This window comes from Myiozetetes cayanensis, unplaced genomic scaffold (genome assembly GCF_022539395.1).
Source record: "Myiozetetes cayanensis isolate MyiCay16 unplaced genomic scaffold, myiCay2020 scf12, whole genome shotgun sequence".
Classification (NCBI taxonomy): domain Eukaryota; kingdom Metazoa; phylum Chordata; class Aves; order Passeriformes; family Tyrannidae; genus Myiozetetes; species Myiozetetes cayanensis.
Window position 1 is genome coordinate 23,933,350 of NW_026086826.1, and position 71,160 is coordinate 24,004,509.

A 71,160-nucleotide genomic window follows, 5' to 3' on the forward strand; every position below is an offset into this window, starting at 1 on the left:
TCTGTGCTGCTGGTCTTTAGGGTGGTGTGGCCATTTTGTATTTCCATGTGTTTTCTCTGAACTGTGTCTTTTCTGAGCACACGATGTGCTAAGAAATTATATCAGTTTTGTCTTTTCAACGACTCAAGAAAAAAATAAAAATTAACATCATCATTTGCTTTCCTCCTTGCAAAATTTCTTCCCTCTATTGTACTTACAGAGATAAGGTAGAGCTGCGATTCAGAGGGAACCAGAAGATTTAGAAGTGACAGTGATGGGAGAAGTCAAATCATGTGCTGGTGCCCACAGCAGTGACAAGGAAAGTCATTATTTCAGTGCATTTGTAGGGAATACACCCATGCCAGAGCACACTGTGAAAGCCTGCCTGAAGCACACTCTCTCCTATGCCTTTTTAAAGGACTACTGCTCAGCTTCTTTCCATAGTTTTTTCCCCTTATATGTGTTGTCTTCACTCACAGTTTTTCCTCCTGCTCCATGCAGTTCTTGCTTTCTCCCAGGGTCTGTCCATCCATCACTCCCTGCTCAGGGTAGCCCTTATGTGCTCACATGCAGCTTTGGGCTGGAGGGATTTGTGTATGCTTTCTCATTTGAGCACCTGCATAACTGAGTGAGGGGGTTTTCCTTGCTCATCCACAGAGGATACTGACAATCTGTGGGTGACCAGACTCTGAGTGCAGCTTAGCCCACCAGGTCTGGGTAATCTCCTAGAGAGTCAGCTGCTGTTACAAGCAAAGTGTTCATTGCATTTTCTGCTTAAAATTTGAAGGTTTTTCAGTGCTGGACATTGTGGTGTCTTTATCATCTTCTTCAAAGACCTGTTTAGTATCATAGATCATCTCCATGGACAGGTGCTTAAATATTGTAGTCAGATTTCTTCCTTACCCAGCCCTTTAATAAGCTAAACAGCTTGAGCTCCTTAGATCACTCCGTAGCAAAAAGGCAGTTGAAGAGCTAATTACCTTGGAGGCAGGATGTGGGACAAAAAGAAGTTGAACACAGCTTGGCAGAAGCGACTTTTATCCTGGCTTCCTATGCAAAACAGCACCAATATATCCACACTGCCTATTACTTGTCTGTCTGTCAGTCCCATCCTATCCTGTCCTCCTCATCTCAACCTATTGCAACCCTATTTGTCAGAGGGACACAGTGACAGAGAAAGCCATGCTGGAAACCTCCTGGCTACAGAGACCTGGCAGTTGTAACTCCCCAGGTGTAGTGGGGGGGACCTTGTGCCCCAATGACTGTGGTTATCCGTGGGTTCACTGTCTGCCCCTCACAGTACTGAGAGCACCAGGGCACCCTGCTCAGAGAGGCATGGATTGACTGATTGCAGCTAGGCTGAGGTGAGCACATGGTGGAGTGTGTCTAACTGCTGGCCCAGCTCCAGAGAGCTCCTTGGTAGAAAGATGAAGCCTCCTCAGATTCTCCCGGAGACCCCAACTGGTATGAGAGATTGGCTCCGGGATGAATGTCTTCCCAACTGCACTTCACTGCACCGACCAGTGTTTCAGTCACACTGGAAGGACCCCTGATTTCCTTACTGCCTTGGCCCAAGACCAAGTTTGCCGTCTCCAGCCCTACCAACACCGGGGGTAGGTGTGGATACACCAATGTCCAGTGTCTGTGGTGCAGCATCATCTCAGTGTGGTCTCTGGCCTGTCACCGAGAGGAAAGCTTTGGGAGGAACCTCTCTGCTGTCATTTCCTATGGAGCTGCCTGGCCAGCAGCAGATGAGGGGGTGAGAGGGCTCAGACTTCCTGCTCTCCCAGAGGGACACTGCCCTGCCTGACATGGCATGTGCACGGCTGAAGCCAGAGAGAGCCTGGCTGCTGGTAATCCGTCCCTCCCTGAGGGATGTATCTCAGCTTAGCCTGGCATTGTGACACTGCAAAAACCTCCTGCCAAAGACAACTTGTGCCAGAGCCGAGAGTGGGTTAAAAATAACCTTGCATCCATGGCACTGAGGCAGGAAACTGCTCCTGGGCAAAGCATGGCTGTGCTTCCAAGGGATCACAAGGGAGAATGTGTGCGCCAGAGGCCAGGCCAAGTTTTGGAAAGGTTACTTGGATTTGCCATGTTGGTCTCCGGGCCAGGATCTCATCCCAAGAGCCAGGGCTGGCAGGCCCTGTCCTGCCATGTGAAATGGGTGTTTGTCCAGCAGATAGAGTGGGCATCTCTGCCCCAGCTTCCCAGGTGGCACACACAAGCAAACCCAGCACAAGGGTCAAGGGCAGGACACTGCTTCTGTGCCCACAGCTTGGCCTCAGTTTGAATTTGTGTTTGTTTTAATTTTGACTATCCAAATCTATTCTATTTGTCAGCCCACCACAGTGGGTACTCAGCACAAGCTGCCATGGCTGGGGAAGCTGATCCCTTGTTGCTGCTTGGGACATGGGGCTGATGCAGGACAAGGCAATGGGTCCTACAGTGCCTGGGGGAAAGGACAGCTCTTACCAGAGCTTGGTCTCACATGGCAAGCAATGCTGTACTTCTACCCCATTGCTGGAAATGTAAATATTTCATTATGAAGTTCTTATAATTTAGTCTCAAGCTAGCCAAGTGTGTAATGAGTTGTACCAGCACTGGCAAAGGGAAAGGCATCTCCTGCTTGTAACTGGCTTTTCACCCACCCCCTGTGTCCTCAGATGATGCAAGTGCCCTTAGTAGGCAGGGACACATTGCTGCCTGGTGACCTCTCAAAGGACAGAGCCATTGGCCATCAGGTTTGGGACTAGCAGTGCTAGCACAGGGACCTATGAGAACTGCTGGCAGTCACCAGGGAATGGCCATGGTGTGGGAATGGGCAGAGAGAGCAGCTCTAGGGCTGGTAGGGTCACACCATCACCCTTCCAGATGAGAGGAAAGCAGTGGCCCAGTCAGCTGCAAAAGTGACCAGGGCACTCGAAAGCCGTGCTGCGGTGCCCAGGGGATGCTCCCTGGGGAGCTCACTGTCCTCCTCATCAGTCTCTGAACCCCAAACACAGCCCTTGGGCTGGTGATGGCACATGTTACCTATCAAAAATTGGAGGGCACTGAGAGCCTCTGGACAGCATGTGATCCCCATGTGGGGATCACAGTGGCAGACACAGCCTTTTGGAGCAGCTTGCTGCTGTCCCCAGGCAACGTTCACGTCCCAGTCCTGGGAAGCTGGCAAGCACACAGTGGGAGGGAGGTGAGAACCTGGGCTTTGCTGTGTGTCCATCATTTTGCCCGTGCCCAGGCATCACTCCCCATGGCCATTGCCACTCTGAGTGCTATCCAGGAGAAGTCTACTACTCCTCTTCCCTAACTGCAGGAAAAAAGCATTGGAAGTAGGGGTGGTATCTCACACAGGAATGTTGCTGTTCAGAATAGGCTGCTCTAGGGCATGGCTTCTGCGCCTGTCCCTCTGGTGCCTGGCTGCCAGGTCTCTCCATCATTTCATGGAGCAGCAAACTGGAACCACTGCCTGGACAGTGTTGATGTGCAGGGACGTGGTGACACTCCCCCACAACCTCAGACTTGGAGCATCACCCCAAAATCTGTTTTGGGGGCTATCCAGCTCGGATTATTTTCATCCAGGCTTGATAATGCAATTAATTCCAATCGCTGATTCATGATGTCTGCTTTCTGAACCGTAAATGCTTTAATATTTCATTATATGTTGCTTGCAGTGTTGCACAGTTTATTCCACAAACAAGAGGTTGGGACAGTCATTACTTTGTGAAATCAGAAGTGCATGCATCAGTAACTATGGCAACTCTGAGAGAACAGCAGCTTCTAGTAAAACCAAGAGTTAGGCTTACATGAAAATGCTGAAGTAGGAGAGATCCTATCTGCTGAGGGCTTAGCATACATTAATAAAAGAAAGGAAAGTTCTAAAACACTCAAGTGAACTGGACCCACCCTAACTCCAGACCAGAGGATTTCCTGTAACCTGGCTATGATGGTGGATCCCTGTAAAAGGACAAACCTGCTCACATCTGAAAAATAGATGCAGGTAACTACTAGGCCCATCAGCCTTATCCAAAGGCTTCCCGTGCTGCCCCTGTACCCCTCCACCTGCTCACGGGGTCTGTCTCTCCCTGGAGCAAGCCCAGGCTGTAACTCACAGAGCAGCGTAGCTTAAAGCAGGGGGTATCTGCCAGGGGATGCTTGGAGCAGCATCCACAATTAATGCTGTAGAAACAACACTGCTATTTTGGTTCCTCTCCTGTTCTTTGGTGTCAGATGCCAATGGAGCTGCTTGCCATACAGCTTGTAGATACAGCGGTTTGCTGCACTCTGTGAAGGTGTCACAGAGCTGCCCCTAAATAATTCAGGCCATCTTTTTGACAACTTAAGTATATAAGGGCTTTTCCTTGCCACAATGAAGAAAGTCTTTTCTTTATTCTCCTGAAGGCTCATTGCCACAGAATTTCCCCTCCCTGTTACATAGGTTGGGTACACATTAACAAATTAACAGCACCGAGGAGAAGTTCTGAGGCATCATCCCCTCTGTGGAGCAGTGAGGGCTGAGCCCTGTCTGTCAGGGCTGGTGAGGTGACACCTGCGACAGGATGCTGTTAATCTCTGAGCAATTAGGTGCCAAGTCCGGGTGCTGCTCTGTGGACAGCATCTGCTTGAAGCCAGCAGGGATTTTAATACCAAACAAGGTGCTATAAATACATCAGCAGCCCAGTCAAAATCAGGAATTAAAAGAAATTAAGTATTTTGGAAGAGGCTGCTTTTTCAGAGCCTGATTTAATGATGCTCATACTGCTACCTGTGATTATGTGTCCCCTATTCCCAGTTGCTTTTCCAGTGTAATCAGCCTTGAAGCGTTCAAATGGAAATCTTTCCTGCTGCTTTCCGCTTCACATTGATTTGGGAGCAGGAGAGGGAAGGAAAGAGCCACTGGCTGATGGGGGCCATGGGGAAATCAGGGATGGTGCTGGCAGGTGGGAGATGAGGAGCACACATGTGGAACAGCCTACCCACAGCAGGACCCTGCCCATGCTCACCCTGGTACATGCTCTGGTGTCAGGACGCTGAATAAATGCCTGCTTAGTCCTTAAAAAAAGTCTGTATATGGAACAGAGCTGTGAAAAAGTGACTCTACCTGTTTCTATCACATTACAGCTGACAGAAATCAGGCCTTTCCTAGCTGCAGTGGATAACTTTTCCATGGGCTTTTCTCTCTGAGCCAGGAGATGGCAGCTCCGCATCCAGGGGGCTTTCTGCCAGCCCAAGCTTGTTGAGGACCACATAACCAACCACTGTCCATGACAGTGAGTGTGGGATTGCCCAGGCTGGCCCAGCAAGCACCTGGTATGCAGACCAGCTTCCAGATGCCTTTGACCCAGGGTTGACATGGTCAGACTGCATGGTTTCCATCTTTAGAAGCATCTAGAAACTTGTAAACTGCCTTCTCCATAAATCATAGAATCATGGAATCATAGAATCAGCCGGGTTGGAAAAAGGACCTCTGAGATCATCAAGTCCAGCCTTGATTCACTACCACTGCAATGCTCTGCCAGTCATCATCCTCAGACATATTTTCAGGTGTGGACCCCAGGATGCCCCAGCATAGTGGACATTGAGCAAGAAATCACAGGGCCTTTAGCACGATGGCCCTGCACTCCAAGAGATCAGGCTTTTAAAAAGAACTTGTGTATTTCAGCTGAAAAATTTTCAGGACATATTTTAGTGTTGAAAACTGTAAATTCCTTTGAATCCTTGAGATTCAGACATTCACAACCAATTCGTTGTGCTCATCACAAAGGCGGTACCACGTGCGTGGACTGCGCTTTGCAAAGGCACTTAGCATGAGCTTGAAACCCTGACCCAAATCCAAATTAAATATTTTTCCCGCAAAAGAGGTTTATTTTAGATGAGTTTTTATCCTTACTGAAAGCACCTTGTCCTCTGCAAATTATCTGCAGGCTGGAAGTCTGTACAATTATTGTACTTAAAAAGAGCTTTTGCAAATGGCAGGAAAATTTCTTCCCTATTTTTTTGCTCTTAGACAGATGTGTTGCATTGTCTTTCCAGCAATGTGACAATAAGCTGATATTTTTGAGTATTCACAAAGAAAAAGGGTCATAAGTACAAAATAGGCAATGCAACTGTGTTCTTTTGCAATAATATTGCAAATGCAATCATTTTATTCACCTCTTTCTATGAGGGCAAAGGCTCCTCGGGGTAGGTCAGCCTAAGAGTATCCTGATTTCTAGCTGGATGCCTTTGGTATCACATCTGAGCTTTGTCCTGAGCGGAATTTTTTGAGGAATTGTTGGCAGAAGGTGACCAGTCTCAGAAGTGGCCCATAAATGTGGGCAGATTCTGCCCAGGTGCAGACCACAGGCACTAGAGCCAGGGTGGCAGGACAATGAGCAGCAGCAGCAGCACATGATCATCACAAGTAAGTAAGCTGCCTGTCAAGTAATTCCTAGGGGGAAACACCTCCAGATGTGACTGGTGGAAATCTTGCTGCTGCCTCTGCCTTCTAAGGGATAGGTGATGACCTGGATATCTGCCATGGGGATCACCATGGGCTCGGAGCAACTGCCTCCAGGCACATCTGAAGTAGGCAGGAGCACCCCAGCTGCCCGATACCTTCACTCTCTGACTCAGGGGAAGGAAGCTCAGAGGTCTCTTATTTTTGTGGGCTTGACTCCTCACTTGTCCTTGGCCCTGGGAGACACCTCTTGCTCTCCTGCTTTGCTGGCTCCTGTGGTGGCAGAGGTTGCCCTCGCTCGCTTTGTGCCTTGGGCAGGGAGAGCCCAGTGTGATGGGCAGGAGAAGGTGATAGAAAATAGATTCTCTTTGGACCCCTGCCCAGCGGCCTGTGCAGGCTCCCTTCTCCCCCACTGTTTCCTCCTTTGATGTGGTTGCTTTGATTTTCACTGCAGAGGCTGTATGAGAGCCCTCCAGGCTGGAGGGAGACGGGGTTTAGGGGAAGAGAATTGCCCTGCAGCACAGCCAGACCTGCTCTCTGTCCTTCTACAGCATCCCACTGAGCAATGGATGCTGCAGGCAGCGGCTCAAGGGGGAAATAAATGTGGAGCTTCAGAGAGCAGCTCCCAGCCCTGCCCCTTTTTTATTTCAAATCACATCCCTTCTCACTTTGAGTTATTTCAATAAGAAAGTAATGCAAGAGAAGATTGGTATCTGAGGGATGCCACGGACTTACCCACATTCATAGGAGCTTGTCGCTTCCCAGGTATTTTGGGATCTATGAGTCTATTTTTGGACTCTAAACTGCACACATCCATGCCTCGTGTATTAATCTTGGTGATGGGTGATATCATAGCAGGTGCTTGTGTGTAACGTCAACACGTTTACTTTTATCAATCAAGTTTGTATCTACATGGAAAGAAAAAAACCCCAACATGCAGGGTTTGAGAGGATTGATTTTTCATTTAAACCTACAGACTGGAAATCATTTTCCAGTAAAGCATATGGACTGCTGGCCAGGGTGCTCTCACATGCTTTGCAAGCTGCTCTGCCCATTGCTGGCATTCCTCCTGCCATGGCTACTCCCTCCTTCTAGCCTGTCATCCTCGTCTCCTAGGGACATAGCTGTGAAACTGCTTTTACAGAGAACTGATCCGATTCTTCAGGCATGTCAGGTGGAGAGGCTGTCACACAGCCAGTCTGCGTGACAGCAGCAGAAGGCACCTTTATCCCAGATGTCTTCCTTCGTCATCCCCAGCTAGGGAAAATAATTTGAAAAGTGACTGACAGCTCTGGAAAGAAATCCCATTTGGAGAAAATTTGGCGTCTGCTTCATGAGTTTGCTTCATTTTCCTGCATCCTGGTTGTATGTTAACACGGAGTAAGAGTCTTTGTCATCAGCTCATCAGTGCCCATTATTGACTGTTCTACTCGTGACAGTGTTTGATGGGGGGCTGTAGCAGCAGAGACCAGCCCAAAGCTGCAAAACCCCGTACATGGTCCATGCCCCACTGGCAGATCTGCCACAAAGCTCCAGAAACAGAGCTGAAATAATTCACTGGGTTTGTAACCTCCTCCTTGGTGTGACTCAGGATCTCAGCGTGTCCCCTGAAAGGCGGCAGGATGAAGTCAGCAGAGGTGGCGTGCAACCCACCCACTGATTGCAGCCTGTCCGAGCTGTGAGTGACAGACAGCCCAGTCAGTCTGACGCAGGCGGCTCTCTGGGGAGGTAATGTGACTCTGCTTCCCGGGCAGGAGAATGGCAGCGTGATGCTGAAAGCCCAGGAAGGGGGTGTTTTTGCAGAGGGAATGAATAGCTGCGTTGGGAAGCTGGTGTTGGCCTCAAACGAAATGGGAAGATAGCTCTGCGCCTCAACACCTGCATGGATTAGATGGAATGTTAAATGAAGAATTTCAGTGCAACATCGAAGTTCTGATTTTAAGGTGAGAAGCACCAGGCCAGGTAGCCAGGAAGGGTCCCTGCACCAAGGGCTGTGCAGCACTTCTGGGAGCTGGTCTCTGAACTCCGTGGCAGAGGACAAGCCAGAGACTGCCGGTAGCATCTTTCCAGTAGGGAGAGGCTCATCGTGCCTTGAATTCCAGGTAGCTGTAAAGCCTGCAAAATTAAGATTTAGCACCTAGAAAAAAATGCACTTTGTGAAGCCTGGAGACTGAGCACTCTAGGCTTGCAGCTGGGCTTTTGAGGAGCAGACTCTGAATTCATCAGGGAGATGCCAATGCTCACAAGGAGAGGTGAGAGTCCATGATGAGCGCAGCTAATGTACTGTGAGAACAGACAACTTTGCTGCCTGCGTGAACACCAGTGTGCTGGAGGCTGCCTGTGGAATAAAGCAGATGAAACTTCAGAGCTTTATTTTCATGATCTGAAAGGCAAGCATGTCTTCCCTCTCCAGATGAGGACTGCTGGCCAGCCCTGCAAGCTTTGATGGCCCAGAAAAATGTCACATGTAAGGGTAGATGCAGTAGGAGCAGCAGGGAGGTGATGCTGTGAGATGCTGGTGATCACTTGAAGGACAGGCAGCAGGATGATGCACTCTGTAATTCAGCTGGGGAAAGCCCAGCTCAGAGAAAAGCCCTCTTCCCTGGGAGGGGAGAAAGGAAGAGGGGAGTCTGGGGGTGAGCAAGGAAGAGCTTGTACCCAATCTGCAGGGACAGGCCTTTGTGGGTCCCTGCATAGGGTGGATACCAGATGAGGGCATTTGATGGGTCCCTGCAGCATGAACACCCCTCTTCTGTGTGCACCTGAACCCTGTGCAAGCTGCCTCTCTGCTCTGAGGTTTCTGCCCAGTTTTCTCCTTGGAGAGTGCTGCAGCTAACAAGTCTCGAAGGAAAGCAACAGCTCATGTTCCCTGATCTTGCCGGGTCCTTTGCAAATCCTCAGGGGCAGGCTGGGATAGCAGATTGTGCAGTGAATACTGCTGGCTGTTGCAGGGCCAGAGGGGTTTTTCTGTTGGCTGGCAGGTGGGAGCATGGACAGGAGCTCTTTGCTGGTGCTGCAGCATCAGGAATTCCTTGGGGAGCTCAGCCAGCTGCAGCAGCTCCAGATCCTCCAGACTAGAAGGTCTTTCAGTGCCTTTGCTCAGGGACAGAGGACAGATCTTTCAGGAACACCTAAATATCTCAGGAGCCTGTGTGCCCTTGGCAGCCCTCGTGATGCTCCCAGTCTTACGACCACAGCACCAGTGACAGGCGGGACCAGGGCAGGCTCCAAATCCTGCCATCCCTCCTTCCCCTCCAGAGAAAGGTAAGGCAGTGGGCACTGTGGCTGCAGCAACTCTGTCAGGCTGTGAGATGGCAGGGACCTGTCTCTCTGCATTTCGCTTCATCAGCACGACCGACATCCTCCAAGTGTTTTCCAACACCTCTCCAGCTCTGGCACTTAGTTTCCTGTGAAAGAAACAATCCTCCTGCTCAGGATGACTCTCATAGTAGACCAGCTGGATTGTGCCATGCTGACAAAACTATGCAGAGCCCTGATGTGAAACACTGGAGATCATCAACCTATCTTCCCAAGTAAAATGAACTACAAAGAGCTCCCAAATATGTTTTAGCTCCTTGCCAGCTTCAGCAGAGGAGACCAACCTTAGCCTGGGAGACTGGGGGACTGTTTATCAGCCCGCCAACTGATCCTGTCTCTCTTCATCATAGTTCAGGGAGAAAACACAGCATCCAGACTGCTCCAGTGGCCCAGAACTGCCTCAAGAACACAGCCCACAGGTGGTAAATAGGACGCAGTGCTTCTTTGTGCACAGAAGTACTCCCTTTCTGAGGAATTCTGACGTGGTTGCTGTAAGAGGAAATGCAGTGTTTTGTTTGATAGTTCACCAAGAAGACATGCATGTCCGGGAAATCCACACCCTTTCCTAATGCCTCCAGTTGGACCCTTTTAACCCATGATGTTGAGCTAGCCCTGTGCCATCCTTTGCTTCCTTCTCCTTGCCTGCTTCCAGTGAGGAAGAGAAAGACTATTTGGGCTGGATTCTGTGTTTCCACTGCCTGCCTTTCCCTGACTTTACAGAAACATGAGCCCCTGAAAAACCCAGGAGACTGAAGAGTGTAATTAAGGAAAGGAGGAGCTCCAGATGACATTGGCACTAGAGAATGGTGCTTTTGCCTCCCTCTTGGTGCTTATTTATTGCATCACTCTCTTGCCGGGGACATGAGTCACATTGGGTCTGGTGATGGATGAAATTAGCTCCAACGTGAAACAAAAAATAAAAAGCCATTCACCAAAAAGACAGCTGCACAGGCAGGGGGCTCATGGCAATGATCCTCTCTGCCTTTTTCTGCTCCTGTGCTTTTTGCAAGCAGCTCCCTTTTAATTAGATGGGGCGCAGTTCTAAGTCAACTTATAAATGATATTATCAAACTAATAGAATATGACCATATCCTGGCTTTTATTGGTCTGGGAGTTGCTGCTGGCTGCCATGGGAACTGTGTTTTTCACATAACTCCTCAGCTCTGGCTTCTAGGCATCAAAAGGAGGGCAGGGAAGAGATGATGAACCTCTTCATGACCAAGATGTCCTTGACTTTGCAAAGAGCTGATGAGCAGTTCTCCTCAGGGACCGATTCACTGGAACTTTTTCATCCCTTCTTTCCTGACCAAGGCTGTTCTTCAGCATTGCTGTTCATCTCCTGGCCCACTTCTGCCCCCCACTCTCCTGCCCTCCTGGTCAATGATCACCTTGCTACATCTGGCTGGGGCAAAACCAAGAGTGACAGAGAGGGAAAGAAGAGAGAAAAGGGAGGATGCTCAAGCTGAGCCACGCAGGCTGTGTGTGAGTGTGGGATGGAGCCCCTGCTGGGTTGTCCCCAGGACCAAGGCTTGGTCTCACCTTGCTCTCCCCTTCTTCTAGGATTTTGGTTGCTCTAAAGAAAACCTACCTTGAGCAGAAGGGGTTTGTTCTAACAGGCTGAAAGTCTTTTTGTCTGCCTACCCTTCTTGATGTCCCTTTGTCCCCTTTGATGTGTCCGTGCTCTGTGAACGAAGGCACCGAGTGTGAAGTTCCAGGCCCAGCTGAGATCTCAAACCACCCCCTGCTGCACTGATTTTTTTGCACTGGACTAATTTATTAAATCAGAGTGATGTAGGACATGATCAGGAGCAATTAAAGGCTGTCAGATTAATTAGTGTCAATCAGCACAGTTTATGGGTATTTTCCGTGTCAATCAAACTTGATACTGTGTATTTATAAGATTGCTTTTGGATCTCAAAGCTAATGCTTTGCAGAGAGCTTTTCTTTTCTGAGATGCTTATTAACATAGTACAAGTCCTTCAGAAACCAGTTAAAGGACATATTTAATTGTCCTTTAGGCACTGGCAGTTACGGGCAGATCCTTTGCTAAATCCTTCTTGGTGCTACAGCACATTAAATGCCAGACTTGCTCCCATGCTCCTGAGAACTGTGCTGGATTGCATTCCACCCCTCCTGGGGCTGTCCTGCTCCTGGGCATGTGTCTGCAAAGGCTGGGGCTGAAGGAAATGGGTATGGCAAGCTGCTCGACCCAGGAAAGGAGGGATTAAATTGTTACCATGGCAAGGCTTAAGCAAGGCAAGGGCAGGATTTCTTCCAAGGACAGACTGGAAATCTGATATGGGCCATTGAGTGGTGTTCAGTGGGATGTCTGGGAAAAAGAGAAAGAAGCAGAAACCTGTTGTAAGCTTGATCCTGACAAAAGCAAATGGCCAGGCTATGCCCCTTGGAAAGGTTTGGTTTGGAAGCAAGGAGACCTGCTGCAGCCAGGGCATCCAAAGCACCTCTGCTGATGTCTCCACAAGGCTTCAGATTTCAGATGACTGTGGGCATTGCCAACCTTTCCAGCATCCCACATGAACCCATGGAAGAAGAGCAGTGCCAGCCAGCCATCAAAGCACATCCCTTCCCCGGCAAATCCATGTGCCCTGAACATTGTACTACTCTCGTTAATACAAAAAAATCGAGGAGTGTGTGTTTGGATGGCACAGGCACAGCTGCTATGAGCAAACACCACCTTTTAAATCCTGAGCCCTGTAGAACTTGTGTTCTTTTCACTTAATAGCACTACTTCTAAGAAAAATAAAGGAAGAATTCCATCAGGCACGGCCCCTGGAAAGTGCCTGATAGAGGTGTGAGGTAGAAGAGAGAGGAGCGTGCCAGGCAGAGCCAGCCAGGATGCTCAGAATTCCCAGCAGCCCAAAGCAGGGATGGCACAGGCTGCAGGGTACCACCAGACTGATGGCACTGCCTTCCCAGCAGAAAACACCTGGCCTGTTGACAGTGTTGTGTTGGCGACGTGTGAGACTCATGGGAGCACAGTGCCAGCTCCTCCCTGCACAGAGCTGGAGAAGGCTGAAACGCTGATCTCCCTCCCACTGACTCTTATAGTCCTACCTGGGTCTGAGAAAGACTGGTGTATTATTCAGCAGCCTCGTCAAATATTACAGTTCAGACAGCGAGTCCCTAAGTGGTCACCATTAAATTTATCTGCGTGATTGTCGGGGCTCATATTATTAAACTTTTGAGCTGTATAATTTTATCCTTTCTGAAAGGCTCACAGTCCTTTACCACAGCCTGTCAGGTGGGGATGCCTGAAGGACCATGGCAGGATTAACTCAGTGAGCTGGGAAGTTGAGTCATGCAATGTTTCCCAGCTCCAACAGGCAGGGAGTTGGGCTCTGTGCTGTGAATTGCCAGGAATGAGGAGAGGGCAGCCATTACATGGGATCAGAGAGATTTTTATGACACAATTATTTCTGTAGCACAAAATCATGTCTTAACATCATGGTGGAAGGTCCTTTTGCCCAGTTATTGCTTGAAGGCATACATTTTATCTAAGGAAATGCTTAACTGCTCCTCACTGGACAGTGGTCATGGGATATTAGGCACCAATAAAAGATGACTCTTAAAATACAGGCTGAACACCGTTTCCAGCGCAATCTGGCGGTTATGGCCACAGACCAGATTTACTTCGGTGCCGTTTTATTTTTTCCCTAATTTCCCATTTGGGCAAAGCATGTGGTACGTATGCCACAAGCACATCCCTTCTTCCCAGCCCCAGTGTTTGCCCTGTAGCTTTCCTGATGCAAAATGCCCCATCTCCAAGGGGGTCACTGCAGATAGAGCCACACATTTTATTCCTTGCTGACGTGGGAAGAGCATGGCCCTGACAGAGAAGATGAGGCTGCATGATGCTCACCAAGAGCATGGAGATGCCAGTTGCTCTGAGGAAATGGATGCTGGAGGAAGCATTAATATTCCAGGCCACTATGTCTCCCTGCCATCTGTTGTACCAAAAAAAGGATGCAGAAATATACTTCAAAATCCCCTGCAAGGGAGAAATCTTTGGATGTTATTTCTACAGCAAGCTGTTCGAGACTTGCCAAAACATCTTTCTCCCTTCCAAACAAACCATTTTCCAGAGCTGTCCTGCCTTGAGGAGGTGGGTTTGGTAGCTGTGAGGCACATAGGATTGTGATTTTATGTGCTGGAGGTGCATGGTGTGCTCCAGCACACCTAGCCCAGCTTATTGCTGCAGAGAAGGATGAGACGGAAACCGCGCGCTCTCCAAAGCTGTGAGACGGGATGAGGCAGGGATCTGCAAGCTGGCAGTCCTTGTGGAGCAGTTTGCTCCTGAGCAGGCAGCAACATTTAAAGTTTTGTCATTTCCTGAGATGTCTGATGAAAAAGATGTTCCCCAAATCACCTGCAGAGTGCTGGAGGTCCCTGTGCTGCCCTTTCTCCTGCTAAAAGCTCTTCCACCAAGGAGCCATCTCCTCCAAATGCGGATGTCCTCTTGCCAGAAGGAGATCAGGAGGAAACTGTTATGAGGATTTCCCCTTTATTTGGCATTTGGGACTCTCCCAGTATAACAAGCTTTCTGACTATGGCCCATTCTCCCGTCTCCTACTATGTGCAGGTAAAGATTTATGCAATTCCAGGTGCCAGCCTCACTGAAGAGATTAATGAGAGATAATGTCTTACAAAGAGGTTTATTGAGTTCTCTGAGTTCATTCACCAGCTGTGAAGTGAAACATCTGAAAACAGTTTTTGAATACTAAGTTCTCCCTGGCAACAGTAAAGAAAAAGGAAACAGTACCTTTTTTTGCCCAAGGTATTTATTCTGCTGGACAGAGCAGGCTTCATGTGCAGAGCCTGCTGGGTTATTAAATGCCTGCTGGCATGGCCCACCTGGGGTGCAGGAGAATGTGCCTGGTGGCAGTGCAAGGTCCTGTGGGCGATGGCTTGCTATTTCAAGGCAGATTTGAAGAAGCAGGGGAGCCCTGGGGAGCAAGGCAAGAGTGATCACTCACCTATAGCAACACACTAGGAAATGGATTTGTGGCTACAGCACCCTGGAGACCTTGCTTCTGCCGGGCCTTATGGCATGAACTGTTGATTTGGTGAGGCAATATCTCTTCTGCCTCATTATGCTTCAAGGGTGGAGAAGGAAGGTCCTTCCTTGGACCTCAGCCTGCGCCAGGCACCTCATTACATGGGTCTTGTTGACTTGGTTCTTGGGACACAAGGAAGCTTCTTGCTCCTTCCCTCTGCCCTACCCAAAAGCCAAGTAGGTGCCCAGTGCTGCCTCCTGCACCTGCATGCTGAGCTGGTGCAGAGAGGCCAGAGCCCTCACTCTCACTGGCACCACCCAGCAAAACACCATGTAGCCACACAAACAGAGAGCCTGCTGGCTTGCTGCAGCTGGTTTTCTTCCTCAGTGCATGGGTTCTTTGAACAGAAGGCACCCTCGCTTGTGTTGGAGGAAATGGGTTGCAATCAGTAAAATGTCTTTTAAGAAAAATCTTCCCCCTTCAGCAGCTGAGCAGGTGGCTGCACAGGGGCCTCTGGGGTGCATCTCTGTATGCAAAAACAGATGCCATGAGGCAATAATTATGCTCCTCTCTCATCTCAGGTGCATTTCTACTCTGCCAATGGATCATTCTACTAATTTTCATCTCTGTTGCACTTAGTGTGCCATGCCCATAATGCGTTTCTGTTTTTGCACAGACATTGGGGTACATTAGCTGGGAAGAGTCAAGTGGGAAACCCACAGCTGTAAGGATGGATTTCAGCAGATTATTTACCATTTCCCATGTTACAGCAAGTCCCCAGTGAGACAGGTGGGCTTTTCCTCTGGATACACCACTGGGAAGGACCTGGGCATTTTCATCACTTATTTATTTATTTACACTTTGACATCCCTTCCATACTATGTGCAGCAGTTTTCCTTCAAAATCGCCCTCCTGACAGCATCCCAGCAAGAGGACTGCTGCTTCTTCACATCCTGATGAAGAACTTGCCAGAAATTTTTTTGCAAATGCCTTTTGCTGTAACATCAGGGGAGCTCACATAAAAACTATCTACAGTACTCGCTCTTTCCTGTGACTGGTCTATGTCTTCCAGCAGCTATAAAAGAGGGCAATCAATACACCTTGCCAGGGTTTTTTTAGTGCTTCTTGAGCCATTATGGTCATAATGCTTCTTCAGGCTGCAGTGTCAATACACTTGAGACATGAACATGTCAAAACCACATAAAATCTTTATTAAGGTGAAGTTAAATGAGCAAGCCCAAATCAGCAACTTAAATGGATATTATCCTTCAAGGATGCCAGACCTAAAAACCAGATACAGCTGAAAAATCCAGGGCATTCAAAGTTAGGATTGTAATTGATGAGAAACTTTAACTTTTGCCAGAGATCCTGGGCAGGAGGAATTTAGGAGGATGGGAATTGCTGTCAGGGTGCTCTGGACACTTGCCCTTTGTTTTCTATTGCAGCATTTGCCTGAACTAAAAAAGTGCAGCAAATCTGGAGCAGGCAGGAGGAAAGCAGTTACTGTTCAGTCTCTCTCTGCTCAACAAATAAACCCAGACTAAACAAAAGATACAAAAATTATTTATTTATATGCGGTTTGAGGTGACAGTGCATGGAGCTGCACCGGGTGGCACCAGGATGCACAGCATCCTGCAGGGAGAGCATATGGGTTTCACTAGGGGCAATGGAGAGCCTCTACACCCTGCCCAGTGAAACACAGCCTGACAGCCTCCATCCCTTCAGCGTGGTGCTCCTGCAGCTGGGCTGTGCACACAGGCACACAGTGCGCTTGAGGGGGGAAGCAGAGCAGTGCAGGTTAGGAGGTAAAGGATCCCCCTGCTCCACTGCCCATGGGACAGCACTTCCCTCTGCCTTGCTGTGGTTTCCTGTAGCCAAGGCAGCCTCTGCCTCCCACTCTTTCCTGGGGCTTCTTTAGGAGGTGATGCTCTCCGGTACCCGCAGAGAGTGTTTGTCTGGGGCAGGGGCTCTAACTGCTTCCCTAACTGCTTCCCTAACTGCTTCCCTAATTGCTTCCCTAACTACTCCTCTAACTGCTCCTCTAACTGCTCCCCTGGCACCCATGAGCAGCAGCTGTGCCTAGGGTCTTCAGTGGAGCCTGGGCTCTGGGAAGTTCCAGGGTGGGAGTGATAATTAAACTTCAGGAAACAGAAGCAGATGTTGGGCTGGGAGAGCAGCCTGGCCCCGAGGCACCCTGCTCTTGACGTGTGGTTTGCAAAGTCTTACCCTGCAAAGAGCCTTGCAGGGCCATCCTTGTATTGCATCTCCCCGGTTCGTGTATTTCTTCTCCAAAACTCTCCCACACACTTTCGAGCCCTGCAAAGTCACCAGTGCCAGGCCATGTGGGGAATCTGGCTGCAGGACTGTAGGGTGCTTTTGGCTCAGTGCCTGCCACCCTCCTCCAGTCTTGGACGGGGCTGCAGCATCAGATATTTTCACCTGCCAAAAGCAGACTTTCAGAGGACAAAGCAGGACATGTGAGAGCTGCCAGGACCTCGGGAAAGAAAAGCTACAGTTCGAGCCTGACTTGGCACCCTCGGCTTGTGGAGCAGACCATCACATAGGTCAGTGCAGCAGCAAGAGGCTTGGGCTGCTGCAGGCTGGATGTGAGCTCCCAGGAGGATAAAATAACTTGTTATTTAGCCCGAGGCAGTGAGGAGGTAATGCAGATACCATGAGGCTGTCGGGACACAAGAGCTGGGTCCAGGCTCTTCTCACATATGGTGTCAGGCTTGCAGCAGTACAAGCCCATTGCTGCCTCTTTGTCCAAATGTTTGACAGGGGGACAGGACCCAGACCGATTTGTCTGGGCTTGATGTGTCACAACAGCCTGCATGGCTTGCTTTGCTCCACTTACATGTGAGCTCCTGTTTTGCAATGCCACAATGGTTGGGACGTGAATGGGTACGGTGCAGCCCATTGCTGCTGCCCAGGGATCGTCTGTGGCTGTGCAGGACTGAGAAAATTTGCTGACCTTTGAGAGCAGTCCGACAGGAAGGCTCAGAGAGGCTTGAGTTTTGAATCTCCAGAGGGTGCCACTGCTTGGTGTGCCCTGCAAGCTACGGGGTGGACCTGGCTCCTTCAGGGGTTGTCACTTGGCTTGGAAGGAGGTGTAGCTTCAGCACTACCCAGTGACTCAGGACAAGGTAGGACAGCACCATTTGGGCCCCCAAAGCACCGCTGGCCTCCCCTCACCAAGGGCTCCCTTGTGCCCTCGGGCTGTTTTCGAATGGCAGCAAGGGGTGCTGCCCCCTTGGATTTTCTGCTTGAGGGCTGAGAATTTGCATCCCTTCTGCATTATTATTTTTCTGCTTTTGCTTCAGCAGGTGGGATTCTATAGCTTGGCAGGAGGATTTTGCTTTTCACAAAGGAGCTCCTTTGCCAACACACCTTCTCAGTGGAAAGCTGAAAAATTGCTTGGTTCCAGCCTATTTAGTTTTAATTGTTTCCTTTAGTTCTCATTGCCCATGGCAAAATATCACCTTCCCCTAACAACCAGCCAGGCTGGAAGCCAGTCACCCTGCCCAGCCACCGTGCCATCCCTCCTGCTGGTACCTCAGCTTCCAGAGGTCTTTTCTCTGCTGGCAGGGGTGGATTTCAGGGAGGAGGCATCACCCTCAGCAAACACCGGGCAGGGAACAGGGAACTGCTGCCACTGCTGTGCTCTCTCCATGTCTCCGAGGTCTTTTCTGGCTGCTCTGACTCTCCCCCCTGCTCACAGGCAATTTCCATGCTGTCTTTCCCAGCTAGCTCACCTCTCTCCTGCTTCCCATCCTTCCTCCAGCAGCTGCTGTGGAGGGGCCAGCTTGTAACTTTTCCTTCCAAGATGGCTTTGAAAAGAAACTGTTGTGTTGCTGAGTAAGAAAATGATGCACAGAGCCCCTGGGGATGCTGAACAGCAGAAGATGAGAAAAGCCTCTTCTCCCTCCCCTCACCACAGAGCTCCTGGTCTTTGAGCACCCCTGAGCTCAGGTGCCTTTATGGGAACGATGCCATGCACCACATCCCAGGTGAGCATCGCCTCCAGGACCTCTGCTCCCGCTCCTGCTTCTAGTGCAGCCCTTCCCCAGGGACACCCCTCTCCACAAGGACAGCAACCCCATGTCAGCAACGGAAAGCAGGGTCTTGCAACCTCAGGGAAAAAACCTTGAGGGGACTCCTAAGCCTTCCTGGAGGTTACGGCACGAGGAGGATAAAGCACTATTCCCTTTCCACTCAGGCTCCACTCAGGGGGCACAGTCACACATCCCCCCAAGCAACCTTAGCAATAGATCAGGCTCAAGGAATAATATACTGGAATACATTATTATAATATATAATAGCATATTATCCCAATGTGATTGGAATGTATTATAATAATATATAATACTATATTATTCCAATATAAGGCATGGATGCAGAGCTAGCTATCAGGGGGAGCCAGAACAAAAACACACACAGCGACCTGTCACAGTAACCCCCCAGATAACTGATTTTATCCTCAGGATAAAATACCGCTGTATCAGGGTGCAGCCTGGCGCTGGGTGCTGCCTGAGCTGGCACATCCCAGCCAAGGGCTGCACAGCACCATGCCAGAGATTTTACTGAAGGTTTTCCTCTGCTCAGTTCTGGGGAAGAGCTATAAAACAAAAGCTTATAAATTAATGACCTAAAGAGCAGCAGAATGCTATTAGATACTGGGGAGTTAATTGCACTGATGCTAATCGCATGTATTTTAATGGAATCAGTAGAGATGTAATATGTAATTCCATAGGTATTCCAGAATAATTTAGCAATTTAATTAATTTCTGCTAATATCTTTTAAATCACCTGCCCTCTTCCTCTTGTGTTCTCTGAGGAAAAGGGGAAAGAAACTTTTCCAGTTGGCTAAATCTATTGCAATCTCACTATTATTGGCAAAGATACAATTTTATTTCTCAATGGATTTATTACCATAGAGTCATCCCTGGGTGACAGGGTGGCCAAGCAGGACTGTGATAGTCTGGTCCTAAATTTGGAAGTCTGGATAAGGGCTGGTTGAAGTGTCTTGGACAGATCACGATGGGCTGAAAAGATGGAAACAGAAATGATTTGTGGATTTAGGTCAAACTCAATGAGCAGAGTCAAGAGAAAATATGGAAGAGAAATGTAAACAGCACCAGGCATTTTATTCCATCTCCTCAATATGAAATGTTTGGTTTAGAAAAAGCAAAAATATCCCGCTTCAGCATGTTTGAGATGCAGGTTTTCTGCTTGTCTCTTTGTGCCACCCCCCGGGCTCAGGCAACTGCGAGGCGCCCAGTCCCAGGGCAGCATTTCAGCTGGAAAAATTATTTATTTCCTTCTTGCATCCACTGCTCTATGACTTCAGGGCACAGCACCTTGTGACAGCACTTGGTGGTCCGGGGGAGGCGGACAGAGGAGAAGACAAGCGATTTGGGTTGCATGGGAGCCGCCCCCATCCCTCCCCACACTGGCAGGAAAGAGACCACCAGAAACCATTGCTCTCATGGGGCTTTTATTATCTGTCTGGCCCTCACCTCCCACCCTGCTGCTCATGGCCGGCTGAGCCCGTCAGCACCACCCATGCCAGCAGGGGAGACCCCAGCTCGGCCATCCCCAGTCCCAGCCACCTGCTCAGGGCACCACATCCTTCCAGGCTCTTTTCTGGGGATTTTTTTTTTTTTTCCAAATATTTATTTTAAAAATATAGTAGCTGTGGAAAGCAGCCCTCTTTAAAAACACTCAGTGCCCGAGTGAAATGCATCATCACCATCCTTATTACTAAGCCCTCCCGGGTGCCCGTTCCTGCCGGCAGCAGTGCTGGGGGTCCGGAGCATCTGCACCGGCTGCTGCAGGCAGGGAGGCTCACGATGGCAGGGAGACAGAGAGGGACCCTTCTAAAAATAGAAACATTGTGCTGAGTTGTTCAGAGTCAATGAAATACATAAAACACCAGCATTGGATTAGCTTCAGCTTGTCAAATATTGCTCCCATCAGAGTTGGCGTAGTGCGCTGGTGGAGGCACGGTCCCTCTCGTCCCAGGGCAGGAGAGCCATGCCAGCCTCCCGCCCTGCTCCCCACTGCAGGGCTTCCTGCTCTTGCCCACCACAAGGACACTGGCCCCCAGGGCAGCCCAGGAGCGCCCGAGGCCAATATAAATAGGAAACTGTAAACACAACCATTGGAGATAAGAGACAGCTACAATCACAGGGTTTACTGCTTCAAATGTCCCACCCTCCCCCCCACCCCCAACCCACACCCCTATGCCCCTGTCCCCACTCCATAAAAAGGACTCCAGTAACAAAATCTTCGATCCAGGCTTGGAGTAAAGGTGAGGTGCTCGGGGAGTAAAAAGGGACATTGCAACCTTAGCGGTCTTTGCTAGGGAGGGGAGATTGTGGCAGGAGGGAGAAAGAGGGTTAGCTGGTTCAGGTCCTTTGCAAGTACATTTGGTTTGTCTGGAGGACTCCTAGGGTTATACCTGAGATGAAGACGTCTAGAGGACACTCCACAGCTCAACTAAAACGCGGTTGGTGTTTCTGTGCCTAGAAGAGCCCTCCCTGCCGGGATTTGTCGGTCGCGCTTGTGCCAGGCAGCGAGGAAGCAGCATCCCTCCTCTGCTCAGCACGGGGCTATCTGAACCAAGGCTTGGCCGGGGGGTCCCTCATGTGTCGAGGATCTCGCTGGTGGGCGAGGGCTCGTGAGGGATGCCCTGCGCGCTGTGGATGGTCTGGTTGTGCGAGAGGGAGTTCTGCTGGAGCTCCAGGGCAATGGCATTCTGGGGAAACTCCTTCACCTGCCGCTTGTACTCCAGGAAAGTGCACGCCTTGGTGGCGATTGCGATGATGTTCTTGCCAATAAAGATAGTGGAGACCCTGCTGTCCTGGAACAAGATCATGTTGATGGCCCGGATGAAGATGGTGACGATGTTAATGGTGACCAGGCTGAGGACAGGGTAGAGCATCATTTTTTGCGGGGCAATGTGCTCCCCTTGCATGCTGATCTCACTGAGGGACACGCAAGGCAGGATCAGGAGGAGTATGTAGCAGTAGAAGAACATGAGTCCCTCTGCCCAGATGGGCAGGCCAGTCCTTTGTGGCTCCCACAGATTGGCCTGTATGTCCAAAATATCCAGTAGGTCGAGGGCCACCCAGAAGAGGCGGCCCCGCAAGTCCTCTTTCTTCCGAAAGGTCCGTATGTATTCCATGCTGTCCAAGGCCACCAGCACCAGGTAGAGCCCTGGCACACAGATGGAGAGCAGTAGGGTCAGGGCTTTCCTGGCCACTGTCTCCAGGTTCTTCTTGTCTGCTTTGTAATTCTGAAAGATGAAATACAGCTTGATCTCCAGCACAAAGATGTAGAGGAACCACAGGATCATGGCGTAGCCCCGCTTGGCTGTCTTCACCTCGGCCCCCACCCACACGGCCACGTAGCGCAGCACGATGAGGAAGCAGATGTCCCCCACCAGCACGATGATGCACACACCGATCTTGCGGGGCCCCTGGTTCTGCTCCACCAGGTAGGCGTCCATGAAGGCCATGCTGGTCATGATGACGATGGTGGTCAGACAGACGTGGCGCTTGTCAGGTGGCGGCAGCACCATGGTGAGACGAGCGGCCCTCCGTCCCTCCGCACCAGCACTAGGGGAGCGGTCCTGCCGGCGGCGCACCGAGGGACATCCACGGTGAGCCCAGGGACCGAGGGTCGCCGTGTCCCCCACCCCCACCCCAGGAAGAGGTGCCTGGAGCAGCAGTGGCTCTGCTGGCAGCCCCGGTCTCCCAGGGCTCTGGGCTGTCCCTGCAGGCCCTACCCCAGCTCTTCGCCCTTCGCTGGCTGTGCCCTGCAAGCACCGCGGCTCTGCCCCCAGCCCAGGGCTGGGTGAGCAGCCCAGCCCCAGGCACCCTCCGCCACCAGCAGCCAGGGCTCACGGACGTGCAGGCCCTCCTGAAGGAACGTCCCTCCTCTGTAGTGCGTCCCCCATCGCTGTCAGGCTCTCCAGCAATCCTATGGCACTAATATACTTCCAGGCTCTAAGCTCCAAATCCTGGTATAAATCCCTGGAAGCACAGTAGGTGAATGGGCAGCAGGCAGAGAGAAGCTCTCCTTCTTTCCAGCAAGACTCCACGTTCCTCCAGGGTCTTGGGGGGTCCCCCTGTGTCACAAGGAACCACCTTCACACCTATCCCCACAGGGCTGTGCTGGGCTCCTGCTGCTCTGAGCTGTACATGCATCCCTCCATCCCTGGAAAAGATAGAGAATGAGCGTTAGGGTCCCTGTGTGTGGGATGGGATGGTGAGGATCCCCCTCAGCTCCCAGCTCAACTTGGCATCATCCGGGCTCCCACCAAGTACTATCCCACCACAGGGGTATCCACCACTGTGCCCTGTGTGTGACGATGCAGAACAGCTTTTTATTGGCTATGAACACAGCACAGTGTGTCCTGCATGGAAACACAGTATGCTGTCCTTACACAGGCACTTTCTGTCCAAAACTCCTTGGCAAGCTCATGCCCTGGGTGCTCCTGCTGTCTCTGCAGGAGACACATGAAACCACAGTACCGGCAGAGACAGGCAGGCTCACAGCACCCCAGCTCCAGGTATCCCAGCCCAGCCATGTCTCAGCTGCAGTGCAGAGAGAGGCTCGAGTGTTCTGCGGAGGTCCCAGCCTGAGGACAGTTCTGCTAAATTATGGCCATGGTATTTTACTAGTTCCTGAGCCAGCTCACAGGGTGTGGGGCACATCCCTCCTCGAGTAAAGGTGAGGTTAGGGCTGGCACATGGGGGATGAAGCAAAGCTGTCCCAGTGGTGGCATGAGGTCCCAGAGGCTTTCTGGACTGGCTCACAGCCACAGCTCCTTTTCGCCATGCTGCACTTGCCTAATTAACTTGTTCATCTTTTCTGTGCATGAAACACACTCCCAGAAGTGAACAGATCCCAGTGCACTCAAGAGTGCTATCAAACTGCTTAAACGGAGATAGATCACAATCACAGCCAGAGACACCCATCACACGCCATGTGACAGCTAGTCCTGTGTGCACAGCAGCTCCCAGGAAGCGTGTGACCCCACAGACCCCCCTACAGAGCACCCCAACTCATCCTCTGGGGCCTGGCCCCTGTGGTCGTGTGCTCCCAGGGATCCTCATCTCTCACGCAACCTGCACCTTGCCAGTCCTCCGCACCACACCCACTGGTGGAAATGCTGCGTCTGCGAGCACTCCCTGCCCAGCCTACTGGTGTTAGGCTGAGTCTTGACCTGGATTTGGAGGGCTGCTAAGGTGCCAGCCTGAACCCTACACGTTCCCTGGGGCTTAGGAGCATCCCTTCTAACAGGAGGGGAACGAGGACCTGTTGAGAGCCCTGGGAGCTGCCAGAGACACTCAGTGGTGCTGCTCCTGCTTCCCACCACTAGCTTAGCAAGGACACTTGCAAACCTGAGCACTCTCATCTTTTAGGTGGAACTGAAGATAGAAGGGAAGAAGGCAAGCCCAAGGAGATGTAAGCCATTAAAAACCTGCCCTACTTTGCAGCTGCTTATGTTTATGGAGCCTCATTTAAATTAAAGCTGGATTCTCTCCTGCTTCAGGGAGAAAAAAAAGAACAAAGAAGAGAAAGTGGGAAGCCAGATGAGTCAGAGCCAGCCCTGCTGTGTGCCTGAGTAGGTGGACAGCAGGGAAGTGTGTACCTGTGCCCTTGTTCCCAAAGGATGTGGCAGAAGAGGATGCAGTGCTCAGTAAACGTCACAGCACAGGACTTAAAGATGCTGCCCCAACCAGGACCTTCATGCCCTACTCATGTCCAGCAGAGAAAACTGGTGTATTAAAATAATTTCTCAAGCAAGAATTGCTCAGAAAGAAGCCTCAAGTGATGTGGGAAGTCATGAATACTGCTACATGGTGCTTCCCAGGCAAGGCATTCCCTGCAGCCCCGCTCTCAGCAGCCCAGTTCTCTGCAATGTCTTGTAGCTGCTGTTTGGGGCTTCAGTTTGTTCTTTCTTGAGCTTTCGGATAAAAATATACAGCCATTGCTGTAACTGCTTTGAGACTCATGCCAAGTTTTACAGGGGATTTATAGCCAAGGATGGATAATTCCAGATAAATTAGGTCTTTCAGGAGGGAATGGTGGGTTTTTTCTTTCACCCTGCAAGTATTTATGCCTTCAAAAGACAGCAGTTATTTAAAGGGCAATGGGTTGCAGCACAGCACGGTAAGGTTAGGAAGCAGCTTGCTTGTAAATCCTGCCCTCTGCCCTGTGCGTTACTCGTGTGGTCTGGGAAGCTGGGGGAAGGCACAGCTCCCAGTCCAAGCTCTCCTCATGCCTACATGAAAGCAGGCTCAAAACCCCTTCCTGCCTCTCGGTGAATACCCAGGGCGCTGAATGCTGTTAATTCACGGTGTTCACAGCAGCAGCCAACACGTCTTTAACCACCGGTGGTGAGGAGATCAAATGGCAGATTCTTCCCTCGCGTCTGCTCCCGAACGATTCGCGGCAGCTTGGGATGGGTTTGATAAACGTGTCCATTTGTTGCCGTGACCTTTTGGAGCAGAGGAAGGGGATTGCAGGGCCGAGCTGAATCACAGGGCTCGAGCGCTGCTTCCTCTTGGGTTAAATCATACATTACCCAGGGTGAGCAATTCCCTTGCCTTTTGCAAATAGTTTCTAAGCGCTTGCTGTGGTGTAAGCTCTCCTCCTTATTTGCCAGCTGTGCAATAGCTGTTTCCCCCACCTCTTGCAGCCCCAGTGCTGTCTGGAAATATGTCTCTGCCCGTCCGTGGAGCAGACCTTGCCCATTTGATTGATGTGGGACCATCCTACCGAGGAGGGGGCATGTAAAACTCTCAGAGGACTATTAGAGAAAAGCAAGTAGTTTTGAAACAACCATCACTCCAGGAAATCCTGATTCGTAACTTTTAAATTACTGCATCTGACATTACATTCAGAAAGTGTTTGAAAACTGTGCTGGATAAACAAGACAATGAGCATAACAGACAGCCACAAAGAGCACATTTGAGGCAAATATTTGTTTAGACAAGTAATCACAAAACTTTCTTCCTGCAGAAATTCTTGTAAATAAAAGGCAGCTCACCTGAACATAACAAGCTTGGAATGTTATGCCAGTGAGCTAAACTGGCAGCTTCCTTTGGGATGGGATCTAACAGCCTATATATCCTGCTTGGTGCCAGTACTCCCACAGGCAAGTACTGCAGCGATGCTTCAGTCTTGGCAACCATGGGCCTCCTTACCAGGACAAAATTCAATCCCTAATTGCATATTCTCCTCTAATTCTACCCTACACAAACAGCTCCACTGCACTGGAGCAAGAAAATACCCTCAATAACACCCACAGCATCTTCGGACCAGCTGACGAAGCTCAGCCCAAGAGCAGCATCCAACCCCACCAGTGAAGACCAGCATCATGTCATGGGGATAGGCAGCATCATGTCCCCTCTCCATCCCTGGGGTGTGCTTGGGAATAACCCATTTCCCAGCCCAGCCTGCCCTTTCCCAGCTTCCCTGAAGGATGGGAGAGGCTTCAGTGGGAATGGGGGAGCTGTGATTTCCTGGAAAGATTCAGGGGTCCTGCAGATGGGTCCAAAAACAACTGAAGGGCAGGGTTTGCACTCTCATCTCTGCCCTGTTCCCTCTGGCACCGAGGGAAAGTGAGGAGCATCAGTGCAAGCCAGCCCCTCCCCTATTACTCTGGTGCCTCTGCTCTGGCTGAGGAATTATTTCTTGGTCTTGCACCAATTTTTCCAGCCTTCCCGGATGCTATAAAGCACCTGTGGTTACCCAAGGACGTGCAGTCACAGCCTTGCTTCACCACCAGCCCAGGCAGTTTGGAGGAAAACTGAACTGTGCCTTTTCCTGCAATGCCGGTGGCTCATTGCGGTGTGATTAATTACCACTAGCTCTGCCCTTATCGGCATCTGCAACTTGCAGACACCCATCCCAGTGCCCTCCTGCATCCTCTCCTGCCTCTGCTCTCTGTGCCCAGCACCACCAGGCACAGCACCAGGCACTGCACCCAAGAGCGGTGGGAGTGCAGGACATGCCGGCATCCCCACGCACCTCCACAAATCCCATCTCCCCTGCTGGGGAGCAAGGGGCCACAGACAAGCCTGGAGGGCTTGTGTAGCCATTGGCAAAACAGTCTCATTAATGCCAGCAGGCGCTTCCCAAACTCCAGGTCTACCTGGCAAATTAATTTAAATTATTAATGTAATTTGAATTCTGTCTATAAAAGAAAAAAAGGGAGGGGGAGAGTGAGACAGAAGTATACACAACACACTTCCCAGGTAGTTAGGAGCCGCACTGCTTAAGGCTTCATTTGCACTCTAATTGCTTTGATTTATTCCAGCTTTCCTGAGTGTAAATCCGAAGCTCCCCTTCACTCAGTCCTTCAGCCCCCTGGAGAGCTGCTGCTCCACCAAGCCCTTTTGCTGGTTGGCAGCACCCACCCTGCCGTGCCCTGTCCCCGGTGTGAGGCAGGAGGAGGACTTGCCGGGGACCAGGGGGCAGCTGCAGCAGGGCCACCAAGGCGATGGCATTGCTCTCTGACAGCCGGCTGTGCTCCAGGGAGCGGCTGAATTGCAGCCAAGCGATCTGCTCTCGGCAGAGGTCAGGGCAAGGAAGCCTGTTCAAGGCTGTTCATCGCTTACATGATTTGTAACCTCACAACTATTTGTGAGCTCCATGCATGTAAGGATGGGGCTTACAGGCAGGGAAAATTTTCTTTTGACTGAGAAAAAACTACAAATCATTTTGTCCCCATGCCACTGCGTGTTCCTGCAGTTCCTGCATGTTCCTCACTCACAGTCAGTGCTGGTGAGTGTTTGGTTCACTGACCTGCAGGCTGAGATTTCACCTGCCCCCCAGGCAGTCCCTGGGGACTGACAGGAGGAGGATGCTCATACCCTGCGGGAGGTCGGTGCTGGGCAGAGGCTGCACCCTGTCTCCTTCAAGGCATCCGGGATCTCAAGTGCATCCTGTGAAGGAAATGAGATTGAGGAAGATTTTTCCGGACCCTGCCCACTAATTGTGTCAGAAGGAGGAAACAGCCCACTTGCTAATGATTACAGATAATTTACTGTGTAGGCACATTAAGAAATGGGGAAAGAGCTGCAAACTGTTCCCAAAACCTGCCCAAAATAAACAATGCAATGTCAGACAAAACCAGCTCCTGCAGAGAGTGCACCAACTGCGCTCTCACGATTCAAACACCCTCAGTCCCCTTTGGGGTTCATTTCACCCCCTTTCCCAAAAACAAATCCAAACAGAAGGTATCAGAACTGTTCCCTGAGTAGGGAAAAAATAAAACCACCCTCTCAGTCAGATCATTTTGGTGATGGGATGGGGAACTGCTGCTTGCCCAAAGCAGAGCCCTGCACAGAATAGATGGATGGCCTTTTTGTTCCCAGTTCTGTCCCCCGCAGCCATCCTGGTCAGGGCTCTGCCACCAACACAGGCAGCTGCAGCTGCTGGGAACATCTCCCCATTCACAAACACACTGAGTTTGATGGTATTTGACAGATGTGTCACAAAAAAAAAAAAAAAAAGGGGGTTTTCAGATGTTTCAGATGTTTAAAAATAGTTAAAGAAGGTAAATGATTCATTCTGACTTGTATGTAAAATGTGAAATTATAATACTATGTTTTGATTCTACCAAAACAATTTACCGTTTTCTGAGCAAACTGTTTCTGTAGAGCAATTTCTTGGTGTTTCCAAGTTGGGTGCATTTTCAAGATTTTGTTCTCATCTGGATCAAACCCCAGATTTAAAAGTGTCGAAATCTCCCATGGTTTGTTGCTTTCTTGCCAAAAGGGGTATGTTTGGCAAATGTCTGTCTGCGTGTGCATTTGCCACGGTGGGAGATGCACGTGGAGCTCAGTGCCTGTGGAGTGCAGGTCCTGATTGTGGAGTTGTCCCCATCCTCCTCTCCCTTCTGCAGGCTCCTTCCACCCTCTGCTCTCCCTTCAGCAGAGCTTTCCTCACCAGTTCTGGGGCATTTCCCTCTCTGCTAATTCAGGAGTCCTCCTGGGCCTTCTGCCCCTCTGCAAAAGTCCTTCAGCATTTTCCCCATGCCCCTGCACTCCCAGCCCCGGTGCTCCTGCAAATGCTGTGCTCAGCACTGGCTCTCTCAGTGGTGTCAGGACTTGTCCCTGCCAGGGGATTTTATATACCTTTTTTTTGTTTGGTTGGTTTTTTCCAGGCTTTTTCTCCATTTTTTTCGAGATGCTATTGGATTTTAGTATTTCCCCCAGTATACTTCCAGCCCACCCCACAGTGTGCTGCCAGTAGGTACAACAACCTCACTGGTGACAGTGCCAGGTCCCCAGGCAGGTCCTGTCCCCTGCCTAGGAAGCTATTTTGCTTTCATCTGAAGATGCTGTGCCATCCTTGTGCTGGGAACAAAGGCACTCAGTGCACAGAAGCCTTCCTCCTCCAGGCATGGCAGGGCTGACAGGGCACCTGCAACTTGCATTTGCACAAGTCATGCCACTAAAATACAGCAACACATCAGCAGCTTTGACCTCTGCTGGTACCTTCCTGGATAGAAAGGCCTCGCCCAAGAGGTCACCAAGTTTCACCTGCACACAAAGACCACAGGTTGGATTTTCCCTGTGCTATCAACAGGCAGGAACACAAACACCACTAGCAAGCCAGAAGCATAAAACTTGGACCTGATGTCAGTAGCCTGAGGATGTATTTCTGCATGTGACTCACTGCCATGTCCTCAAATAACCTCACACTGTCAGTACTGGGGGAAAGGAAAACATGGAGCCAGAGCACAGTTCCTCACACAGATGCTTTCCTCCACTGCATGTTGGAAAATCCCCCATCCCTGCTCATGCTCATCCTGGGTGCTGGCAGAGAGGTACAGACTTTCCTGGGAGTGCTGCTCCCAGCATTCTCAATCAATGCACCAGGTGCCTGAGAGCCAGGTGGGAGAGGGAGTCAGCTAATGAAAATAAAATGGAAGGTGGCGTGTGAAGCTATAAATAGGGAAGTGCTGGGAGTTTCCTGGTGCTAAAAGCATGCTTGTACGGAAGGAGCTGCTGGGAGCTCTGGGGCAGAACTCCACAGATATCTACAAGGGAAGATGCATCTCAAATCTACAGACGTTTCCTGCCTCTGTGAGAGTGTGTTCAGATAGGGATGACTCTGAAGTAGGTGGCTGAAGGGATGAGGGGTTGGCTTGGCTTGCAGGCTCTTCTAGAGACCTGGGCAGAGAGTCCAGAGGAACCACCTGCTGGTTCCTCTGACTTGAGGCCAGGCTGGCTGTCAGACTTAAGGCAGCAGGTGAGGCACCTCTCCACTTATCCTCTCCCTTAGCCACACTATGGAAGAAAGGGCTGTAGGAGGCAAGTGCCTGATGCATGTAAAGCAGGGCAAGCTCCAAAGGGAAGAGCTGGGAGGACGGAGTGTCTGACTCTTATGCTGCCATCATGGAGACTTCTGCTACTTGATGCTGAAGTTGTTGAGTACTTTCTGCACTCAGGAGCTTTTGCGAGGTGCTGTGTTAGGGTGGCAGGACAGCAAGTGTCCTGCTGCCACAAGAATGCTTATTCTTCTTGTGTCCCCAAGCAAGCAGAGGGCCTGGGTGCTTAAGGAGAGAAGCTGGCTTCAGCGTCATACAGCTGGGGAAGCGCTTCTGGAGGCCAACCAGCCCTTATACAAAGCAAGTGACATCTCTGCTCTCCCTGGGAGCTGCCTCCAGCTTGTCCCTGCCACCAGGCTGTGGTGCAACACTGTAGCTGGGCAGCAATCGCAGAGAAACAACGATGCTCCTGTTATTATTCCCTCTCTGTCCTGAGCACAGTGTTAGTAGAGGTGAGATGAGATGAGCTGGGCAGGCTTCTGCTGCTGCCATCGGTCTGGCCTTTGATTAAGACTGATTGTTCTGCTCTTAATTAACAGGAGACAGCTGCTGGCTGCTCTGGTGGAATGGAGGAGCAGAGCCCAGTGGCTGTGATAAAAGGAGACTGTGTCTGCTGGCTCCCGCTGAGCCTGGCAAGGCCACCCTCTGCCCAGCCACGCACAGGGCTGTGGGCAGTGCCACTGCCAAACCCCGCCAAGGACCCCAGACACAGAGAGGGGGACTCTGTCCCTCCAGCACCACCAGGGTTCAGCCTCTGTGTGAACTGGCAGCAGAGATGGGGGGATCTGGATAATCCCTGGGGTGATTTTGTTGCTTCAGGTGGTACTGCTGGCTGGTCCCCACAGGGTTTATTCCCCTATCTCTACTCCTCAGAGACCTTCCTGAGACAGAGCCTCTCCTGTGACAGTAGGTCTCATCTCCTGGTGACACCTGCCATGCTGCTGCTCCTGCAGGTCTGCCCAGCCATCTGCCCTGGCCTGCACGAGGTGATGGGCTCCCCTGAGAGGAGGTGTGGAGCTGCTCAGCCTGTCGCACTGACAGCTGAGCCAGTTCCCCGTGAGACGAGAAGGCAGTTTGGCTACTTCTGCTCCCTAGTGAAGTGACCTGTGAGCAGGCAGCAGGGCATGGGTGTATCCCAGTAAAGCTTCACCATCGTGCCACTTTTCTGAGTTCAAGTGCTGCAAAGCTCACCTCAAACCTTCATAACGCAGGGACAGAATGCAGGAAAGAAGTAGTGGGCAATTTGCAAAATCAAGGAACTTTTGCCTTGCCATGCAGTCAATGAATTTATTTTGGCAAGGCTGGTCCAATGTTAATTATTGATGACAATAGCTCAATGCTGTGTATCGTGATTTAGCAGGATGAGAACTCCTGGTGGTGCACCTTCCAGCAGACAGCTATTAACCACAGTTTTAATCACAGTTGAGTCACGGTAGGGTGCTGGTGATGCCAAAGACTCAAGATGGGCCTCAGTGGACTCTGTTCTGCACTTGAGCTCCACCATTTAAGTCCACGCCATTGCCAGATCTTTCTGGAACAGGCTCTCTGGCACCAAGCCTGGGGTTACCCTCCCCATTCTGTGCATGACCCAGCCTCTAAGGTGGAGGCAATGTTGGCATCTGCTGCTCTGACATCACTTGGGAGATGAGCATTGCACCTGCCTGATGCAGTGCAAGAAAAATAACACCAGTCCAGAAGTTGCTGGGCAGATATTTCCTCTGGTTTCTAGCCTTCTCTCTACTAGTCATCTAATAAATCTAATAAAATCTGTCTTGCTGGTGTTTAATTCAATTCCCAGAGACCAGGCTTCTTATGTCACTCACGGACCTAACCATCTCCATCCTTGGCATATAAGCCAGGCCAAGGGGGCTGCTGCAGGCTCCTCCAAAAGAGAGCAATTACCTGGGATCAGAAGTCACTCAATTATATGCTTATAGGTTTTCCTTGGGTCACACCTAATTGAATTATTTAGATCCTTGAACACCACGATCGGAGGCAGCTGTTGGCTTCTAGACTGAAATCTGAGCACCAAATGAGGTGCCTTGAGTTTCATCTCAAAGACAATTCACCACAGCACCTCCTGTTCACACCCTCACCACGCAGCATCAGCAATTTGCAATGTGTTCAGCCTAATGCCACCTTCAGCAAGTAGCTGGGCTTTGATGCCTACTGTAAAGGGAAATGGCTTCCAAGGTCACACAGAGCTGTGACCAAGCCTAGTCCCCCAACCTTTGCTCCAGTACCTGGAAACGCAGATGGTGGCTCCGTGGTGCGTTTTCTGGTCTCTGACCTCAGTGGTTCAGCAGTGCTTGGAGGGTCACAGAGCCAGGGCTGCAAATGCCCTGATCTGAGCTTTGAGGAGTGCGTCTGATGAAGGCTTCTGGTCCCATCATCTTCTTTAGGGGGATCACCCACGCTGTGTCACATGCTGCTGAGGAACCAGTGCAGAGCTCCCAGCAGGAAGGATTTGGGTTTCCACAGTGCCGCCCTCCCAGAGGTCCTCCACGTGCCTCCCAGGCAGTGACACAGTGATGCTGGATGACTGGAGAGGTGCTGGGAACTGCCCACAGCCCTTTGCATGGGCACCAGCCAGCACACAAGCGGGAAGCAGCTGGGGTGGCTGAGATGAGCATGACCCCAGGAATTTGAAGTAACCACCTGTTTATCTCAGTCAAGATCTCCGGTACCCTCTCCTTTGCATCTGTCCTGCAGTGCCAGCTGACTGGAGACACTTTCATGCACCTTGTGCAGCTCAGACCACCAGCAGTCCAGCTGAAACACCTTCAGGGTGCCCCTGAAGGGGTCTGAGCTGTTGGTTAGGCAGCACCCCGAGGTGCAGAGGTGTTTGCTGCTCATTGGGATTAACCTGTTACTTTGGATAAACTGTTGGTTTTTCAGGCTTTCCTTGATAATGAAATTCTTTCCCTCCTGAGAATAAAGAAAAAAAACCCACATCGTCGATCCCTGTAGAAGATTCACGCTTGGAAGGACCCGTGTGTCGTGCTGGCCAGTGGAGCAGTGTGAGATGGGGAGGGCAAGCAGACAGGAGCAGGAGCCTGTCCCCACCACGGGGAAGCTCCTGTGCTCCTCGCTGCCTCAGCAGACTGAGGTGGGTGCTCAGTGCAGAGGCAGAATGGAAACTGGGAGATGCTGCAGCTTCCCCATCCGTCAGCACGAGCAGGCATCCTCTCCCCCAGGAGGATGTGACAATTTGCTGTGCTGGAGCTCATTGCCAAAGAGATAAAATATTTATGGCTGCTCTCTCTTGCTTCCTGTTTCAAGCCACTGTGACTTACTTGTTCCGAATTTACATGCACGTTTAAAGTCATCTTTACATTCCTTCTAAGTATAAAAGGTTTATTTCTCCATGTAGCATTTTGCCAGTCAGAATCAGCCACCCCATCTACTGTGTGACTGCACTTGTGCCCGGCTTCAGTGCTCATTTTCCTCTTGGTAATGATTATCATTATATGAAGAAAAATGGGTCATTTAGAGCAGTTTCTCCCCAAATGAAAGGCTGTGGGATACAGGATATCATTAAAATTCTAAACCTGACTTCCAACCTCAAAGGCAGGCTCTTGCTATTCGGTATCTCTGTGGAGGGAGGGAGGGAAGGAGGGAGGAAGGGAGGTAGGGAGAGGGCGCACGATGAATGTGCTTTGGCCGTGAAATGACTGGCTGAGCCCGCACGGCCGCTGCTGCCGACATCCATCCGCACTGGCACTAAAGGCCCTCGGGCTGAGGTTATCGCCTGTGCTGGTCACACACGGACTCCCTGCCCGGCAGTGGAGGGCAGAGGCTGCCTCCCAGCCTCTCCAAGGCTTTCTTCTGGCCAGCACGCGCCCAGGACTCCCACTGCACCCGCTCCCAGCCACGGTGTGCGTGGGACAGTACAGCCAGAGCAGGTGACGGGAGCTAATTCCTACCATAAAAAGAGCAATTTAGCTCCTGCCAGCAGGATGTGGCCGGGCGAGGTCCCCCCTGCAGGAGGGGAGGCTGGCAAGCTTAAAAGCTGGTGTTTGGACAAGGGAAGAAAGCAGGCTGAAGTGCTCAGACACAGCATCCCTGGAGGCAGCGCTTGCCTTGCCCTTACCCATTGCGAGGGATTAAGCGACCCCCATCTGAGAGTGTCAGTGCCATCCCAGGGGCCAGCTGGCCGAGGCTAGGACCTGCCACCAGTCCCTCTGACACCCCTGTACCCACAACTGCAGGTGCCCAGGGATGGAGGAGATGCTTGCCCAGGGTCTCTCTTCACCTCCTCAGCCCTGAACCCAAGCTCCCAGCATCAGGGTGCCCTCCAGGCTTTGGGCTCACTCCTTCCCTCCTCATTCCCGCTGACAGGAAAGCGTGCTCTGCACACATCCAGTGCTAGCTTTGTATGTGACAGCAGATGTCCCACTGCCTGGTGTTCTCTGCTTCCCTGCTCCGCAGCACGCTGCTGCCCCAGAGTCTCGTTTCTATCTTGTGGTATCCCCAGAAGGGGCTTCACGGGAAATATTTTGCTTGGAAAGGCTATGCAAGTTCTGTGCAAGCCTGAAATTGCTGCGTACAGAGCTGTAAGGCAAAGCTAATCCGTTTTGCAGCTTAGCCTGCTGCTGAAAGATGCTATTTAAGACTGAGGAACTGCTGTTTTTCTCCCCTTCATGAAATGGGAGGGACAAGAGGATGAGAGATGGAGACTGACCCAAAAGGGCTAATTTAGAATCATCTTTTAAGAAGGGAGACTTGCCCTGAATTGTCAACTTTTGAAGCTCTTCCTTTCTAACTGTGCTTAGAATGGACTAATTTTTCATTCTCTTTTTTTCACATTTTAAATCAAAACGTGCATGGAAAGCTCTCTTGCTTCTGATCCCAGCCAAGCAAATGCACCATGGCTAACACCACACCTCATCATGGGGTTTTGGGAACAACCACACCATCCCATCCTGGTGACCACATTAACCGCTCCACATGGGTTTTTAAGCAAAATAAAAAAACTACAAAGAATGGTTAGGAGCCAACCTAGGATGCTTTGTTCAGCCTCAGAAATGCATCCTTTCTCTCTGGGGTTAATTTACCTCCCCTTCCCTCTGCTGATAACTTTAGGTTGACTTTGAAATAGCAAATGGTTTGGACTTTTCAGGAACAATGAATGTGGTTTGCTAGAAAACACAGTTCTAGGGGAAGAGGATTAGGATTCAAACCTCATTCCCAACTGATGTCAGACAAAGGCAAGAGCAATAAAACCTCTTTCTATCCACTAATGGCCACAGAGTCATTGTGCACCTTCTCCCCTGGTGGGAGGGAAGCTCATCCCTGGGCAGTTGGGAATAAAGTGTGGAATGGAGCTGACATTTCAGAGAAATAACATGAAACATCGTAAATGTCTTTTGGCAGGTGTTTCTCACTGAATTTTCAATTCTAAGAGACACAGGAAAACTGGTGTTTGCAGGGCAACAGGCATCCCTCCTGCACAATGATGAAACCCTGCTAAGGTGAGATTCAGGGAGACCAGGGGAGACTGGGGGAGAATGGGACCACCAGTGCTCTCCCATGAGATCTCCCACCATGGAAACAAGCAGTGCTAAGCTTTCCAGCATAAAACCCACTACACAGCTGACCTCTTCCAGAAGCTTCCTGCTCTCTCCAGACTTGGAGCATCTCAGGCACCCTGGGTACTGATTTCAATGCGATTTCTGTTATTTCAGGCCTTGAGGAACCAACCAAGTGCAGAATGGCAGCTGAGTTGTTTGCTTCTGCTGTGCACCATGAGGGTGCACCTGCCTGGGGGTGATGGTGCTCCCTGTTGTGGTGCTTGCCCATCATGGCTGGGGCCTGGATGGCCTGCTAAGGGGAGCTCTGCTTTTGGGATGGAGCTGCCCTGCTCCCCAGTCAAGCAGCACCCACCACCAGTACAGTGGGGTAGGACATGGGGATGGTGGGACCCTCCTTTCTCCTTGTACCGTGTCCTACAGAGCCCTGCCCCACTCCTGACGAGAGCACAGCTCAAGCTGTTCAGTACTTAGCTGTTTTCTGCTTACTCAACTGTGGGCTCCTGCCAAAGGAGGGACTGTCCTCCCAGACTGCGTCTGGCTGACACCGCAGCACTTGTGCTTCCCTCCCAGGGGACATCCATTAGTGCCATTAGCTCTGTCCCACTCTGCTGCTCTCCCTGACAAGTGTTGGCCCAGGGATGGGACATCACTCAGAGAAGACCTTGGCCAGCAGGGTATCCCTGCTTCTGTGAAATGCTCTTTGGGCTGCTTCCCCCAGCATTTTTCTTCAGCTCAATTTTTGGGTGTTTATTCCTGCCTTGGGAGCCCCAGAGCCCTTCCCTAGACTCTCTTCGTTCAAATCCTCTCTTCCCAGCCTCCTCTGTGAGGCACAGCCATCACCCTACTCCGGTGTGATGGTGGCTGTCCATCTCTCCTGTAGTGACAATTGGGTGTTTCTAACCATGTAGCTAAACCCTGCAGTCCTCCTGCAGGAACAGATGGCCTGGGCAGGGCTTGCTCCCTGTCCCCAGAGGGGCAGCTCCAGCTTACAGTGTGAGCTGGGGGGGTACAATCCCCTCCTGGTGCTCAGTCCTGCTTCCTGCTTGGGGTGGTGGGTCCTGTGACCCTCCAAATCTCCCCTCTTCCAGGGGGGATGAGGACCACGCTAATTTGAGTGTTCTTACACGAGTACTGAGCCACCTATGTCTTTTTGGGTGCATCTTTGTGTTCCCTTCCTGTGGAAAGCTGATTTCTTTGTGCTTTACTCCAAAATAGCTCAAGTGTACTTGCAGGAGAGATTGTGGAGAGCTGGCTTTTCTCTTCTCTGCGCTGGAACACAAGTGACACTCGGCATGATGTTCGTGTGAGCTACACCCTGCAGGATACCCTGTAAGCCTCAGGCCCTGGGCTGTGGCAGGATGGGGATAGCACAGCTAGATTCAGGCTTGCACTAATTTGATCTCAGTTCAGCTTTAAACTGATTAGGGCACACATGGTGCCAATCCTGAATTACTCCAGTTTATACCTGAATAATAGCTATTTACAGCTTTCCACTGAATGAATTACATGTGTGTAAACATCCCCCTTCTGTAAATTTAAACAAGGTCTTGAAGCACAACTAACCATTTTTCACCACACAAATCTGCCACTGTCAAGCTTGCTGCTAATGTTGGGATCCCCTTCTCTGCTGAGCAACAAGCCAGCCCTCCAGTTTGGCCTACAGCACCCAGCTGAGCATCTTCGGTAAGAAAACAATGCAGATAAGGAAGAAGGAAAGAGCAAACCTTGTACAATAAACAAAGAGCACATCTGTCCCCTCCCTGCTAGCTGATAGACATGCTACACCAAACACCAGCTCCTAGGAAGTCATCACTTATCCCTGTGTCTTCCTAGACAGCATCTGCTGCAGGTGAGATTATGGATGGACTGTTAGAAGCGATAGTAGATGCTAAGATCCCGTTAGAGGTGTCATTTCATCTGTCAACACATGGGGAGCTTATATCTGCAACTTCTGTTTGGTGATGGTGAGCTCCAGCGACAAGGAGGCTCCTGAGTGTCAAGCAATACATGTTTCTGTGGGCTGGAGATAACCCACAGCAGCAGTTAAGTGTCTGGGGACTCCGCAGCCAAAAGCAGCATTCCTCATTTTGGGCAGTCCCTGGAAAAGCCTCCATTCTTGGTACAAACACTGCATATCAGGAACATGGAAAGAATCATGAAGTCCAAGCTGAGTGAGGCCACAGCACCTTTCCTTCCCCTACTGAACTGAAAGTAGTAGAAAACAGCTCTTCTTTTCTTCATTTTCTAGTTGGGAAAAAAAACCAAAACAAACACAGAAAAACTAAACAATCCATGGTATGGTCATGTTCAGCAGTGAGCCCTGAACCTGACCCTTGCACTGCATCCCCAATTTACACAGGAACCAGCTCCTTGCCTGAGAGAGCCCAGCAGCCGATGGGGTTTTGCTGGCAGCTGCTGTCTTTGTCTCTCTATATCCATGCATACTAATATGAAGGAAAATGGGATGGTAATTTAATCCTATGCCACTAGAAGCAAAGCATCACACAAGCCTGCTCATCCTCTCCTCTAAGTTTAGCTCAACAGTGTATTAAAAAGCTGCTACTGGATTCTCGCCAGCCCCTACTTAGCTAAACTACCTGACTCTGCAAAATAGCAGAAAATTCTCCATTCTGTGTTATTTCTGATCCTTGGGAGAACGACCCACATCTATTATGGAACTTGACCCCCTGGGCCTGCAGGAAGCCAGTGTAATTTGGGAAAATGGGTGGAGTGACGAAGGCTTTCTTGTGACATTGGGCACGTTTCCTTCTGCCTGGAGCTGAGCTGCTGGAATCTCAGCTCAGGGCTCCTTCCATCCCTCCACTGCAAGCCCATACACAGTAATGAATAAATCTGTCCCTACTCACTTATAAATAGTTTATAAAAGGTTCATAAATAATTTCTAGATGTTTTAATGAATAGTTAATCAATTGTTGCAGGGCCCAACAGGTCAGCAGATTGCTTATAGCCATCAATTACAATAGCTACTGATGAGCTTACGAACATCAGTAGGACTCTACTGATGTCTGTGATGGGCTTGCAAGCATCCATAAAGAGTTAATAAACAATTAATAAATGATGCAAGTGCTTTTAATTAAAAGCTGTAGAAGGCCATTCTTGGAAAGAGATGGGCAACATGAGCAAGCAAACATCTGGACCTGGCTTTGCATCCCTGCCCCTGAGGAGCAAAGCTGGCAGAGAGGTGCCGGCCCGGCCCAGCAGGCAATCCGGCTGCCTGAAGAGCAGCAAATTTCCTTTGTTCAAGGCAATCCAGCTGATTCCAGAGAAGCTCCGTGCCTGCCATGTGCTGGACCAAAGCAGACTGTTCCTGGTCCCCTCTTTGACCCTGGTGCCTGGACCAGGGGGCTCTGCCGCCTCATCCAGTTGCTGCAGGAGCATTCTTGGTGCACTGGCTGCCGTGGGTAAGGTACCAGAAAGGCAGGAAACATGGATGCTTGAGAAACCAAGACAATTCCCATTTTGCAGGTCTGAGCCTCTGGAAAAGGACTCTTCCCTTCTGGGTGATTTGTGGCGAGCTGCTGCTCCCCCAGCCTCAGCATCCCTCTCTGCCCAGGGGGGTGGGTGACACATGACATGCCGTGCACTGGAGCACCATGAGACAATAATGTCTGTGGTGTTTGCCCTCCTTAACAGGCGCTCTTTATTATCATTAAACGCTGGATATTTCTGGATGATAAAAGCAATTAAGTGTAAAAAAAGGTAATGATCCATTCCATATTGCATCCAAAAGATATGAAAATCCCTCATAAAATTATCACCCTAGCACAGAATTGGACCTAAATATCTTTATAATGTAAGACAGAGAACTTTGCTTACAGTCAGAACATTTATAAGGCATTCAATTAGCCACCAGAGGGTTTCTTAGTATTACCCAATTCTCCGTGAGCACAGAGGCAATTACAGGAGATTCTAACTTTTTAAATTAAAGACAAAAGACAGGAGAATTTGGATAAAACCTGTTCCCAGGTTCACCCTGGAACGTACATGTGGAGGAAATTTCATGCAGATCAGGCTTAATTTACTGCACAATTTAGCTCAGAGCCAGAGCAAGACTCTTTCCTGTTTGTTTGCCAGAAGATCCTTCTGTGTGGGAAGGGGACTGGTACATGATGTACTGCTCTGCGAGCACGTCCTGAGTATGCTCCCACAAGTGGCTGGGGCAGGGTACCATCCTTTTCCCCTCTCCTGCAGACCCCACCACCCTTGCAAAGTACCAGAGCCCTTCAGCAGGGGTCCCATCCCCAGCTGCTCGGGGCGTATCCATCACGGGGCCCCCATCCCCCTTGCTCCTGGCAGCAGCCACACAAGTGTGGCTGTAGGTGTCCATGCCTTCAGCCTGTGCTCCCCTGCTGCCACTCATCCTCTGCACACTCCTCCATGCATCATCACATGACATTGCCATGCCCAGGGACTAATTTAGGTTGGAAATAAGGTGTATATCTGTAACAGGCAGTTAATGGGGAGGGTAATCAATCACAGCAGCAGATTAGCAAGCGACATGATGGATTTCCTGATTCTGACATCTTTAAATCACAATCAGTTTCTGCTTCCAGAACTGCTCGGGCTGAGCCAGAAGTGATGGGCTCAGTGATGCATCACCCAGTCAAACCTCACCACAAACGGGTGTTGTGGTGGGAGCCCACATTCATAATCCACTCTGCCCACGTCCACCTGCCAGCAGGTTCTGGGGCTCTCCTACCCTGGGAGAGGGTAGCAGGGGGAGGAGAAACTCTCCCTGCACCAGGGGCTTGGATTGCTTCCTCCTGATTTCTATTTTGAGAACGTTTCAATGGATCGAGGCGTCAGATCTGTAGTGCTGCCAGAAAACACCATTTTCTTTTAATAAGCAGAGAGCAGCAGGTCATTTCATCTCCTACACCTGCTCTGCTCCTCCAGTGGGGGGGGGGCTGGGACTGCACCTTCCCAGGGCAGCAGCCCCTCTCTGCTCCTTTCAGGATGGCTCTGGCAGCCATTTCTCCATCACTAGGAGGGCAGTACCCCAGCACAGCCCCTTCCCGGCAGCTTCTGGGGATCCACACACCCCTACCCATTCCCATGGGTGTTTCCTTCTCGGAGCTGCTCCACAACCACCACGGCCTCACACAAGCACCACTAGCTGTTCCCAAGCATTTGGGCTTCCCATAACAGTCTTGCTGTGAGAGGCTTTACAATCACGGCAGTTCTATATAAAGGGATCCAAAAACTTTGCTTTTGGCTCCCAAGCCTGCAAGCCTGGCTTGGCTCACAGGCAGAGCCTTATATCCAGCCACCAGCGTTAGACACTTCACACTGGCTCCCAGTGTGACCCAAAATCCTCCCACAGCCACACAAGAGCCTGGTGTCTTCCCAGGCAGCAAGGATCACAAGGCTCTTAGTGCAACCAGGGGTGTCACCAGCCCCATATGCCAGCCCTGAAGGACTCGGGCAGGCAGAAGCATCACAGGGAGAGGCTGTGTGAGCCCCAGCACGGCTGTGGTCTGTGGGGTGTCCCCAGGCCCCCTCGGAGCTGGCTGACACAGACTGCTGTGTGAATCACTGCGTGGCTGGGGAGGAACGAGATGGGCTTCTCCTGATGCCATCCCACTGCCGGACATCCAAACCCTCCCTACAAAACCATCCCTGTTCGAGGAGTCTGAGCTGTTCACAGGGAGAAGTGTGCAGGGGAAGGAAGGCGCACAAAAAGGTGAAGAGGAAGTTAATACAGCTGCATAAACAGACTCCGACACTGCACGGGGAGGATGCAGGAAAGCCTAATGCTGGAAAGTACTTTTATTCTTTTGCTGAAAAGCAAAACTCTCTGCTACTTTTTCCAAAGCACTGAAGCATATTCTGGCTCCCCCAGGGCATTCCCTCACAACCTCTGGCATTCCCTGTGCTCTCTCTCCAGACAAAGGGCATGCACTCTGTTCAATCCCACGCTGCAGCACATTTTGATGGTGCTGTTTTGCCAGCGCTGAGATCACTACAGCAGGGCCAGCTGTGGCCAGTGACACAGGCAGGGCTGCAGGCAGCATCCCCTGCCAGCATCCCCTGGGCCTGATGCCCGTCAGCCTTTCCTTTTACCCAGTGGATCGCAGCCACGCTGGAAGTCAGCATTAAAGCCATGCTTTGGCGTTTCCCAGCTGCTGCTGCTCAGAGCAATCACGCTGTGTGCTAACCTGGCGGGGCTGGGTGCCCCTGCTGCCTGCCCTGAGCCCAGGTGAGGGAGAGAAGGGTTGCAAGTGTGCAGAGAGACTCCCCGCTGAGAGAACAAGTCCTGGCTCTTGGAGCACTTACATCCAGTAAAAAAAATAGGGGGGGAAAGAGCATGTATACAAATGTATATATTCATATCTATATGTACGTCATTATGCAAAGTCATGGTGAGACAAAGTGGATCAGCTACAGTTTTGACGTGCTAAAATTAGTTTTTATGTAAAATAAGTATTTCCTTCATGTAGGGCATGTTGGTATTAAGATTTATTTTCATCTTGACTTGTATTACTGCTTGATATGATTGGGAAAAGCCCAGGGCACATGCATATCGTTTCCATTCATAACATATACATGGATTCATGACCTAGGTAGCAAGCTGAATTGCCTTGCAATCTTTTTTCCACTGAAGAAAGCTTAATAACCATATAAGTCTTAGAGCAAAAAGAGACCCCATGTATTTGCTCACTCTTGAATGGAGTTGTAGGAGGCAGAGAAAGCATCACACCAACTGCCTAACATTCATTGCCCACATGGGTTCATTTCTACAAGAAGGTCTCATCGTGTCTGTGGGACTAACAGTGGATGCCAGGGCAGTAAATTGTTGTGGTTGGGAGTGGATGTATAAGCTTCAGGACAGCCCCTGACTTCCTCAGAAAAAAAAAATTCCTGGTGAGTTTATTTACTTCAACTCTTTACCAGATGCCTTTGGCAAAGGTATTTCACTGTTATGAAGAAAGTATAAATTGAATGTTTACAAACGTGTGTATGTGAGAGCCCCCATGCTCCTGCAGGAACAGAAATACTTGTTACCATCAACAGGCAGAAACAGTGAGTTTAATAATGACTTTTATGTCCCCTGGGGCTTTCCTGAAACAGTGAGGAACGTGTCCTCGCTGCAGCTCAGGTGCAGGGCTGGGAGCAGTTAGAGCCCAGGGGTGGCTGTCATGGGGATACAGCACTTATTTAATGGAAACAAAAGGTCCATCACTAACAGCAGCCAGGGAACTAAGGCTGCCTGTGGAAAGCAAGGAGAGGAGACATGAACAGGAGGGGAAGAATCACCTGCTTATCTGCATAGCAAGAGAATACAGCATAGTTTGGCTTCTGTTGCAGAGGAGCAGGGATGACAGGAAGACACTGTGCACACCAGGGACACTGTTGAGAAAACACCCTCTCGAAGAGACCTCCTCCTATCCTTAGAGAAAAAAACCTTGACAAAACAAGGGAAAGCCACAGCTACCTAAGGAGAAGAAAGATGTAGGTTTATAACAAGCTTTTCTCAGAGGCAGAGAGAGAGCCATGAAGGACCAGCCTAAAGTCCTGGGTTTCTAGGGTCACAGTTGGGCTGTGACACCGTGATGCAGTGAGAAAACAAAGGTGTTTTCAGTGGAAGAGAGTGACCATGTATTTGGAGGAATTGGGATCACTGGCCCACCTAAAAGGTCAGGTAGTTTTGTAATAGAAGGACCACATTAAGGGTGTGCTATACATCTATCTCCATGAGAGTCATTTTGGAGCTCTGCTGCTGGAGACAGCACTGCTGCTGGGATTGATAACAGTTTTGCAAGAGGCTGCTTTCCAGGTGGAGCCTGAGGTGCAGATGCTCAAACCAGCTCTGCTTGGATGTGGCTGGTTATGTGCCAGTTATAGAACTGACATGAGGAGATGCTGCTTTTGTTTGCTTTTTAACAAGAAAGAATGTTACAACAAAGCCAGCTGTAGAAAGCAAGCTTCCATTGGACACTAGTGGAGCAATGACCACTGGCTTCAGTATAATTAAACAGAAAGGTATGAAAAACAGGCTGGTAATGAGTGCTTCATCCTGAAGAGGAGAAATTGGATGAAGGCATTTTCATACTCTTCTATGTGGGTACTTTTGGCCCCTTTGGTTTATTCTCAACTTTCCTAAGGAGATGTCAGGATGCAGCATCCAGGGCACCAAAGCTGTGGGCTCTACAACCCCAGACCCCAGACCTGCTGTCACCTGCCATGTCCCCTTCCCCCTCCTCCCACGGTCCTGGGGCTGAGGCCTCCCTGCAGGACACCGCATTCTTGCCTCCCAGCTCCTCAGGAACACGTAAGCACCGCTTCATTTCATACACTTGGCTTTCTAAAAACATATGTGGCATTCCCATACAACTGTCAGCATCGACCTTCATAGCTGCCATGGTGATGAGCACCACAGAGAAGCCTATAAATAACATCAACGTGCCACACGCTGGCCCTTTTATGAGCCCCACTCTTTTTGATTTACTTATATGCAAGATATTTTACAGGACAACCCAATTAAGCTTGACAGCCGGCTGACGATGAATTCCTGCTCAGCGACAACTTGCAAATACTTTGTTTTAAACCCGGTAACGTGATGCAGAAGATCAGTTGAAGCTACTGGTAGGATTTTGCATTGCCTTAGGACCTTTACAGCAACAGCCACTGAAGAACACCTCAGTGCAGCAGACAGGCAGAGCTCATCCCATCCAGTGCTGAGCAGCAGCACCAACACCAGGCTGCAAGTTTTAGGAGGGCCCCTTAATTCCCACACTGCATGTATAGGACAAGCACTCAGGTACAGGGTCCCACTGAGTTTTGGGAATGCTACAAGAACATTGAATGCCTGATTTCATACATTTTGCCTATGACTTTATCTGACCAGGCTGCTCTGCTGTCAATGTAATGCAAAAGTGTGGTCAGTCCCGCTGTGCTGCACAGTGGCCACGAATTTTGTAGGAGGGCACCGTGGAACCGAAAGGCCTTGATCAGGGGTGCTTTGGTGGCATCAGCACCCACTGTGAATCCAAACTCAGTCACTTTGCCTGCAGTCAGGCTGCTCACCTTGGCTTCCACCACATCTTCCTCACCCAGCATCCAGCACAGCTAATGCCTCACTTGGCAGTTTTCATCTGATATCCCTGTCATTCCACCAGTAATTCCTACATCCCAGATGAGCTACACATAAATAAAACAGAAGACCCAGGGCTTGCATGGCGCATCTCTCTCAGACCCTGACAAGTTGTAGCTATTTTGGGAAAGCCTCATTCACTCTCTGGATCAACTTCCACTTTCCCTCCCATACAAATAAACAGCCACGATGGACAATCCTCATCCCAGAGCTACTCCAGCCGGATGGCTTTCCCAGTTTGATGGTGTCTTTCTTACTCTCTCTCTGCACTCCTGAGTCAAGGGAGGGTAGATGATACAGATGAAAAACAAGGTTATTCACTGAAGTTGCTTTCAGTGTTGCTCTCTGGGCAAGACAGCACCTGGATCCTGTCCCGGCTCTCTGGGGAGGCAGGGGGAAGAAAACCCCCATGGCACATGGGCAAAAACACAGGCTCCTCACTCACAAATAAACACAACAGCATTTTTTCAGCTCTTCTCAACTGGAGCCCAGAACTGAGTTTTCAGGCCCAAATATCCATTTTCAATTTTTTGATATTGAATTATTTAACAATACTGAGGAAGGCAAGGGCCTCATAAAATCACATTCAGCCACTTGAAAACCCAATTTCCTCGCAATTTTTCAAACTGAGAAAGTTTTGATCAGCTGCTGTTTGATGTTGAGCTGACACCTGAACTCAGGTGGCTGGAAGGTTAATGAAGAGCAATGAGTCCCAACAGTCACTTAAATGACCCAAACTCTGTGATTACTTGGCTTCAGGTTTATAAATTCCCCACAAATCCACAGTGTAGGTGCCTGTTCTCCCCTCTCCATCATTTTCTTCGTTTATGTCTGCTGCATTTTTCTCTACTCTTTCTTCCCTGTCTCCTGCATTGTTTTATTCTTCCTTTGCTACAGAAATCCAGCACAGTGCAACTTTGCAAAGTTCTTTTGCAGCTACAAACTTCCTATACTCCCCCTGCTAGACTTGGGTGTGAAGAAGGAGTTCAAAGCAACGCTACTCTTGTGAAATTCCCTTCAATTTGAGGCAAGATCTGGGTAGGACTGCAGGATTCATTGCCAAAGCCTGGTTACACAGGAGGATAAAATTAATTACAAGGCAATTAAGCTCCACCACGACCTCCATCCTGAGCGAGGGAGGCACAAGCACTGCCCAAGGTCTGAGGGCACATGATGCTACACGAGGCAAAAAAATTTACTGGTTAATAGTTTGGATGAGTTGTGTAGCTGCAGAAAAAGTGAGAAGATCAGAAAAGCCAAGATATCAAAGGAGAAACCAAAGAAAACATGAGATTGATTTCTATCAGAGAAATGAGAGTGGAACAAGCCAGTGATTATATCACTAGAACTGCAGGGGGATGGGGAGGAGTGGAAGGAAGAGGCTCCCCTTCCCAGGGAGCCTGAGGTGCTTGCTGCTGTGCTGCATCCTGAAAACGAGTGGTCAGGCTCCACAAAATCCAAGATACATCAGGGGAATTCAAACAAGGGTAAACCAGAAGCTGGATGTTTTGCAAAGGGATTAAAAGAAAGCTTTAAAATAGGAGCCAAAAGCTCCACAGGTAAACTAATTATGTGGAAGCTGCCCAGGAAAAGAATGTGTAGCAGCAGCATGAACTTTGGTAGCAGTACCAGCAGACTGAGGAGCTGAAGTGCCAGCATAAAGATGGCACAGGGCAAGGGGAGGTGTTGGTCAGCAGAACCACGACACAGCAGGTTTTCCTGCAGAAAATCAGGGAAGCTGCTGCCCGCTAGGATCTTGCTTGCAGAGGCAAACTTCAGCAGGAGCTTAAAATCCAGCTCTAGAAGAGAATCACAAGGTTACAGTCCACAGCAGGGAGCCGCTGCTCGGACCAAGAACTTGCCCAGCCTTAGAATGAGGAAAGCTGACAGTTCTACAGGAATTTCTCGTGCTTTTTAAATGCAGGCACACAAGTCTACAAGGGCTAGCCCAGGCTGACCTAATTTTAATAACATAAGAACTCAGGATCTTTAATAATAAAGTTGCCATCACACTATACACTTTAACCTTGCCGTGTAAATGATGGGCAAGGGCAGGGGGTGGCTATAAAAGAGTGAACCTGCGTTGCCTGGCTCTGCTGCTGCTGCAGAAATGAACCCACAGGGAAGAGAAAAGCCACTCCAGGGCTGCAGCAGTGGCAGCTGGAGCTATTTGCCGATTGCTAAGGACAACCAGGGACCTGCCATTTGTTTGCTGCCTTGCTGGGTCTGGTGCGTGGGAAGGGTGAGGGCACGCTCGCACGCTGCCCGGTTTGCAAACAGCACGGCAGGAGAAGTTCAGCTGGAAAGCCCGAGCTGGGAAAAAGCAGCCACGTACAAGGATTAATAGCACAGCTTTCTTCTTAACTAGGGCTACTAGCAGACTCCAGAGATGTGCTTGCTTAAGCAGGGAATGCTGTGAACCATTTAATGGGGCTGGCCCAAAAGCAACTACCTGGGGCCTGTAACACGCTGGAGAGTGAGCAAGGCCAGAGTGCCTCCAGCACACACAGCCCCTGCACCCAGCTATTCCAACAGACACCAGGAGTGCAGCATGGCCTGAAAACTCACATGTCCCCATCTACTTGTGCAACAGCTCTTGAAGTGGTGGGACGTGGAGAGACTTCTTTCATTTGGGGGGCCACTGTGTTTCTCTGACCCTTCCAGCTCTGAGACCACGAGAAGTTTGGATGTTTCCAAGGTGCTCATCTGTTTGCTCCCTCCAGACTCACAACCCAAGGAAGAACCAAATGGTCCCAGGGAAGCTGAGGATTTGTCTCCCCCATGGGTGCAGGGACCTGGATCCACTTCCAGATGCTTCCTCTGGGAGAAGGGAAAGATGTGATGGGCTCATGGGAAAGGATGAAGTTTTCCTTATGTATCTCAAGCAGCAAACCCATGTTCAAAGCAGGCTCTCTGGCCTCTCACATGTGTTTGTCTGCAGAGCTATCACAGTCTGAGCCTCAGTTTTGCAGCCAGATTTTTGTATTCTGTGCTGAATTCCCAAGGGTCTTCGTTTGGACTTATCATCCCCACAGGGGTCAACAGGACTGCAGCTGCTGTCCTAGCATCTGCAGCCAGCTTTGCTGAGCAGCAGTGTGGTCTGGTGGATAAAGCAGGGGCTGGGAGCCAGGAGCATCGAAAGCCAGCCCAGCCCAGCCCTGCCAGGAGCCTCCAGAGGGTTCAGTCAAGCTAATCGGTGTCCTCAGAGACATCTAAGGCTTGTCCCAGCCAGGCATTAACAGTGGTGACCTCGTGTCCGCCTGATGATCAGGGAAAGCACTAAGATGCCCCGTGGGTCCTGCAGGAAGAAGAGATCAGGCGGTGTCCACACCCTCCACATCCCACCCCAGCCCTTCCCTCTGCAGTCGGCTCTGACTTGAGAAGCTGAATGCTCAAAGTCCACAGTATCCATGGCCACGGTCAAGTGAGACAAATGTAATTAAAACAGCCAGTGTAGTCCTACGCTGTGGCAGTGGAAGGCTGGCTGCAGACATGTAGGACCCTCTGCCTGAGCTCCATGCTTTGGAAGATGCCTGGGAAGAAGTCCTTCTGGTAAGGAACCTAGCAAAGCCTTTCCAGTCTCCCGTGTGCTTCTGGCCTTTGCTAAACATGTCTTTCTAAAATCCTGTGGAACTACAGGTCCATCAGCAGCCTGGAACAGACCCACAACTGTGGGCTAAAATCTTGTACAGCATGAGCTGCAATCCCTGTCGAGGTGATCCTGTGATCTGCAACTAATCCACACTTGGTGTTTTGACACCACCTCCCAGATACCTGTATTAATGCCGAGTATAACCCGCCTGCCTTCCTTCACTCTTTGTGATCACTGTGCTCAGATGTGCAATACAAGCACTGCCCACACTCAAGCCTGATTAGCAGCAGCAAAATCTGTTAATATAATGATGCCATCGTAGTCCCTTTGATCTGGAGGAGCTAGATCCACAGGAGAGCACTCTTGTTCCCCTGATCACTGCACAGAGCCACAAGCTCAACAACGCCGGTTGCTGCTGGAGTCAGGCCTGACCCACCCGGCACATTTCCCTGCTACGTGCTCCTTCAGCTGTAATAAAGCTCTGGGGGAAAAATTAAGGCTGCGTTTTGTCAGGTGTCTGTGTATGCAGTGATGGATTCTGCATCTAGTTATTAACCTCTTGAAAAAGCTCAGTGTTATCTTGTATGGAAGTAATATTAGGTTAAACAGCTGTTGATAACTTATCTCCCATTATCAGCAAGTTCATTCAAGGCCAATATTTACTCACATCCAAGAAATGTTGCTGTATTCCCAATGGCATTTTTTATGGAGTCAAATGAGAGCAATTTTAATAGACTTTAGGTACTTAGGGGGACACATTACCCAAGTGCCTCCTAATCCTGAATGTGCAACACAAGAAAACTCTGCAGGAGGACAAAACCCGGACACAGCACCCAACCTCCAGAGGAAACCGAACCTGGAGGACGAAACCTAACTTGAAGAGCAGCTCCTGTAGACACGAAGGTGTTGACCCAAATTTCCCACCTCCTGCCTGCTGCAATTGCCATGCTGCTCCTTCACACCCTTCCTCCCTCAGAAGGCAGGTCAGCAATGAACTAGCAGGTCCATGTGACCCTTTCCCTCCCAGTTTTCATTCTGTAATCACAACCCTTCAACCAAGAGATCAGAAGAGACATTCCCTACCACTTCTCTCCATCGTTCAGACTACTGTAGGTAGGTTCCTCTTAGCTGAAAAAAAGTAAGTCTTTGTGCTTTCACTGTGGACACTGTTAAGAAAGTGTCAGTGTTTTGCTTCCTGGTATTTTTCCAGGGAGTCCATTCTCTTCTTTATTACTTTTGCTGATGCTGTAACAGTGTTGTAAAGCCTTAGGCAGGGACTGAGACCCTGCTGTGCTGGACGTGGCAGAAGCAGAGATCAGAGAACAGAATTTGCATCCAAAAAAATGGGATCTCTGCGGTATAACTTCTCCCACCACTATTTATGGGACCGGGATGGGGACCGGGTGTTTTGGGATCTGATCCCAGGCATTTCCCATCTGCACAGGCGCTGCCATGCACACAGCACAGCTTCTGCTGTCCCTGCCTGAAGTTACCAGGCATGAAGGCAGTTTCCCAGTGAGCTACACAGCCTGGGTTCCATTCACGACCTCTCCTCTCCTCCACACCACCACTGGTCCACACTGCAATGAGAAATTGGACCTTGGCGATCACTGGGCTGTTTTATGATCCACTGCAGCTAGTGGAGCCAGCAGAGCTCAACCCCTGAACTGTAAGCAAGCAGCAGCCCTTGGAATGGCCAGGGGCTGGTGAGAGACCGTAGCTAATGCTTAGTCTAAGCTGCAAGTGGCAGGTACATTGTAAGTGTGTCCCCTGACTCAGTACCCAACCGTGGTGAGTTTATAGCCTTTGATATTGTTGCATTAATCATAAGGAATCTCCCAGTTCCTTGGAAATACAGCAATGAGCCCTCCAGGGCTGGTTTCAGTACTTTTATTCCCAGGTAATAGCCCTCTCCCTCATTTATAGCTATGTCTAGACACAAAGTGAGGAAGGTGCTATAAACGTTTGATGGAAAAACCCTCTCTACCTCCTAATTCCTGCATTTCGCTTCCCGACTGTGCACTCAGTGCACGGGTATAAAGTCTCTGCTCGCACACCTTCCCGTGCCACCAGCCCTGAATGACAACAGCTTGCTGTCCCCGGTACTGGAGCACAGCTGGTCCCCCGGGACAACTCAGAGGGCTCCCAGGGACAGGAAGCTGTTTGCTCAAGTCCTGCAATCTGCCTCGAGAAAATGGCCAAGTGGGAAAGAAAGAAGGAAGGAAGGAGTGCTGAAAATCCTCTTGGGAAAATGCTGGAGGAGCAGCTCAGCTCCTGGTGGCATTTCACAGCTTTGCCCTTCCAGGCAAACTCTGACAAGGCAGGACAGTGAGAAGAGGAAGAAATCAAACTGACAAATAAACAAGAGGAAAGGGGGGGATGCTAATTATTAATCAAAACCAAGAACATTAACATAATGGGATGAAATCCTGTAATGTTCAAGGCCTCTATGGATGTCAAAAAAGCATTTACTAAGTTAAAATACTGTGTTTAATGCACCCCTAGTTCCAGTGGCACCACTCACGTTATACCTTATACTGAGGGAATCTGTCCACCCATTTTACATCTCCCCAGAGCAGCACTTGAAATAACTGAGACCTCTGAGGCAGACAGAGGAGCGTGAGAGCGGCTGGGAGAATACATGCTGAGGCCTGGGGATGACCCAACATCACTGAGACTGGACACATCACTGGCAAGGAGAATTAAATCACATCTCCTATGGGAGATGAGGGTGCTACTGCCTGGAATCAAGCATGCAAGGGAAGGGGCTTGGGAAGGGGTTGATTACCAACAACACATCTTGGCCATGGAATCACAGAATCATGGAAACATTTAGGTTGGAAGACTGCTAAGATCATACAGTCCAACCACTAAATGAACACTGCCAAATCCACCACTAAACCACGTCCCTAGGTGCCCCACCTACACATATTTTAAATCCCTCCAGGGATGGTGACTCAACCACTTCTCCGTGCAGCATGTTCCAATGCTTGACAACCCTTTCAGTGAAGAATTTTTTCCTGATATCCAACCCAAACCTCCCCTGGTGAACCTTGAGGCCACTTCCTCTTGTCCTGTAACTTGTTACCTGGAAGAACAGGCCATCCCCCGCTTTCCTACAACGTCCTTTCAGGTGACTCTAGAGAGAAATAAGCTCTCCCCTGAGTCTCCTTTTCTCCAGGCTAAACACTCCAAGCTCCCTCAGCCGGTCCTCATATGACTTGTGCTTCAGACCCTTCACCACCTCAGCTGCCCCTCTCTGGGCGTGCTCCAGCACCTCAATGTCCTTCTTGAGGGAGGGGCCCTAAACTGAATCCAAAGTGAAGAGGAGTTAGTCAGGGACTGATGGAAAGTGAGCCTGTGACCTGCCTGGGGTGACTCTGTACCAGCAAAGGTGGTGACGCTAGTTGTTGTTGATAATTTTCCAGCTCTTGTGTGTATTCATGCACTGCACAGCACTTGGAGCCTTCAAGATGAAAGGTACTTTCACCAGCACTTCAGTGGTTTGTTTCCTATTATAGGTCTAGTTTTGACACTCCCCCACCCTCTTATCTAACTTTCTCTACAAAGCTCTTCTCACTTTTTCATCTTTCTTCTGTGGTCCCCAGCCAAGGTAAAAGCAAAACAACAAAACCAAAAACAAAACCATATTTATTTCCTTTTTGGAATGCTTGAGATTAATCAGACACAGTGATCTGGAGACAGGAGACTTTCACAAAGGTGATTCTTTAATAAAAAAGAATACTGCATACTCTGCTGTAAACTCCTCTCTTCAAAATGTCCTGGTACTCAAGGAAGAAAGTCCTTTGTTTTTTTCTTTTTTTGTTTTTTTAACAAGCCTAGTGGATGTTTTAATTAAGTTGGATAGAAATTTTCACAGTTACTTGATGTGAAAATGTGAGCCTATAAGAGCCGCCTTTGATGCTTGAGTTATGTTTTAAACACTTGATGACTCCTGCACAGCTGTTAATCCTTTTAGCATAGCTAATAGCTATTGCTAGAGTGCTCATGAAATCCTGGTTTGTTTGTGCCTCTGCTGGGCTGCAGGCTTCCTCCGGAATGGCAGCTGTTTGCAGCTCCCAGCCCCAGCAGACCCGTACACCACTAAGGACTCCTGGAGACCCCAGCACCAGCAGATCTTAGATGGGAGCCACAGGAGTCTTCCCACACATCTAAACATGGTTGGACAGCTCCAGTATTTACCTGCAGGAACATATACATGCTGGTGGCATTGCAGAGTTGTGCCAGGGGGAGGCCAGAGGAATTTATGAGTGTCCCATCTGCCCCTCCCTCTGCGGTCACCCTCCCACATGAAGAGCTCAGAAATGATGCCCTAACCCTACACTTGATAGTGAGGCACATCACAGTCTGTGTGTGTCATCCTCTGCTGCGTTCAGTGTTGGTACCTTAAAATAAGACATTTAATTCTCAAATATTTTGAGTTCAGCTCTCTTCAGATTTGGAGAGCCACCCCACACCTTGTAAACAGGTTTTCCTTTGCTCTGTAGCTCTGGATTTGCTTGAAGGATAGGTAGAGAACTGACTTTGGGGAAATGCAAATGCCTTCCACAAAGGATGCTGCAGGGAGAGATGAAAGCCAACTCCATTTGCATTAGTTCTGTAACTCTGGATGTTTTCCCTCTCCCGTTTAGACTGGAGTTCACACACACACACACTCACTCAGAGGTTTTTTTGCCACTCTGAGCTATTTGTTGCCAGCTGCTCCTCCCAGGAGTTTTGAAGAAATCCCTATTTACACACAAAGCTCAGGGCACCAGCAGCAAGCTGCACAGGCAAAGGGAGCACCCTGGGAGCTGGGAATCAGTAGAGCCCTGCTGTGGCTTTTTGGGACAGTGCTAGCTTCCTCTGTACCCCTGTGCACAAAGGAAGAGACCCCAAGCCTGAAGCAGGACCTGCAGGACTCTCCTGTCACCACCCCTCGGCAGAATTACAGTCTCAGTAGCTAAAAGAAAACCAGCAAGGTGATGAACTCCAACACAGTGTAGGGGCTGTGCTTTTAGGTGGCCCATAGCAAAATAGCAATCTATCAGTTTGTTAAAGCAGGAAAACAGACACAGGAAAGAATTCTCTCTCTGGATCCATGTGCTAAATAACAGAATAAGCCGGGCTGTCTCCCGGGTCAGTATGTGTACCCGGCGCTCCAGGGGACAGATATCAATCCCGCCGCTGCTGCTGTCTCTCGACGGCAAGGGCCCAGATCCTGCACTGGGTTTCCTTTGAAGAGCTCTTTGGGGTGCCTGCAGTGCACAGCAAGGCACCCAGAGCCAGATGGGGACACGGGGAAGCAGCGTTGGGGACTCAGCGCCAGACTAGAGCTCCAAGAGAGACACTGTGCCAAGCCACGCTCGCTTTCTCAGCTCATCGCTGAGGAAATGCTCCTCATCTCCTCACTTCCTCAGCTCACCGCTCCTCCACCATTTGCACAGCTTTGTGTATTTTATATTATTTTCTAAAGGAAGCAGGGAGATACCTCTCTGATAGTAACCACAAGAGTTTAAGAACAGTGATGCTCAGACAGCCCTTTTAGTTACAAGTAAATGGGACGGGGCTGGAGATCCTCATGCTGCTAGTGTCCTAACGAGAGGCATTTTTGTGTAAAACTGGCTTAAACAGGCAGCTAAACATCTGTTTTCATTCTGACAGCAATAGCTTTGCATTGGGAAACAGATAAAAACACGGCTTATATTCAGCCCGATCTACTGTTGGTAGAGAGCCCTAAAATTGCAGGATCTGTGCTTATTTCATCTTATGTCAGCAACACTGGGGAGAAAGGGATTTCTGGAGGAGGATTTTGCACGCAGTGATCAGACTCTTGCACTCACATCCATTCTTGCAGATAAACCCAGAGCACTCGCTGCATACAACAGGCATCCAAGAGAGAAGCCAAGTGCTACCTGTGATATGTGGCTACAGCTCGGACATCCCGCAGCCTGAATGCAGCACAGCACAACATCAATGCTGGCAGACTAAGGAGCTACCCAGGACCCGTGGGGCTCAGCAGGCTTGGGAGATATGGAGGGGATGGTACCGGGACTGGGTACTACTGTGGGCCCATGTGAAAGTGGCTCACAACCAGAGGCATCCAGATTCCCAGAATAAACCACCACGGGACATCTAAGCCCTCATGCCAGCAGCTCAGCTGCCCCACGAGAAATACGACAGTGACATGTCCAGAGAGAGGACTCCAGATCTGACCTCCCTCCAGACGAGGAGCATAGAATCAGGCTCCCCAGGCGATGTGCCAGGCGGAGCGCACCTTCCGCAGGGCAGAGCCGCAGATCGATACCCCACGCCCACGGCAAGTCACAGCTCAGCTGCACAGCCCATCTGCACGATGGTGACAGTCTGCCACCGAGCAGGAAAAAGAAGGAAAAGGCTGCAAACAGGGATTTTCCACGCGCAGGAAAACCCCGCAGTAAAATCCACACCAAAAAGCACTGGCGAGGCAGCACCCCCAGGAGCACCCATGTCCCTCAGTGCACATCAGGTCTGCAGGTGTGCAGCGCCTCTGCTAGCAGGATAGGAGAGGGACAGGTTCTCCTCAGAACATGTTCAGCATCCGCAGGGAGACCCGATCCCCTCCTCATGTCCCTGGCTGTGCCACCTCTCCCACGGGCTGTGATACCTCTCCCACACTCGCTTTCTGTGGTCGACTGCAAAGGGGATGTGTTTCCACGGTGGAGATGGGAACATCCCGCGCCTCCCAGCACTCAGCCCTGCTGCCAGGAGGTTGGAGGGAGTTCGTGTTCCCTGCGGAGGACCGAGCTCCAATACGGTGCTCGCATCCTCTGGCCAGGGCCTAGCAGAGAGCATCCCCAGGAGCCGGACGGACCCCGTGGGGCAAGGCACCCGCACCCTGCGCAGCACTAGGTTCCGGGCATGCCCTTCGGGGTTCCCCAGTCCCACGGTCCCTCCCGAGGCTCTCACCCTGAGAACTGGTTCCCCGAAGCCAAGTTTGGTCCAAAAGCAACAGAGGTTTCTCCCGCACCACGCCGAGCAGCCGGCTCTGCTCTCCCACCGCCCCTGGCCGCAGCCCCCGGCGCTCCGCCACTGCGGCCGGTCCCGAGCGGAACCCCGGGACACGCCGCTGCCCCGCCGGGAGGGCTCGGAGGATGCGGAGTGAAGCGGGAAGCGGAGGGAAGGGCGAGCGGCCGGCGGAGGGGCGCAGCCCGGGGCAGCCCCATCCCTGCAGCATCCGATGGATGGCGGAGCGGCAGGGGGGCGGCGGGGAGGAGCCGGTGGGACCGGTGGGACCGGTGGGACCGCAACGGGGGAAACTTGCGCCGCGTCCGGAGCCCGGCGAGTCGGTAACGCGGCGGATGAGGGGGGATGCTCGGCGCCGCGTAGCGGGGGCGGCGGGGCCGCCGGGCGCTGCCGGCGGTGCCTTACCTGCTGGACAGCCCCGGAGGCTGCAGTCCGCGCCGTAAATCCGTGTGGCGGGTGCGGTGCCGTGTGCGGCGCCGGGAGGGCGGGCGGGTGGGTGCCCCCCAGCCCCCGGGGCCGCGGAGCCCCGGCCGCCCGCCGCTCAGCCCCGCGGCGCCCGCCGCCCCGCCGCCCTGCCTCGCCGCCCGCCGCCCCGCCTCGCCGCATCGCCGCCGCTGCCGTCGGGGGCTGCGGGCCGCCCCGCCGCCGCTCGCCGCCCCGCGCCGGCCCCGCGGCCCCGCGCCGCGCTCCGCCGTCCGCGGGAGGCGCGCTGGGGGCGGGCGGCGGGGCGGTGCGGAGAGGGGGGCCGTGCCCATCGCCCCTCCGCCCCGCGCCGCCGGGGGGGTGCCGGCAGCCGCGGGCAGTGCCCCCGGAGCCCGCCGCTCCGTCCGCAGGACACGGGCACGGCCCCGTCCCCTGGGACCTCTGTCACCTGGAGCCGAGATTTCCGCCACCGCCACCCCGGCGGCCGGGGTCCCACCATCCCCGTTCTTGGAACCCGGGAGCAATCCGTCCTCTGGGATCCAGTCCCTGTATCGCTGGGGTCTGGGACTGGTCCCAGACCTCGGGACAGGTGTCCCCATCCCTGGGACCGGAGAAAGACACCGGAATCCAGACCCCCTGCCTCCATCTCCATCCTAGACCCCCTGCCTCCTTCACCCCGCCTCCATCCCCGGGCAGTGCCGTCAGTTCGTGAGCCACCGAGTCCTCAGGCACCACTTCTTGAGCTGATCCCGCTGCCAGAGCCCAGGACTCCCTGTCACCACCCTGGGCAGCTGTGGTCAGCCCCAGAGCCCCGGACACTGCCCTTAAGCTCTTCTCCTGGCTGTACCACAGGTATGGTTCAGCAGCTCTAAGGGGAAATGGGAAGAGGGCTGCCCAGTCTTTTCCCCCACCCCGTAGCCTGTCCCGCCCTGACAAGAGGTCCTGCACCATCCCACGGGGAGCCAAGGCCCTTGCCCTATCTCAGTATCCATTTTGCAATTCCCCTCCTGCCACTGCTCTCTGCCTTCCTACCTCTCCCAGCCCTGCCCAGCCGCAGGTAGGATGCTTCATTGCTGTGGCAGCTCCATCCCAAACAGCACTGAAGGCACCCTGCCATATGTGGTCTTTGTGTGGGGGTAACAGGGATGGGAACTGATGCCGCTATAAACCTCTTAGCTCCACAGACCTTGGCTTTTGAGAGTGGCCACTGAAGTCCTGTCTTTTTAGACATCCTGTCTCAGTTTGGGGTGCTTCCTGGGATGCAGAACCAGTGATCCAGGACAAGCTGCTCCTTGGTTAGCTGTCCTCATCACCGTGGACATGCAGCACTGAAAGGTGTAGGGCAGAGGGGCTCCGGACTGCAAGCCCTGCTCACACCTTCCCACCCACAGGCTCACAACACTTTGCAAAGAGGGAACTGTTGGACCTTCACATTTTGCAAAGGAAAGCACTGTGCCTTCATGGTAGGAATGGGGGACCCTTGTGGAGTGCAGGATTGGCTGGCCCAGAGTCTCTCACTACTCCCAAGCTGGAGTTACCCCTCTCACGGCAGTCCCTGCTGTGGCTACAGTTCGTCTGTACTGGGATGAAACTACAGGAGAATTAGTGAACCCAGACAAACCAAGCATTTCTGGAGGTAAATCCAGGAGACTGCTCTGCACCAGGTCACCACACAGAAGGCAGACATCTTCATAGCCTTTTGCCTGTAACCAAAGCTGCTCCAAATGAAGGAAACCTATGGAGTGATGGATGAGACTATGTGAGACGGGAGCCCTCCCAGGCAGCGAAATGAAAGCAGATTAAGGCAGCAAGTGTATTTAGATGAATATGAGCTTAATCCACTAACCAGATCAATCAAAGCTGCGAGTGATGCTTTTCGCCTGGACTGCCTTGCTATTCCTGTGCCTGTTCCTACATTGCTGCAGGAAAAGAAGCTCTGCCTGGCATGTGCAGCAGTTGCCCTGCTACATCTGGACTCGCTTTATCTGTGCAGGCCAGCCACAACCCTAATTTCCAACCATATTGACAAGCAGTACTGTAGATTACCATGAGAGACCTGTGTCCATGCCAAGTATGGCAGGAAGGCCTCAATTCTGAGTTGGAGCACCAGCTTGGTTGGAATGGGAAGTCTTTTAAAGCAGGGCAATTTGGAGATAGCTCTGCAGTTCTGGTCACTTATCACACTTACACTGAATTATGCTTCACTTACACAACCTCTAATGTTGTTACTCCAGCAAGGCAGAGCCAGCTCTTATGCTAATTCGACTATTTGTTAGTCTAATAACTCTTACTTACATTTACTGTGCAGCTTAATATTGTCAACACTCCTTAATTTTGGTGTGTGAGTGCTTTTACAATGAATTATAACACTAGAGGTTAATTTGCACAAATGCAGCTTTCCAGCAGGCCCATATCTGTGGAGTTTATAGCTGTAGAGATTTGTACGTCATCACACTTGACCTAAGGCACACTACAGGCTGCTTACCTTGTTACTTCTGCATCAGGTCTTGTGTTTGCCTTGGCTGTATCTACCAATTTGTTCATCAAGGAGCACATCTGTGATCACTTTCCAGATCACTTGTGAGCCCTGCTGAGCCTCCTGAGACTGTGCCCCGTGCCCACACATCAACACTTCATCCCCTCCCAGGCATGGTGGGTAACAGGAGACTTTAAAGAGCAGGCAGCACACAAGGCAAGAGCTCAGAGAGTTCAGCTGTGATTCACAGTGATGGGTTATTTGAGCCAGTTCAGAGCAAGGTTTACAGATCTTAAAGGTCCCTGTTTGGAAATATCCATTAAGTTTGTTGTGTCATAAATCTCCCCATTTATCCTGCTCGAGCTGGGTGAATAATTGGAGAGAGGTTTGTGGCTAATTGATTTGCTGATCACTGGAAAGGAATCATGAATAATTTATTCGATGAATATTATTCAACCATCCATAAAGCTGGTCAGTTACTGAAAATAATTAGTTGCAAACACTCAATTTTTCAGGCAATGGCTTTGCCCATTTGCAGGAGCACCTCACGCTTCTGGCACTCCAGCATGGGTCCCCATGGATTTCTCCTGGGCTCGGTGCAGAAGCTGATCTTCAAAACAGCCTGAGCACTTCACCATAGCTCTTCTGTCAATCCACTACTTTGCACTTCACATTGCAAAGCTTTCTTTTCCTCTCTGTATCCTTGCAGGTACAGGTCCTCCAGGCTGCATGGAACTTTCAAAGTGGGATTCAGCTAACAGCTTCCATTTGGGATCAAGGGCACTTAGCAGTTTGCCAGTGGAAGGGGAAGATGCAAGTTCATACGTGTGACACCATCAGCTCCAGGCTCTTTCCACATGGCAGTTCTGCTATATTGGATTAGTCCCATCAGGTACCTGTGAAGCCAACTTTCAGGGCAGAGATGCTCCCTCTCACCCACACAGCTGGGCTGGTGAAGGAATGGAGCAGAAGGCTGGGACAGGCACACCAGAGGAGGAATATCCTACACCAGCTTCCAGTTGTTCCTGGTAGAGCCAGGCCCTAATTCCATTTTTACAGCACGAACCTTTAAGCAGGCCACATAAGCATGTAATTTTTTTCTGCATCTGCATGAATCCTGGTCCTCCCCTTGCAGGCATCCTGGCACAGTAATCAGGCAAGACTTGCATGGCTGCCTCTTCTGGGTTCCAAAAAAAAAAGGAGGAAAAAACCTCCTCCGTGTTTTCTTTAAAATTGCTGTTTATTTGCCAGTTCTTGCATGATAAAATTTCTGAGAAAACAATCAATCTCCAGAGGCTGGTTGATGTTATTTTCCTTCTAGCAGAAATCCTATCAGCTTCTCCTGTGGTTCTCAGATCTGGCAGGGGCTGCTCCCCTCCCTCCTCTTCTTCCACCCCCAAGCAACACACAGACACCCTCTCCATTGAATTAACATCATCTTTCCCTGCAATACCATCTTGGAATGATTTTCTTGGCTCAGAAGCAGTTGCAAATTTGTTCTCTCCCATGCTGGGGATTCCGAGCAGCAGGAGTCGGGAGCTGCCTAGAGTATATGCTATCCTGTGCCAGGCTGCACTTGTTTGGGAATGAGAATCTCCTCTTCCAGTTGAACCTGGGGTGATTCAGAAATCCCTACAGAAGTCCTACTATGTTTAAGTTTAATGGGAATAGGACACTTGGGAGCACACGAGCTTGCTGTCCGTGATCAGGTGTGGGAGGTCCCTCTTTGAGGGGACCCCATGAGTTTGTGTCGGCACCCACAAACCTCATGCGGTTTGAGGGAGTGATTTTGTGGGGAGCTCAACAGATGCCCAGCCTTGAGAGGGGCCAATGAAAGCCCCTGAAGGTGAGCTGGCACTGCTGTGGGAGCCTCAGAGGGCTGCTACTGTGGTCTGCGCTCTCCTGCTCTGCAGGAAGTTCACAGTCTGGGACTGAGGGGCTAATTTCATTATGCAATGTTTGTAGCCAGAGTCAGGAGTTTAATTATGTCTTTCCTCTTCTTGCTGGCTCTCAGCAAAGTCGCATCTGCTCTGCTCTCTGTGATTCTCAGCCATGCCTGGGAGAAAGTGGGCTTGTTACAGAGCAGGGAGTCGGGGACAGAGGCTGCAGATCTGAGGGTTTGCAGTGGAAGTCCCTGCTTCGGGTGCTTACACCCAGGCACTGCTCACTGATGCCAGGCTGGGAATTTGCATGTGGTCCTTATGACCCAGAGAGAGGGGATATCCCCCCGCTGGGCTGCAGTTGCTGTGTGGATGTGTGCAGCCCACGAGGGTCAGGATGCAGCCCAAGATGTAGCCCCACTCACAGCTGGTGCCAGGGGACCAGTCAGTACCTCTTTTCATTACTTCTTTCCATTTCTCGGGGCTGTCCTCCCCCAAGACTCTTCACTCTGCCAGGGACAGCTAACCGTGGCTGCTGGGGAGCCAAGGCTACCAGGGCTGCTCCACCACCTGAATTTACAGCTCTTTAATGTATTCCTCCCTTCCCCTTGCAGCAGATGCTCCGTGTAAATCAGCGCCACAGATGAGCCATGCCATTCTACACCAGCTGGGACTTTGGCCCTGGACGACTTTGCTGTGGCCTCCAATAAATACACCAACACATCAACCCAGGCTGAGCAGGGGGGGCAGCCTGTCAGACTCAGCAACCCAAAGAGGATCCTGCAGCCTGTGCCGGGGTTCAGTGAGAAGGGCTGGTCCCCTGAGGCGTGGAGAGGAGGTGTCTTGAGTGTGTGCGTCCTTCCTGAAGGGAAAAGGGCTCCGAGAGAAGTGTCCTGAATACCCACCCTACCTTGATGCCGTTATCCTTGCAGACCGTTTTGAAGAGAGCCTGCCTGGAAGTAAAGCAATGATGCGCGGGTATTTTTCACCTTCTGATTTGCTTGTTTAGGTGGAGGATGGGCTTAATGGCCCTGGCTGAGCAGAAAGAAAGGGGAAAGTTTGCTCAAGACAACCTAATTGATCTTAATGAGACAGGAAAGTCTTTGTGCTGCAAATACCGCTGTTTGTTTTGTGGATTTAATGCATCTTCTGGCTGGGTTTGATTACTCTGGGGAAGTCCTCTGGCCTAATAAACAGAGCCATAGGGAATTAGCACTGATAATTTCAGATGCTGCTCTCAGCCCGAAACAGCACAGCCTTCCGGGGGGGGGAACAGAACTGGGGGAAAGGTAATTGCAGTGGATTCAATTAGGTCCCAATTACCAGCCGGCTTTGGCTCTGGAGGGTGGGCAGCAGCCCACCAGGTGCCCAGGGAGAGGTCAGACTGAGTGCTGTCCTCCGGTGGGGTGACACCAAGCCCACTTGAGCACCCAGTGGGGAGCTGGTGCTTTCAAAGAGCCAGGAAATTGTCTGTGGGAAGCCTTGTGGACTTTACCTCCAGCTGATGAAAGCGGTTGTTTTCAGAGGGAAAATTCTTTTTCAAACCCTGGGCATTTGGATCGTGACTTTCTTAGAAAATAGTGTAATTTCTGCTTTCCTCTCCACTGAAAAATTGGGGCCAATGTGCTAGTTTTTTATTGGTATCTTCTTAAATGGAAGGAGGAAAATTACTTTGAATCTCACAGCTGCTGTTGAAAAAGTGTTTCTCTGGAGAGCAATGTTTCCACTGAAAGGTTTCTTCATGCCTATTAACAGCTGTCTGTCCCTATGGGCTCCCTGGGGTGCATCAGGATGAGGAGGTAGCCGAGCTCATGCTTGTGATACACCTTGCTCCTGCAGCTATGGCTGAGAAATGCCCCCTGAGCTGCCAAGACCTGGCATGTCTCGGGATAATGAGGGCAAGAATGGGGCCGTGCCATTCCTGGTACCACTCACTGTAGAGAGGAACCCCACACTCGTCCCCCTGGACACCCCTGGCATGGTGCCTCCTGCTGCTGTTGGTGCCAGGGTAAGGTGGGCACAGCTCATGCAGGGATGCCAGTCACTGTACTCTAGTGGTGCCTTCTCATGGCAAGGGGAGGAGTTGGTGAAAACGCAGCTTTCCTTTAGTGCTTTCCTTCAGTGCTTTCCTTCTAGAGCACAGAATGTGGAGACAAATCACTGCAAGCTCTCCTTGCTTCAATCAGTATGAGCAGTATGAGGGAAAAGAAAATGCTTGCTTAATTCTTTCTTTCTTTTTCTTTCTTTCTTTCTTTTTCTTTCTTTCTTTCTTTTTCTTTCTTTCTTTTTCTTTCTTTCTTTCTTTCTTTCTTTCTTTCTTTCCTTCTTTCTTTCTTTTTCTTTCTTTCTTTCTCTCTTTTTCTCTTTCTTTCTCTGTTTCTTTCTCTTCTCTTTCTTCTGTTTTTCACCTTTGTAAACAAAACTCACTTAAAAGTGTCTCCCTCCCTGAAACACCTTTCCCCTCCTCCAAATCCATCACCGTGGGATGCAGCATGTGGCCAGTGCATGGCTCTGCATAGGTGTAGAGACAAGACAGAGCCACCTCCCCACTGTCCCCAGCCTGTCCTCACTGCTCAGCCACCTGTCAGCACCCAAGGGGCTGAGCAGCGCCGAGGGGCTGAGTCACAGCCATACCTCTGCATCCCAGGGACCGTCATGAGAAGAGCAGAGAAGCAGAGAAAAATTATTTATAGCCACAAGAGCAATTATACAGAGCTGGTGTTGAGGAGCTGGCAGGCTGCTGGCTGTGCAGGCACGGTCGTGGAGGCAGGGGGATGCCTGGCTGGGAGCTCACAGTGGGATGGAGGGCAAGGCTGTTCCTGCCAGGGCATGGTTGTCCAACTGGCTGGCTGCACTCTGTAGGAAAACGAGGAGCAGTCACTGTCCACCTCTGCCTTTTTCACATCTGTTTAGCTCTGGGCTTACAGCCCCCAGCACCACATAGCTCAGCTTCCTTCAGAGCTTGGAAAATCCCCTTTGCTGCTTTCTTGCCCCCTTGGAGCAGTGATTTGTTCCAGTCATTACTTCTCCTTCCCAGATCAATTTGCTGTTTTTCACATTGATTGCTGTCTATTTTCCCAGTCTGGCTGTTGGTGGATTTGAGGGTTTTATTGCTAATTACTCTTCTTGCTCCTCTGCTAGGGGAAATACTTCCCAGTTCATTTTTAAGTGATATTAAGGGCATTAAACAATATTTACTAGAGATAAATGTTTTTAAATCGGGCTGTCTGGACAGGCTGCTTTGGCTTGCAGCTCTTATCAGAGGCTAGTGATAACCTGAAATACTCTCTCGTACCCAAACCCTTCAGAACTGAGACAAGGCAGAGTCTCACTGTGCAATTTATGGTTGGAGCCCAAATGACTGTATGGGGAATGCACGGCTGGAGACTGTGAGAGCGAGACAAAAGCTCCCCGCAGAAGCCCAGGCAGCTGCAAATTTGGGTTATATTTAATTTCAAATGCCTGGAGGGTTACTGTTTGATTTCTGGGAGGACTTCAGACTGAGACCTAGTAGGGATACATATCTAAGGCTCTTTGCAGACAGCATGTGGGCACCTGCTGAGCTTTTCAGAAGCTGGGACAGTGCTGATGTCTCTGCTCAGTGAAAAGAAGAGGTTCCAGGCAGGAGGAAGGCCAGAGAAAGGAGGAATGCACAGGCCATAGTGGCCCCAGACCCCTGGCAGGACAAAGGGCAGGCAGGCTTCAGCCCTGGCAAAACAAACTGCCCGGGACTACCTTGGGAGGCAAGTGGTAGGTAGTCTTTCGATACAGTTTAGAAAGAGACAAATGATTCAGGCCTAGAGCTGTTTGGACAACAAGAACTTCTGTCTGATGAGGGAGATCTGTCAGCTGAGGTTTATTAATCTGACACCCCAGCTGAAGCTGTCAGGTCAACCAAGGACTGGAGCTGATGGCCTTGCTCCTTACCCAGCAAGTCAGATGGCTTGGTATGGCACAGGCACAGGAAAGCTCTGCACAGTATTGCTCCTTTCCCTTCAGTTTCCCTTGAGTCATAGGAAAATATAAAAAAAAAAAAAAAAAAAGGGAAGTCTCGTCAAACTCTCTGTTCAAAGGCTCAAGCATCAGAAATTAGGCAGGGCTAGTTTTATGATAGTTGGCTTGATCTTCTTTCTGCCCCCATCTACATTATTATGCAATGTTTAGTTAAATGATCAATTACTCCTTTCTCCTGGGGCTTTTCACTCATTCCAGTGCAGATGGAGCAAAATTAAAGTTGTGCAGGAACCACAAATCTGGCCTTTCCCAACATTTGAGTATTCATCTTGCTGCCCGAGCAATGTTTTCTTTTAAAAGAGCTTTTTGTAGGATCTTAAATAATTCGGTATCATTTCCATTCCCATGGAATTCATTGGATAATTAGCTGTTAGTTGTAAGTGAGCAGCATACAGCATCGTTACCTTGCCTCCCCTAATACAAGGCTTTGCGTGTCGCCGTGGTATGGTTTTTCTATTAAAGCAGGCTGGTTGGTAAATGCCCCAAGAGGCTCTTGATTCACATGCTGCAGACCAGGCTTCTATATTAAAAACCCATTTAAAGTGCTCCAGCAAAATGCGCGAATCAGGAAAGTTAAATTGTGTTAATTCCGTCTTGAATGTCCCAAGGATAAGCAAGGCCAGGATGCAGCTCTTGGTTCCCACACACTGCTCCGTGCTTAATGTGCACTAATTTTCCTGGGGAGCTGGAGATACCGCTGTTGAGCGGGGCTATTACAGATAGGTTACTGGAGCTCTGTGCAGGAGAAAATGGGTTTATTTTCTGCAGAAAGGATAGTGAGTTTGCATCTCAATGAATACCTTTTTCCGTGAAGGAATTTTCCCTCACAGGAGCGATAAATTCTCCTTGTGCCTAAGCTGCTCCAGCCTTCTCAGCTGTGGGGTGTGCGTTCCCAGCCCTTGCAGCCTCATCAGGGAGGTGCTGGCAGGGAAGCCCTGGCCTGACCAAAGGGTGATGAAAAAAGGAAGAAGGGAAGGCAGCCCTCCGTGCTCTGTGGGCTGGCTGGACTGCACAAATGGCCGGGCTGGAGATCACTTGTATGATGGGCAAAGCTGCCCAACGTCTACCTGAGGCTGAAAATATCACAGCAGTTGGAGTAATGGAGGGGCCATGGGGAGAGGGGAGGTGAATTTTAGCTGCATGGAAGAGATGGCTGTGGAAAGGAGCAGATAATCGTAGTGGCGATGAACTGCATGAATCATTTAGAGGGATGTAATCTTGCGCCATATGTTATGTGTCAGTACGTGGAGAACGAGTCACATCCATTAGGATGATAATTGCAAGGTTCATCTTTTTTTGGCAAAAATTAAAAAAAGAATCATTCTCTAGACTCGGCAGCACTTGCAGGGCAGAGCTAGGCTGCATTCCTGTGGCAGAGACACTGGGGAGGCAGCTGGGGAGGCATCAGGCTGTGTGAAGAAGAGGAAAAGGAAATAGCTAAGTGGGAAGGAGGGAGGGGAGACAAAATACTGCTTCAGTAGGCCAGGAGGGCTAAATAAAACATGAGTTTTTCCCTGGGCATCTGTGAGGAGGTCAGGATGGATGCCAAGCCTTGGGTGTAGGAAAGCCAAAGCACACTCACATCTTCCTCATTTCCAGCCAGAAATGCTCCATACTCTGAATTTTGTTAAGCCTTTTCTATGAGACTAAAAGCCCCCTTGCTGCTAGAGCTGCCCCCCTTGCTAGGTACGGCTCTGCAACCACGACCAGTGCCCCTGCCCTTCTGCAGCTCTCTGGAAGACTGTGCTGGAGAGACTTGTGGAGCAGGATGGGTGGCATGGCATGGGGAGACCAGCTGTGTCCCCAAAGGACACAATGTGCTATGGGGTGGAGTGGGGTGGCAGCCCCTGTAGGCAGCACGTGCAGAAGGAGCAGCCACACGTATGGCCGAATCACCCTCCCAAGGTGTGCTGGGTGCCGCAGCTCCAGCCAGGAATTAGTTTTCATTAGTGGTTTTCCAGGCTTTTAAGCAGCCAAGCAGCCATGCCTGAAAGACTCTGGGATAAGCTGTCATTACTGCACAAAGGTAGCTGAGTTCCCAAATCCTATTAGTGAAGAGGGAAGAGATGTTGAGAGTGACCTGAGGCAAGGCAGGATCCAGCTGTGACAGCCAGGGAAGCGTCACCTTCCCTCACACCTTCCTCACCCCACGCCAGCAAGGCTGATGGTTCTTTCCTCCCCAGGCCAGCCAACTCACATCCTTCCAAAACTACCTGACCTCCATGGTACCACCATCTACACTGGGACTGCCCATACTGGCCACCTCCTGACACCATTCCCCCGGGCTCCTCTGCCTGCTCCTCCCTCCACGAGTGCCATTATACAAGGAGGAGCTAAAATCCAGCTCCCAGGCTCCCCTGTCAAGCAAAGTCTTGGCTCTCCTGCTGATTAACATTGGCTTGGCAGGTGAAGGTTACTGTGCAAATTAACTATATTTAGCCTTCACGGTTTTTGCAAGACACTTGATTCAGGCATTGCAACTAATTTTTTATTTAAAAAAAATAGTGCTGCCTAACATCAATGAAATGTAAGTCAAGAGGCAGAAAAATTGACCAGGCTAAAAATTGCCATCAGCAGGGAGTCACCACCCAGAGATGCTGCTGCTGAGGTGGGACGGCCTCTGGAATGTACCACACCACGGGCAGGCTACGATGCCCTCACACATACACATGAATGCTCAAAGGGACAGGGCCATATTTTTGGTCCAGAAAACAGGAGAGCTTTGGTGCACATCCTCTCCTGTCTTGTGCTGCCCATAACACTGCAGGAGCTTCCTGCCCTTTGTGTGAGTCCTGCTAACAGCACTTACTGAGATACTTCAAATGGATCTAATTTATCCCCACTGCTCCTCCTCCTCTCCAGACACATAAGTCCATAAGGCTTTTAAAAGTGCAGCAGCATCAGGAGACCTTCAAAGAAACACATCCCCTGCAGTGAGTGGGTACTAGCACCTATTTCAAAAAACAGAGCAGTGAGAGATGCTGAATCCCTCCCAAAACGAGAAGGCCCATGAGGCAGAGCTGTGCACGGGTGATGCCAGGCAGCCCTGGGGGCAGGCAGGATGCAGAGCAGGGACAGGCTGATCCAGAGACGGTCCATTGCCTCCCCACTGGGGGGAGAGACAGCATCAAAGAATCCTGGAATCACTTGGGTTGGAAAGTTCTTTTTTAAGATCAACAAGTCCACCTGTTAACCCAGCACTGCCAAGTCCACCAATAAGCCATGCCCCTGAGTGCCACATCTACTGCATCACCCCAATATGGGCATGGCTGTGCTCATCTCACACACTGCCACTGCCACTCTCCAGCACAGATTTTTAGGTCCAAAGGGCTAAAAATAATCACACAAGGGAATGGTGGCCTGGCTTTTCTTTCCAAGAATTTTTATCCTTCCCTGGTTGCCTGGAGTGTCCCTTGGACCTTCTAGTGATAAACCGTCAAAAAAAAAAAAAAAAGCTAGTGGGGTTTGATATTTCTGTTTCCTTTTTAATGGCAGAGCATCACAAAGGGCTTAACAAGCCACCCCACATGCCATAGGGGTACTGTTTTTTTCCTTCATCTCAGCTCCTAAACTGGGCAGAATGGGAAGTTTTTCATGCATTAAAAATTCCAGGAGAATTTTGAAGAAGAAAATGCCATTACCCATCAGAGACCATGGCTGTGACTGAAGCTGTAAAGTAAGGACGACCTGGGAGTTTGACAGGGAAATGCACGCTCATCAGAGATGCTTGGGTTCCCTTTTTGGTCCAACACACAGACCAAGATTTCAGGGAGAGGACACCAATATCACACCACCCAGAGGCCTATTACTTTGCATTTCCCACCCTGACAGTGCATTTGGGGCTGGGAGCAGGGAAGCACCAAAGCACAGCCACCTCTAGTGAGCTTTCTGACACTTTACGCATGTTATACTCCCTGTCAAGTGATTTTCACCCCCCAGCAAGTTTGAGGCAGCGTGATGTGCAGTGAAGAATACAATAAAATTGAATTATTCTGGCGTGAGAAATTTTTCTTCTCCCCATTTGTCAAGCTTTCTGCATCTCGTTCCAGAGACAAGAAAAATCACCCAGCGATCCATCAGAAAGGGGATATAACACCTCTGCAGCAGGTGTGCTGGATGGCATCTGAACATCTGAGCAGTCCCCGGGGTCCTCAGGCTCTCTGCCAGGCTCCTGAACTCCCCCAGCCCATCTCCTTGGTGTCGTGCCCCCCTGTCCCCAGAGCCAGGTGATTTCTTGCCAAATAATCTGCAGCAAAATAGCTACTGCAGGATGTCAGGCAGGACAGACACCGTTCCCAGGAGCAGGTTTCCATTGCCCCTGCGGGGATTGGAAGGGGGATGGTATTGCAGAGGTTGTGCTCTCTGAGCTCCTGTGCCGCATACAGCTTGCCAGGGCACTCAGCTTGCAAAGATGAATTTCATATTGATTTCTATAGCTAGATCCCTGGTCTGCTGCAATTCTTTATGCGGGAGCTGGGAAGTACACAGGAATGGAAAACTGCAAGGACGGCTTGAACTACTCAAGGGTTTTTTGAAAAGCCAGGAAAAAACTGAAAAAGCCACTGAGAAGGAGAAAAACACTCTGCTCTAAAAGGAATAAATGGAGAGATAAGGAGTTTTGCAGGGTATGTGTTTCTTCTTTCTTATGGAGATTATACCTGAATTCACTTCTTCCTGCAGAATATTTTGATGAAATAGCTTTTTCTGAATGAAATGACTGTGTCAAAAGGTGTCCAGCCAGCTCTATTCTGCTTTACCACATCTGTGATTTTATGTGGTTTTATCTGTGAGCACGGCTTCTCTCAACAGACCAAGGACTTTCTTCTCCTTTTTTTTTTTTTTTTTTTCCCCCCTAGAAAAGGTCAAACTCCTGGTTTGTTTGAACTTCCCAGAAGAAGCTGTATTGGACTTATCAGGTGCCATCAGGGTGAAGGAAGCAGCAAGATGGGGATGGCTCAGGGGATGGATGAGTGAAGGGCTGGGGAACAGGGAGGTTCAGCCCACAAGACAGAGACAGGAGTTGGACTCAGTGATCCCTAATGATCCTTTCCAACTCAGGATGTTCTGCAATTCTGTGATTCTTTAAGCAGAATGCCAGCGACTGCAGTAAACTTAATAATTTCCAGAGGGTTGACTTTGAGTACCAAGAGTTTCTTCCCTGCCCGCCCTTCGAGCTCCTGGTGCCGCCTGCAGTGCAGTTCATCTCTCTCTGAACACGGGCTGCCTGCACTCTGCCAGCTGGCAGGAATTCCCTTTGACAGCCCAAATCTCTCAGCAGCCAAATACCTTGAACTCCGGAAGGTATTGCTGTAGACATTAAAGAGAAATAAATGGGCTGTCCTTTCAGAGATTTTTTTTTTCCTTAAAAAGAAAACCACAAACCTTTTTCCTGTTTAAGAGGGAAAAAAAAGTATAGAAGTCAGTACTTTTTTTCTTTGTTCTGTGTAATGCTGTTCTTCAAAACTGCCTTTCAGAGAGAGGTGCTTTGCTTTCACCCAACAACGATACCCAGAGCCAGGCTCTGCCTCAGCACCTCAGCACCACTCTGGTTTCTCTGGGTGCAGAGCTGGACAAGCCAACAAATCTCTGCTTTTTTTTTCTCCTCTGACAAATTTGAAGAGTGGGAATGACCTGTCGTGGTTATTTTGTGTCGTTGTCAACAAAACAGAGCACTTCGTCAGGCTTTTTTGTGGCTTGTGAATACGAAATAAATTAATAATGTCATTTACCATTATGAAAGAAACCATTTCCTTGACTCTCAAATGAGAGAGTCTTTCTAATGTGACCCGTTCATCACTACCCTTCACAGTTTTCTTTGAATGGAACCAAGAATTCTGTTCCTTCAAATTAAAAAACAAAAAGGAAATATTACATATGGGTGGGTGTCACTGAACATTTCAGCATTTTTTCTCCTTTTTGAGGGGGAGAAGGCAAATCCAACTTTCCAAATTCTGTTCCAAGACATTTGGCCAAATGTTTCCCCTGGCAGTGGTTCATGGGAACCCCTGGCTGGGAACACAATACCAGGAGCTTCACTGATGCCTTCCCTGACCACAGTGGGGTCCCTTCATCCCCTCTGTCCTCTCCATCCCCTATATCCCCTCCATCCTCTCTCCCAGACAGCCCTGGAGAAATGTTGCTGCTTCTCGGCAGTCACAGGCAGGCACACCATAGGAACCTCTGTGCCCATCAAACTTCCTCTCAGATAAGGAAGAAATACACCTTACTCTAATTACCAGTGAGATGTAAGAGCAAATATTTAGCTAATGAAACCAAGGTCAGGAAAAAAAAGAGCTTGTTTGAAAAAGAAGCTGGCCAGGCTTTGTACGAATGACATTCTTCCCAAAAGCAACATTGTTCTCTGAACTCATGGAGATGTCATGTCCCCAGCATTGCTCTTCATCCCCCAGGGCTCATTTCTCCCTCTCCATGGGTACACGCAGCTCCAGCATAGAACCCTCACAGGTGTAACCGGTGAGATCTGGTTGTGATGTGTTTTTTAGGAAGCCTGTGTGAGGTATGTCGTCAGAAAACCCCTGCTATCCAATGAAAACTTGCACTTTTCATTGGCACTCAGCCTTTGATTCCCTCCTTGTGCTCGCAGAGCAGGACCAAGCAGAACCACGTGCCAGAGGTGATGTTTGGAAAGCACAAACCTTTCCAAGGCTGCTACAGCCAGAGTGCCCCAGCCCCAAGCAGCCATGGGCAGGGTCAAAAGGGGGGTCTGTCCTGGTGCTCAGCCCCCAAACATCAGCAGAGGCACTACCATCTCCCCTGGGGTCATTGCTATTGGGCTGTGCAGACTCAACTCATTAAGAGTGATGATTTCTCCATGCATTTCATATCTCTCTGCAGCTCCAAATCACATCTCACTTAGGATTAAAAGAGCCATTGTTCTGCCTCGTTCTCTGCAGGACCGGTTCCCTGCATCCCTTATGGAACCTAGGCAACAAATGCCAGGGACTGTCCATGGGGAAAGCAGGAGCAAAGCCTTTCCTACACAACTGGCCTT

At 50.4% G+C, this 71,160-nt stretch overlaps 1 protein-coding gene across 1 annotated transcript; it reads right to left on the minus strand.

The window, feature by feature from the left end:
- Positions 1 to 15,941: 15,941 nt before the first annotated feature.
- LOC126635656 (transmembrane protein 121) lies at positions 15,942 to 55,848 on the minus strand. The gene is made up of 2 exons (XM_050307077.1): positions 55,761 to 55,848; positions 15,942 to 22,974 (listed from the first exon to the last, which is right to left on the minus strand). Exon 2 carries the CDS (start codon positions 22,334 to 22,336, stop codon positions 21,398 to 21,400), a length of 939 nt encoding a protein of 312 aa, XP_050163034.1. The 5' UTR covers positions 22,337 to 22,974; positions 55,761 to 55,848; the 3' UTR covers positions 15,942 to 21,397.
- Positions 55,849 to 71,160: the final 15,312 nt, after the last annotated feature.

Excerpts from the sequence above, each read along its gene's own strand:
- LOC126635656 (XM_050307077.1), bottom strand. The coding sequence starts at position 22,336 with ATGGTGCTGCCGCCACCTGACAAGCGCCACGTCTGTCTGACCACCATC.